The 56008-nt window shown below is 59.6% G+C and overlaps 2 protein-coding genes across 5 annotated transcripts; both read right to left on the bottom strand.

Annotated features, from left to right (window-relative positions):
* Nucleotides 1-2817: 2817 nt before the first annotated feature.
* Nucleotides 2818-18142, bottom strand: MFNG (MFNG O-fucosylpeptide 3-beta-N-acetylglucosaminyltransferase). Of its 3 annotated transcripts, none has more exons than XM_047865524.1 (9): nt 17653-18142; nt 12479-12527; nt 12057-12159; nt 11489-11642; nt 9211-9296; nt 7324-7489; nt 6814-6915; nt 5661-5746; nt 2818-3779 (listed from the first exon to the last, which is right to left on the bottom strand). In XM_047865524.1, the coding sequence occupies exons 1-9, from the start codon at nt 17905-17907 to the stop codon at nt 3713-3715; spliced, it is 1068 nt and encodes a 355-aa protein (XP_047721480.1). In that variant the 5' UTR covers nt 17908-18142; the 3' UTR covers nt 2818-3712. The 3 variants fall into 3 exon arrangements, with proteins under 3 accessions (XP_047721480.1, XP_047721482.1, XP_047721481.1); XM_047865526.1 differs by lacking the exon at nt 17653-18142 and adding an exon at nt 13989-14185; XM_047865525.1 differs by lacking the exon at nt 6814-6915 and having other exon boundaries at nt 17653-18140.
* Nucleotides 18143-21175: 3033 nt separating this feature from the next.
* CARD10 (caspase recruitment domain family member 10) lies at nt 21176-46917 on the bottom strand. Of its 2 annotated transcripts, XM_047865523.1 has the most exons (21): nt 46854-46917; nt 46466-46717; nt 45204-45341; nt 43187-43512; nt 38441-38638; nt 37375-37530; nt 36376-36501; nt 35109-35300; nt 33770-33904; nt 33305-33420; nt 32704-32732; nt 32109-32232; nt 27301-27460; nt 26775-26886; nt 26096-26339; nt 25829-25898; nt 24678-24780; nt 23149-23307; nt 22938-23053; nt 22336-22448; nt 21176-22218 (listed from the first exon to the last, which is right to left on the bottom strand). In XM_047865523.1, exons 2-21 carry the CDS (start codon nt 46698-46700, stop codon nt 21984-21986), a joined length of 3087 nt encoding a protein of 1028 aa, XP_047721479.1. In that variant the 5' UTR covers nt 46701-46717; nt 46854-46917; the 3' UTR covers nt 21176-21983. The 2 variants fall into 2 exon arrangements, with proteins under 2 accessions (XP_047721479.1, XP_047721478.1); XM_047865522.1 differs by lacking the exons at nt 21176-22218; nt 22336-22448 and adding an exon at nt 22487-22725 and having other exon boundaries at nt 46854-46904.
* Between the last annotated feature and the right edge of the window lie 9091 nt (nt 46918-56008).

Below are 56008 nucleotides of genomic sequence, written 5' to 3' on the forward strand. Positions count from 1 at the left end.
TCAGGGCACCTGGCTGGCTCAGTTGGAAGAGCAAGGAACTCTTGATCTTAGGGTCATGAGTTCAAGCCCCACGTTGGGTGTAGAGATCACTTAAATAAACTTAAAAAAAAAAAAAAGGAACCTCAATATCATGATCATACCTAATAAAATTAACAATTTCTTAATACCATCTACGACAAAGCCCATGTCCAAGTTTCCTCACTTTTCGCAAAAACACCTTTTTAGGGGCACCTGGATGGCTCAGTCAGTTAAACAGCCGACTTCGGCTCAGGTCATGATCTCACACACAGTCCGTGAGTTCGAGCCCCGCCTCAGGCTCTGTGCTGACAGGTCAGAGCCCGGAGCCTGCTTCGGATTCTGTATCTCCCTCTTTCTCTGCCCCTCCCCGGCTCACTGTCTGTCTGCCTCTCTCTCAAACATAAACGTTAAAACAAATTTTTTTTTTAAAAACACCCTTTTAGTACCCATTTATTTGAACCACGATCTTAACAAAGTCTATGCGTTGCATTTGGTTCCTATGCCTTTTCAATCTCTTATCATCCGTAACAGTCCTTCCTTCTGCCTTTGATGCTATCTTTACTTGAAGAAACAAAGTCCATCCTGGAGAAGAATCCCCTTTGTGGTGGGCTGAACCCTCACGGTGTCATTTAACACGTTCCACTGTCCCCCCATTTCCTGCAAACTGGTATTTAGATCCAGAAGGTTGGCTGGTGTAGGGTCAACTATTTGGGCCAGCCGACTTCCCGGGTGGTGTTGTTCCTTTCCTATGGCATCGTTATCAGGAGCACCGAAGGTCAGATTTTCCCCCTTGGGGTGATACTAAAAATGATGAGCGTCACCAGGCTGGTCACCCACCTGGGTGAAACCACCTGGGCATCCACCAGGGGAAACGAGGAGGCCACTGCGGTAACACAGGCGAGACTGACAGTGGCCCAGACCCAGATGGCGGAGTGGAGGTGATGGCCGCTCCAGCACCCCTGCCGTCCCCTTTCACAGCCGAGAACAACCGAGCTCAGGGCGGGGAGCTGTTGTTTCTTGAGCAGGCATTACTTGAGCGAGGAGCTTTCTCTGCAGCCTCTCGAAACCGCTCCGCACTCAATGTGAAAGTCACTGTGTCTATCCCACCGGTGGGGCCAGTGAACAGTGAAGTCACCTGCCCAAGGCACAGAGCCAGAGACGGAGAGGAGAGGAGTCTCCAGAGTTGTCCCGCACTTTGCTCCAAACCTTGCTTCTGGCACCTCTAAGCCCTGGGACCTGGACCCACGGCCTTCTTCCTCTCTGGGCCTCAGTTTCCTAATCTACAAAATGGGAATGATACCTGCCCAAGACCAGTCCAGGGTGGTCCAACCTTGCCCCTCTCCCCCATCCTGCCCATCCTGCCCGTGGGGCCCACGCGGGCCACCTTAGTCCAGAGTGCAGGCAGCTTTATACTCTCCCACACAAACATACAAAGGGTTAAATCCAGACACCCACCCCCTTCCTCCATCCCAATTCTGATCCTTGCTGACTCTGCTCCCCCTCCCTAGCACAGCTATTCTGGGACAATGGAGGCAGCAGATGGCCCGAGCCCTGTTCCCTCCACCGACCCCCAGGATCTGGGAACAACCCGCAAATCTGCTGCTGCTTCTAAAAGCAGGCCGGCCGGCAGCCTTCCACATACAGGGTGGAGAGGACAACAGCTGCGGAGCACATCCCTCCATCCCCCACCAGGGCTGCAGGGCCAGGGCCACCCCTACTCGGTTCACGTCCCACAAACCCAGCATTGGGTTAGCCCAGAAAGAAAGGAGGCCTTGGAAGAGCCCAAGCAGCCCGACTCTGCACTTGACCTGCTGTGTGACCACAAGCACATGGCAGTCCCTCTCTGGGCCTCAAGCTCCTCCGTGGAAACCAGGGCTGAGGCACTGAACTGGCGTGCAGTGGTTCCAAAGACCCCAGCCGGAGTTGCATCAAGGACAAGGTTCTTCAAGGGCTGGAGGGTGTGCTCCAAGGAGCCCCCAGCCCTGGCTGTCTGGCTCAAGGCCCCTCCATGCCTCAGGGTCTCTCCTCTGTCTTCCCGCCTGCCCCCAGCCCAGAGCCCCATGGTGGCCCGATATCACCGGGAATGATGCGTGGGGAGAAGAGGCCTCGCATCCTTAAGCCTCCCCAACCTTTGCGCTGGCATTCCTGAAATGTCACCGTGATCACTTTCGTTCATTCATGCAACCTCTTTGGGACCTGCAATCCTAAGGGTGCTCGCATTGATTTATCTCCTACCGTGGCTGTCAAACTGTCCCTTTATCTGACACCAGACGCTGACTCCCTCAGCTGAGTCTCCTCTCTGCCTCTCCCAATTCTCTGGCTACCCCCAACCCAGGCTCTGAGGGCAGAGAGAAGGAGCAGCCCCCGGCACACCAGCACCTCATGGCACACACGTGTCCTTCTGCGCAGACCTGTGTAGAGAGGGGACGTGCCGCACACACACCCTCGCACGCCCATGCACACCGTCACACGCCCCGGCTGACCGTGACCCAAGCACACACTAGTAACGGTCACCGTTCACTGTTCACTGAGCCCTTTCTTCCCCGCACCCGGCTCTGTGCATTTCACGCAGATATCAATCCACGAAGAAGGTATTCCTTTTCTTATCTATAAAGTGGGCAAACAGGCCAGAGAGACCAAGTGGGCTCCTCAAGGTCACGCAGCCGGCAAGGGCAGAGCAGAGACATGTAGCTCAGGGCCCAAACCAACACCACCATCCCCACTGTGACAGGCAGAGCAAAGACCCCACCCCAGCCAGGAACACAGTGGCTGCAGATCTAACAGGAAACTAGACCAAGAGAGGTTTAAACAAATAAGGGTTTAATTTTCTTACAGAACCAGATGCCAAAAGGGACAAGCGTGCATGATTGTCATGGCCTTTCCTTCGTGATAACGAGGCAGCCACTCCGGATCTAGACATCGCACCCACATTCACAGCAGGAAGAGGGGATACGGGCCTGGTCTTCCCCAGAAGCCTCTCCAGAAGCCTCCCTATTGGCTTCGTTTAGTTCATACTAATAGACTGAGCAAGGGAGGCTGGGAGAATGACCAAAAAGATCATCACGACCGGCGGGGGTCCATCATGAACCAGGATCTGAGTCTGGGCAGGCTGATTCTCCAGACAAAATGGGACCTGTTAGCAAGGGGTGGGAGCAAGGAGCTGGAGACTGGTCGGCAACACCCGTATCTGCCACAGACCCTGGATTCTGCCACTATTCCACCTGGGTCCCCTCCGTGGCTGGGAATCCAGCCGAGGGAGCTGGGAGTAGGCCGGCGGCCCAGTGCTTGGCCCCAGGGGGAAGGACAGAGACCAGAGCTGGGGGTGGAAGGCCAGACCCCACCAGGGGCCCAGGTAATTCTCTAGAGGGTTAGGACCCCTGAGCCCCAGCCCAGCTCAAGGCCCCCCCCCCCCATGCTTATTCAATCCAGCCACTCAAGACCCACAGAAGCCCAGTCCCTGGGGCCTCTCTGGCCCTCACCTGATGCACCTGTTCCCCGGGCTGTCCAATCCACTTCCCGGGGGCCTAGCATGCCTTCACTGCCAGCCACCATCCAACCCTGGGCTGGCCCACCGCTCAGAGGCCATGCCAGGGACTGTCCACCAAAGGGCACTTGCCACAGGTCCCCAGGGCTGCCTGGGGAGGTGAAGGATAACCAGAGGCCTCAGCCCAATCTTTGCCCAGCAGTTCAGGGTTCATCTGGCCACCAGCTGTGGGCACCAAGGAGTATCTGGGTAGAGGAGACAGTGGAGGGAACGAAACCTGTGGAGAGACCAGAAATGGGCAAGATGGTCACCCTGACCCCCAGGCTCAGTCCATGGGCTCCTGGGGGGGGGGGGGTAACATGTCTCAGAGATGGTTTGGAAAGGAACTTCTCCACCACGGCACTATTAAAATTTAGGGCCAGATAATTCTTTGTTGTGGGGCGGTCTATGCATGGTAGGATGTTTTGCAGCACCCCTGGGCTCTACCCGCTAAAAGCCAGTAGAATCCACCTGACTCATAACAATCAAAACTGTCTCCTTGGAGGGGCGCCTGGGTGTCTCGGTCGGTTGAGCGTCCGACTTCGGCTCAGGTCATGATCTCGCAGTCTGTGGGTTTGAGCCCCACATCAAGCTCTGCGTTGACAGCTCAGAGCCTGGAACCTACTTCGGATTCCGTGTCTCCCTCTCTCTCTCTCTGCCCCTCCCCTGTTCTCTCTCTCTCTGTCTCTCTCAAAAATAAATAAACATTGAAAACAATTTTTTTTTAATGTCTCCTTGGGGCACCTGGGTGGCTCAGACAGTTAAGCGTCCGACTACAGCTCAGGTCATGCTCTCAAGACTCATAGTTCAAGCCCCGCATCAGGCTCCATGCTGACAGCTCAGAGCCTGGAGCCTGCTTTGGATTCCGTGTCTCCCTCTCTCTCTCTGCCCCTCCCCTGCTCATGCTTGCTCTCTCTCTCTCAAAAGTAAATAAACATTAAAAAAATGTTTTTTGTAATGTCTCCAGACATTGCCAGATGTCCCCGGGGGGCGGCCCCTACTGAAAACCAACCGTTTAGAGAGACTTCAAGGGCCAGAGATGCCATGAGGAGACCCCAGCCGAGGCTAGACTATCCGATCACATGTACCTGAGCCCGCAGTCAGCTCCCGCTCTTTTAGGCAGGAACCTTTGGATTCTAGAATCTTCAGGCTTAGAGAGAACTGAACATCCATTCTCAAACCTCTTGATAGCATAGCCACAGCACGTACACCCTCACTGATGAGGAGCCCACCCCCATTAGAAGGCAGCTGCTCCCTTCATCTTAGAAATCTGAATTTTTTCCCTATGTTGAGCCAAACTCTGCCTCTTTGTAATGGCCAGCTTGTTCAATGCAGCCCTGGCCCCAGGGCCCTTGAACGGTTGTGAGCCCTCTGCTCCACGCAGACCGCTCTGCACGAGTTCAGAGCCAGGCAGCCTGGTTCCCCCAGGGGTTCCATTTCAGGTCAAGCCAAAGTCCAGACCGAGCCTACAAGGCCTTGGGGAGTCCTCTGCCCCATCTCCAACCAACCACATTGAGCAACTCTCTCCCCTTTCTTCTGCGTGTCAGCCACACCGGCTTCCTTGAGCAGGCCCGCCCTCCCAGCACATCGAGTCACAGGCTGTGCTCTCACAGGCCTAATGTTCCCGTGGCCTGTTTGAGAGCAGAACCGGAAGGTGCCTCGGGGGCATTTTAGGCCTCTTCCCAACCATCTACCCACTGAAGAGAACCACGGAAGAGTATCAAGGAAACAAAGAGCCTACAAAAGCTCAAATAAAAATTTCCCATCGGGGCCTGAAGTTCTTCCATTAGAGCATCTCCTCTGCTCAGCGAAGACATTTCAGTCTTCCAGGGGCTTCTGAAGAATCCCAGAGGATCAGGATGGGGAGAGCCCTTCAGATCCACAACACACTGCCTCCCTGTGTTACAAATGGGGAGACCGAGGCCCAGAGAAAGCAAGGTATTTGCCCAAGGTCACACAGCAACCCTGGGGCAGAGCAGGGACTGAAATGCATTCCCTCGGCTCCCGGTTCTCTGCTCTCAGCCGCCAGGGCCCTCCTTCCCTTCGGGCTCTCCCATCTTTGGACGCCTGGATTCAGCTCCCTCTCTTCCAATCCTACGCTTTGGGCCCCCGGACTCACCTGGAAGGGTCCTCCTCAGGGGAGAAGGGGCCTTCTAGCTTAATGACATTGAGCTTCCCCTCAAAGACGCCATAGCTGAGGGTGACCTGGGCAGAGAAAAGCGGGGCAGGAAGTTCAGGTTGGCCCGGTGTCCCTCAGGGGACCCCACAAGGGGGCAGTGTTTGCGCAGAAGCAGGGAAGGCACATAAGACATCATGAGGGGCACGCAGAGCCTGCCTCTGTACCTGAAACCCCACCCTTAGCCCTGAGAGCTTCGCTGAGGAGCCCACCCCACTCCACAAGGCTCTTCAAGCTTGTAGGGCACGGCCATGCCCGGATTCCATTTGGGTGCCCAACAGTCCCCCCTACCTGTGAGCCTGGAATGAGTCCCTTGCCTACAGACTAGGAAACTGAGTCGCGAGAAGGGAAGTGAGTTCCAGCAAATTCCATGCCTGGACAGAGGTTTCCTGAGACTCACGGCGGGGCCATGGCCCTCCCTCTCCTCCAGGAGCTTCAGGTCACTCTGCTCACAGTGAGGACATGAGATGATGCCCCTTGTCGAGGGACAGCAGAGCGCAGCGGTTAAAGACTGTAGGCTTAGGGGCCATCCAGGCAGGGCTCAAATCCCCTTCATGCCCCGTGCCATGGTTATTTCAGCTCTCTGGCCTCAGTTTCCCTACCTACAGAATGGGAATGTCAGTACCGGCCTCATGTGAACGTTGTAAGGAACCAGAGAGTTACAGCAGATAAAGCCACCGGCCTGGTGCCTGGCACAGTAAGGATTCTGGAAATCCCAACCGTTAGGGTACCTGGTTTCGGTTGTCCCAAATCTGTCCCCCTCTTCCTGGCTTTAGGCCCTGCAGTCCCATTGGGACCAACCCTGCTGGCAGAATCAACACTAAGTCTTGGCCCTGGTAGGAGACAGGTGTGACCCAAGCAGGCCTTCCAACCGACGAGCACCAGCCCCGGGACTGGGCGGAAGGGGGAGCTCTCCTCTGGCGGGTGCGGTGGAACCCTGGGGCTGCCACCCCGCCAGCATGAGGGGCGAGCCTGCCTGAGGGTGAGCCCAGTGTCGGGAAGACAGGTGACAGCGGGCACAGCGTGAGCAGACAGACTCAGCCCCGCCTGGCAAGCCAGACCGCGGCTTCTCGGGGACGCGAGCCCATAAGCGTACTTGTTTGTTTGACCAGCCTGGGTTGCGTTTCTGTCCGCTGCCACCAAAGGACTCTGACTCGAGCTGTTGGGCGGAGGACCCCAGGGGCTTTCCCGGCCACGTCTGGGTGAGAAAGAAAGCAGGGGGCTGCGGGCAGGCAACCTCTGATGAAGGGGGGACGACCAACAGGCAACGTTGCAAAGGGCAGGCCTGGCCCCTTCGGAGCGATGCGGGAGGATGGAAGTTTGAAGAAGGGGCAGAGGGACAAGGGGGGGGCGGGCAGCCAGGGGAGCGGTCTGAAGCTGAAGGTAAGCTGCTTCTGCTCCGTGCAGGTCCTTCCAGATGGCATTCAAGGACCAGATCAAAGAACTTGGAGCATCACAAACGTTAACCCTTGAGGGTTGGAGGTGGGCAGGGCAAAGTCGCTGTGTGCCCTTCTGAGGGTCCTTTGCCACCGTGGGCCTCGGTTTCCCCATCAGTAGGGGACAGCCCCACCCGCACCCTTCCCCCACTGCCCCGAGGCCGGCTCACCTGCTCTGGGAGCTGGGCGGCCCCCAGCAGCTGCAGGGTCTCCAGGTGGGAGTGGAAGAGGGGGCTGGGCTGCAGGTGGCCACCCAGCTTGCACTCGACAATGTAGCCCACGGTGCAGTCGTCGGGCAACCGGATGAGCGCGGCTGTTTCCACGAAGCGGGAGCCACTGAGAGACAGAGCCGTGCTGTGGCCACCGGCCCAGGCCCTCGGCACCTAGAGCTCTCCCTGCCTCCCAGAAGGCCCTCCCTCCACCAGGGCCATCTGCCTCCTGTGCACTGGGTGACCCTGGGCAAGCCACCAACCTGGGGAGCCTCAGTGTCCTCTTCTGTGAAATGGGCGTGATAACGGCCCTGCCCTCACTGGGCCATTGTGTAGATTAAGAGGAAGAGTGGTAAGAAGCAGCCCCTTCTAAATGTATCCCTTCTTTTCTTTATATGCATTCACTCATTCATTCATTCTTTGTTGAGCTTAAGGATCTAGCTGGTGCCAGGTGCCATGCTAGGGCTGCGGATACAGAGATGGGAAAGAAATGCTTGATGCCCTCTTCTGAAGGGAGACGGGGGGACGGGTCGTTTCAGACTAAGACTGGCACTAAGAGGGAAGCATGAGGCCTGGGAGACACCGGGAGGGTAAGGTGGGCTTCCCAGAGGAGGTGGCGGTTTATCTCACTCTGACAGTGGCAGTCTTTAAACGGAGTCGCACAGGGTGTTCTGGAGTCAGCCAGACGTCGAGGAGGGGAGGAGCGGTGTCCCAGGTTAAGGGCACCACCTGACTGCATATCCCACGAGCTCCCCCGGGGGCCAGCCTGCCCCACTGCACAGGGGGCCCAGTGGGTGCAGAAGCCCCGCCTTCCCTCCCCATCCCAGCCCGTGCCCGAGGGTTGCACCTGCCCGGAGGGGGTACCTTTCCCAATTCACGCAAATACCCCGTAAAGGTGGGCAGAAGCCCAGATGGGGGCACCAGGCACAGGGATGTCCCCTGGTCACGAGTACATATCTGCCGTCGGCATGCCCGAGGACAGCATTACCACCTCTAACCGGGACCTGAGTTCCCCCCACCCCCCCCCCCGCACTTAGAGGACCGCTCTGACCCTGCCCATCCAGATCAGAGCAGGCCAGGGTTGTGCAGACCTTGGAGCCAGAGCCAGCAGCTGAGTGACCTTGGACTAGTCACTTATTCGGCCTCTCAGAGCCTCAGTCTCTTCAGCTGTGGAAAGGAGGCTAACACACCTTCCTCCCAGGGGCTGTGATTACTCTTGGGGAAGCACAGGCCTGGCTCAGAGCCTCTCTCAGCAGCCTCTCCAAGCAGACCTCGAGAGGCCAGGCCTTTGCCACTTGCTCTCCAGAAAACCAGTACTCCCACCCCACTCTGGGGGCCTCTAGGGCTATCCCAGTCCAAACACCACCTCTTCCAGGAAGCCCTCCTCCCGTCTCCAGGCAGAAGGCCCTACATCTTCCTTCCTCTGAATGCCCCTAAACTTGGCCTTCACCTCCCCTGTGACGTTTACCCGGAAGAAGAGGGCTGCACGTGGGACTTAATATTTGCCTGGCTCAGACCAGGTGCCGACCCAAACATTTCCCTATTTAGCCCCCACAATAGCCCTTAGCTATTATATTATTAGGTTTTAACAGAGGGGGGCACGGAGGCTCCCAGAGATGACACAACTCGCCTATGAGTGGCACAGTGCCCTAGGCAGTGTATCCCTGAGGGCAGGAAGGCAGGTGGCTTGCTCACCACTAACTGTGTAACTCTGTGACACAGCATGAATGCCAGACAGTTCCTCAGGGGCTCACTCCCGAGCCCTTCCTGCTGCGAAGGCCGCCCGCAGCAGGCCCTCCCCTCCCCCTGCCCCCTCCCCCCCCCACCCCACCTTGGGGCTTTGCTTACCTGGCCCACGGGGCCATCTTCAAAGCCAGTTTGCGGTTGATGCAAAAGCCAGCGCCCCCAGTGGCAAACCAGAACTGTACCAGCCTCTGGGGGGAGAGGTAGGGGAGGGCCAAGGTTCAGGGTGAGCCTGGGGGGTGGGGGCAACGGCCAGACCACCCCTCACCCCCAACCAGCATGGCTCCAGGCTTGGGAGCGATAGTCCCGACACCACGATCACCGATCACCGGCCAGGGGCACTGGCCTCACCACTTACAGCTCCTGGGAGGGAGAAAGCTTTTCTGCACGAGGAGAGAAGGGGGCCTCCCGTGGAGGAAAGAGAGACGGACAGACGGGCCCGCGAGCCCCCGAGGCCAGCAAACCCCTTGACATCGCCATCTCAGGAATCATGAGTGTACCTTTGGGGTGTAAACCACTCTCTGCCCCCCCTCCTCCGTGGGGATTTGTGAAGCAAACACCATACCCTCTCGGCTACACCCGCTCGTGACTAACAAGTTCCCTGAGGTTACCCTCTCCCGAGTACACAGTTGGTGCTTAATTGATGCATGCGGCATTGGGTGGGGGTTATCCCTCTTGATGCAGCAGTGAGAACCCCAGGCAGGAAGTCGGGAAGCCTGCGTCTGGGGCCTCGGCCTCCTCCACCGCACAGCCACAGCCGTGTAACCTTGAGAAAGTCACTGCTCCCCTCTGGATCGCAGATTTGTCACCTGTGAGTGTATCTGCCCCGGTTGTGAAACCCAAGGGTTCTCCTGGCCCTGTGTCCTCCTCCTGACCACCTCAATGAGCTACTTCTGGAAATGCCGCCCTCTTAGATAAAGCAGGGTAAACAGGTTCTTAAGGACCTGGCACACAGTAGGTGTCCAATTGATGCTTGTTTAGTGAACTGTGGGCTCAGGGCTTCTGCTCCCAGATAATTAAAGTAACAACAACAATTAAAGTAAAGTATACGTGCCTTAACCCTGCGCGCGGATATATGGGGTCCTGTGCTGCAGATGAGCTGACGAGGTACAGAGAAGTGAGGTGCAGAGAACCGAGGTCCCAGAGCTGGGACTGAGCCCAAGCCGGAGCTCTTGCCCGATTCTGCTGCCCTCCCCCCCCCCCACAACCCAGAAGGTACCCCAGAATCCGAACAGGCTGGGACACTTTGGGGCGGAGTCTAGGGAATCCCGCCTAGGAGTCTGTGCAAGAAGAATATTCGTGCACGTCCTGGAGTCGGGCCTGGGCGGGCCGAGCAGTACTGAACCTGCTCAGGAAGCATGAGGCTCAGGGAGGAAGGCCGAGCTGGCTTGGGTACCGATCGCTAACACTTACTAGTGTCATCCCATGTCGGGTCCCATCCCAAGCACTTGGATAGGTGACCTCGCTAAATTGTTTCTTATCTTGCTCACAACCGCCCTGTCAGGTGGGGACGCTGATCGCCCATTTCACCAGTGAGGAAACTGAGGCACTGAAAGGCGGGATGACTTCAACGAAGGTCACGAAACCAGGAGGCGGCACAGGTGGCCCGTGAACCCAGGGAGTCGGGCTCCAGAGCAGAGTTCTCAACCCCTCCATCCAAGCGTGTGGTGGTGCGGGGGCCTCCGGGGGCACCCCTCGGCTCACCTGGAGCCGACTCTCTCTCACACACACACACCCCCAGGGCCCGGGAGGATTTAATTAGGGCTCAGAGGCCCCATTAGCCGCTGATAATTAAGGTTTTGTGTTTCCTGCTCTTGGTTTCCCTGATGAAGCAGATGGTGAGCTGGGGAGGCAGAGAGCCCTACAGCCTGGGGCTCCTGCTCCACATGCTGCCTCCAGGGAGGGGGACCCTCTCACTAGCCTTTTCCCTGGGGCCAAGGGAGCCCCCTAGGGGCCTGGCGGGGCCTGGGGACCCGGAGAGAACCATGCTACGCACTTCCACTAAAAAAATGCGTCCCTATTTATCTGAAAGTCAAATGCAACTTTCATCCTGGTTCGGGGCTTGGTTTTTTTCCCTAAATCTGACAGCCCTCGTTAGTGCCCATCTAGGTCTGGAGCTGAAGCTGGGGACCCCGTTGGGCCAGGTGTCACCTCTTTAGTCTGTAGACAGGAGGGGTGCGCAGGGGAGGGGCTCAGGGGCTGCGGGCAGCGCAATCGGCCAGCTGGCCCAGCAGCGCTGGGCACTTGAACGGCTGATATACAACTACATGACGATACCAGGGGCTCCGAGCCCTGCCCCTGCCTGCCCCATCCCCTGCCCCCCGGCCTGGCCACAGTCCACACCCGTGGCCTCCGCTGCACAAGGAGGAAGGGAGGGACCCACCGTGCGGTTGTGCGGCCGGGGCTCCGAAGCGCGGATAGGCCGGTTCAGGCTGGGCCGGCCTAGGTAGACATCGCGGGTCTGTGGGAAGGTTTTTAGCAGCTTCAGCAGTGCCCTTGGGTTCACATAGTTGTCGTCATCCACGTGGCAGAACCACCTGTGGGGATCCAAGGGGGGGATGCTAAGCTTGGAGGAGGGTTCCCAAGGGCTGCTGGCCAACCAGGCTCCCCTTGAGCTCCCCCCACCCATAATAAGTCAACAAAATCAGGGAGAGTAGCTGACATTTAAGGCACACGGTCTGAGCCAGACAGCATCTCGTGTGAGCTCCGGAGAAAAGTGTCCCCACTTAACACGTGGGGACCAAGACTCAGCAAGGTTAAGACACTTGCCCAAGATCCCACAGCCGGTAAATGGCATGACTTGAACCCAGACAGTCTGCCCAGAGACAGACCCCAGGAGGGATGAGATTCACAAGACCCAGCCAAACTTCACCTTCTTGACACAAAACCCTATTCAGGAACCAGCCTGAGGCACAGGCCACACCTGTCCCCAGAGACCCAGGCACACTCACCTCAGCCCGCTGGCCAAGAAGGTGTCGAACTCAGCAGCCATCTTGCAGGACAGGGCGGGGTGGCTGTGCTCAGCAGAGCAGTTGGTGACCACGAGGTGGGACCCTGGAGAAGTGGGGACGAGTCAGAAGACCCTGCCCAGGTCCTTCCCACAGCCCCGCACACTGTGAGAATACAGAGCAAGACCTCAGACAGCCTGGAGCATTCTCATTCTACACACGGGGAAACTGAGGCCCGGGAGAGCTGACCCTCCCCAAACCCATACCCGTCTCCAGCAAAGAAGCCTGCCCCTCATCCTGGGCAAAGGGGGATCCCCACATGCTAAGGGTGGGCAGCCCTGTTTCCTGAGGGCCCCGGGCCAGGGGACAGCCACCCCACCTTTCCCTGGTAACAGTTGAGGGGCCCCCACCCCACCCAGAATTACCCAGTCTCTCCTGGAGGCCTTCATCTGGGCTGTCGGTGAAGACAAAGGTCTAAGAAGGAGAAAGGGGAGTCAGGACTAGAGTCAGCCAAGGGCAGGCCCCGGGGGTCGCTCACAGCCAAGCCCCTGCTAAAACACCTGTCCACACCTCTGTCCTCCATCAGTGACAGACACACCCCCTCCCACCGTCACACGCGCCTTTGAGACAACATGACTTTCTCGGCTACGCCCCCCCCCCCCAACACACACAACCCAGCTGTCAAAGCCACACGACTTCATGGTGCACACCAGCACCCACGGGGACCCTAGCGGAGTCACACCGTCTTCTCTCTCACACACATGCGCACACTGCAGTCCCACGTGGCCCCTCCCTAACCACACGTACACAACCCTAGACGCTTTGACAGGAGACAGACCCACGCACGGGGACACCGCACTGCTTGGGGAGACGGTCACGGCTTTCAGAGCCACGGAAGCTCTCTGGGCGGGCACAGGGCCCTAGCGCAGCTCGGAAATTTTACATCGTGGTCCAGTCCAGCTCTCTCCCAGACTGGAGAGGCGCCCCACCAGCAGCTTGCATGCTCCTGGTCCCTGAGGACCTCACTTAACCTCAAGACAGGTCTCGTGATCTGTCTCCCTCGCAGATGGCGAAACTGAGGCTAAGTGACAGACTAAGGTCGGACAGTTGGCGACTGCTGAGCTGGGATTCGAGTCCACAGGCCTTGGACCTCTCCTCCCCACCTCCCAGGCAGGTAGAAGCCGCTCAACCCCCAAAGAAACTGAACACAAACCGAATGAGCTGCAGAGACAAACCCTCCACGGGCAGCTGATGGCAAGACAGAGACCGGCAGCCGGGGACTGGTCTGACCCCCATTCCACACCGAGCACAGCACGAGCGCCTCTCCCTGCTCCAGCAGGTCCCCTCACCCGCCCAGCACAGCGAGGGCCTCCTCTGACGCTTAGGTGGCCCTGCCCAGGGTCCTGACAACTTTGAACTCTTTCCAAGTGAGGACCAAGGAGAAAGCATCTCACCCGTTTAAAGGGCCTCGACTCCCCCATCTGTCACTCTGGCCACGCTAGCCCTACCCTCCCTCCAGACTTAGGGCCTCTGACCGCAACGCCCCTCCCCGCTCAGCCACAAACACCTCCCTGCTTTCCAGGAACCAGCCCTTCAGATCAGATCAGCGCCTGCTTTGAGCCTCAGTTTACCCAGCCGGAAAATGGGGGGTAGCGGTAGCTGTGAGGGCAAAGTGAAATAGCGTGAGAAAGAACGAGAAAGAGTTGGCAATGAAGTCAGGCTCAGCTTCTTATCTCCGGGGGGAACTGAGGCACAGGAGGCCAGAAGCCAGGGGTTGGGCACAGGAAGGGGCAGGAGGGAACCAGTCCTATCTCCCCAAGACCCATGGCCCTTGTTCTGAGCCACTATTATCTTTCAATGGATTATTGCAAGACCTTCAGATCTCTTTTCCTGTCAGGACCAAAACCAGATAATACCCCCTACCCACCACCCTACCTGGTATCTTCTGTGGCTCCCTACTGCCCCTGGGACGAAGGCCAGCGTCCTAAGTGCGGCCATGAGGGGCCGCCCAGTCCCTGTGCCTGATGCAGCCTATCTCACCACTTCCTGCCCCACCTCTTCTCTTAAATTCAAAGGCCTTTCAGTTCCCCAAATGTGCCACATACACGCACACCCTTCTGAGCCTTTGCATATACTGTGCCCTCTTCTTGCCCGACACCCCTCCCGTGTGCCCCTCAGCCTCCTGTCCCTCCTTATGGTAACAGCAGCCCCCGGGCTATGGAAATCTACCCTTTGGTCTCTCCCTCCAGACAGTGACACGCTGAAGGGCACGGGCCTGGTCTGATTTACGCCCCCCTGTCCCGGCACTGGCTCACCTCCGGGAGCCACCTTCTCCCGGAGGCTTCTCCCGGGTGGCATCCACCTTCTGAGCCCTTCTCCCTCGGGTCTGTCCCCCACCTTTTCAGATTTAGCTGACACTGTAGGTCCCTGGATATCCTCGCAGAAAGTGTTGGTGCTGGTCCCCTTCTCTATCCCATCCGCTGCCTCGGGGATGCTATCGAGCCTCTTGACTCCGGGGGGGGGGGGGGGGGGGCGGGGCTAGCAGGTGCCTCACACTCAGTGCCGGAGGCCCCCCCCCCCCGCCCACCTGTGTTCCTCTGGGCCCTCCCCATCTGGCTGGGACCCAGCACCTTGGGGTCACCATGCCTCCTCTCTTTCCTTCACACCCCACATCCAGTCGTGTCAGCAAACTCTGCTCACCCAACCTACAAATTACCCAGGATGCGACCTCTCCTCACCAGCCTCCACGGCCACCCAGCGGCCCAGCCCACTCCTGCCTGCTTGGCTGCAGTCACCTTTCCCCTGGTCTCCCTGCTCGATCCTGCCCTCACCGGGAGCCTGTTTTCCACACAGCCCCCAGAGAGCCAGTAAAATAAATCAGGCTTTTCTTGCCCTGCTCCTTGGCAAACTTTCCACCAGATAGTGGAACTCTCTCGAGTTGGGAGCATGGGCCAAATGGGTCAGGGATGTTTGCCGATGGATGAATAAGCCGGAATCGGTGGGGGAAGGGGGAAGGAGAGGGTCCCGCAGCAGGGCCGGGGGGCTGGGCGGGGCGCATGAGGCCCGTGTTCCCGTCCCTGGGAACCCGGAGATTGGCACAGAGCAGTGGGCAGAGTTTCCTCTGGGCCAAGGGTTGCATTTAATTTGTTTAAGGAAGAGACTCTGACAATGGTTAAAACCTCACAGGAAAACAAAAGGACAGTCAGCCTGCTGGGGTCAGGGGCGGGGGCGGCTGGGGGCCATCTGCTGCAGGGGAGGGGAGATGTGGGGCCCACAGCGCTCCCCCCACCCCCACCCACCACCCTCAAGGGGACTGTGGGGAAGGGAAAGGCTCCCCATGGATCACAAAAAAGGGCCTCCCCCAGCCCACCCCCTCTCCCCGGGACAAAGGCCGCACGCGAGCTGCCACAAAGGCCCACCTGCCACCAGGCCGCCCTTAACCAGCTGGGGCGGGCGCCCAGCCCTGGAGAGTTAACCAGCTCAGGCCTGCTCCTGCTGGCAGAGCTGAGAGAGGCTCCGAGACCCTCCTGTTCCTGTGCAGACGGGGAAACTGAGGCCTGAGAGGGAGAGAGCCTTGGCCAAGATCACAGAGACGGATAAGCCAAAGGGCTCAAAGGGTGGAGACAAAGAGGACCCAGAGGCAGTGGGATGGCAGGGTGTCCCCCGGTCTCCCTTCCTCTTCCTCAATTTGAGCATCCTGCCTTTTTTCAACTCTGCCTCAAAGGACGAGGTTTCTAGCCTCTGCCCCTCGTGCTGGGGGCGGAAGGTGGGAGTGTGCAACTGAGTGAACTCATCTCCTACCTCTGTTTAACTGTGCTCAGCTTCCTGGCCTATAAAACAGGACCCTCAGTGCCTGCCCCTCGGGGGCTGTTGTGAGGGTTAAACGGAGTGAGGCATGTGCGGCCCCTTGGCTGCCGAGCTACCCGGCAGGTACTCCCTCTGGCTGCCTAGTTGGCATCTGGGATTGAGCTCGAGGCAGGGAGTGGGCAGCTGCTTCCTCTCTTTGCAGACCTGGTCCTGCCAGGGCCAGCCACCCAGGCTGGGCACCCAAGGACCCTCTCCTGGGGCCCAGTGACCAGGCAGCTCTGAGATCCCGGGTCTCAACCGAGAAGGAAGGGTCCCAACCGGGAGGTGGGACCAGGGCTCTGCGCCCCCAGGCCTTCAGGGTGCTGTGGACAAGCACTTCCTCCCTCTGGCCTCAGTTTCCTCATCCGGGGCAAGGGCACCACCATGGCGATCAAGACAAGGCAGGAAAGGGCCTCAGACCACGTGAGGCACGCTCCCGGGTACACACAGACACAGCACCATAAACAGGAAGGTCTGCGGGGAGGGCCAGGCTCAGCGGCTTCCGCAGGAGGAACCAGACTCTCCCCAAGAGGAGAAGCTGTGTGTGGGGGCGCCCCAGGGAAGAACCTGGGTGCTGGGGTCCCAGCGGAGAAAGGCTTAAATAGGGTGCCAGGACATCACGGCCAGGAAGTCAGGGGTGGGGGTGCCCTCTCCCCAGAAGGCCCTGGGCTCTTGCAGACATCACCTTCCCGGCTTTTCAGTGTCCCAGGAGCCCCCAACCCCCTCCCAAGGCTCAGTCACTTCCTCCCACTGAGCCAGCCGCCCGCCGTAGGGACAGTGTGTGTGTGTGTGTGTGTGTGTGTGTGTGTGTGTGTGTGTAAACGTGCCCCTCCACCTCTCCCAGAGATGGTTCCCCAACAACCCCAAATCACTGACCTTGCTTGGGGAAGGCACCGGGTCTGGGGAGGGCAAGAGCCAGAAGGGACTCAGCTTGTGCCCGGAAAGACATAAGCCACATGCCCCCGTCACACACACACACACACACACACACACACACAAGATCCCACAGCTGGCCCCCACTCTGACCTCTCCCCCACGGCAGCCTCAACCACCACCCCCACAGCACACCTCCCTCCCTCCCTCCCTCCCTCCCTCAGAAACTGCCCCACAGGAAAGGAGCACAGGAGATGAGGGCCCGCTGCCCTGGACACACCCTGGGCAGCAGAGGCAAGGGGACAGGGGTCGTCGGCAATTCTGAAAGGATGCCCCCCGCCCCTCTCCCTCCCAAACAGACCCCACCTAGACCTTCCCGTGTCCTCGGCAGCTCAGCCCCTGTCCTCCACTCTCCCAGCCAGGGCAGTAGGACAGCACCCGGGGCCTAGACTAGATGCAGCCTGTCCTGGGCACATGTCAGAGTCAGGACTCTCAGAGGCCTCTACCCCAGCCGCCCAACACCCCACCCCCACCCCGCCCCCGCATTGTCCCCATCGGGGGTCTGGGCCAAGGTGGGCAGGAGCAAAGCCTGTGCTAGAACAGCCAGGGAACAGAGGGACAGCCCCCACCCCGCCCCAGGAGGGACTGAGGAGTGGGCATGAGGACCACCTGGTTCCAGAGCCAGTGAGGGGCACAGGCAGGGGCCGCAGGAGCCCTTGATCCTGGGAGGAAGGAGGAGCCGGGAGTGGAGTCCAGACAGGGCAGGTGGGCAGGCAGCTTCTCCCTGGAGGCTGCCGGGGACCCCAGCCCAATGGAAAGGCTTCCACGAGTCCCTCAGGTCAGGGGCCACTCTGGGGGCCTACAGTTGCCCACTTGTCACCTGTTCCCTGGTCCTGGAGACCCACGTGTCCAGCAGCAGCTCCAGGCGCGAGTGGTGGAAGGCTCGGGTCGTCTTGACCGTGATGAAGACATCGCGCAACTGCAGCTCAGGGGACAGAGGGCTTGGCGGGCCCAGCGCGGGGGCCTCCCGCGCGCCGTCGGGGGACAGGCTCGAGTGGTACCGCAGGGAGAGGAGCCCCGTGCACAGAAGGGTGAGGAAGGCTCCCGCCAGGCCCCGGAGGAGGCGGCACTGCATTGGCCCCGGGACCCCAGACGGCTCAGCCCCCAAATCCCAACCGGACAGCGAGGGGAGGCTGGTTAGGCTGGGGCGCCGGCAAAGGCCAAAGTCTGGTGGGCCCCAGGGGCAGGCGAGGAGGGCCGAGGTGGGGGCTGGTGCTCTGGGCCGGGCCGCGGAGCCATGGCAGCGCCGCCGCCGCGGCCACTCCACCTGCTCCCGCCGCGCTCCCGCCCCGGCGGCGCTCGGGCCAGGCCCCGCCCCTGCCTCCAGCGCAGCCCGAGGGGCGGGGCCGGCCCTGGGGAGCCCCCGAGGCGGCTGGAAACGACACAGGCACCGCGGAAGGGACAGCCCCCGGCCCGGCCAGCTGCTCTAGCGGGGGTGGGGGCGACAACCTACCCTCCACGCCCCGTGGAAGGGAGGGGCCGTCCCAGCCTCCCCACTCCCCGGAGACTGTCGGCTGAGCCCCTTCAACACCCGTTATTTTCGGGGCTCCCGCTCGCCAGCCTCCCGGCGTGTCCTCTCGCCGTATGCACCTCCTCCTGCGTGCTCTCCCCCATCCTCCCCGTCGTCACCCAGGTTCCTCTGGCCAAGCTTCATGCCGTTTGGACGTCAAGGCTCGGCTCGAGGAAGGGTCCCCTCCGCCACAAAGCCTTCCCTGCTGCCCCCCTCCCGGTCTCCGGGGCACCTACGGTGGGTGGCTCGGTTCCTTTGCTCCTCACGCCCGCGCTAGGATAGTTATTCCCAGTTGATCGCTGAGCACAAAAGGCATGGAAGGATCTAGCAGCTCAGCCACAGAGCCAGTGGAACCCAGGTCTCTGGGCCTCCTCTGGGCCACAGGAGGCCTCCAAGCGTATCTCTCCTGCTGTAGTCCACCGCACCCCATCTCACTCAGCAGTCTGTATTGCCGCCCTTCTCCTGGCCAGCTGTGGACAGAGGGCCTTCTCCAGCCACCGCTTCCATCAGGCTGGACACAAGGCCACTCACGTCTCATCCTTCCTCTGACGGAGTCCCCGTCTCCCTCAGAACACAGGCCCCAACCCCACCTCCTACTACTCTCCCCTTGTTCCCTCTGCTCCAGACCCACTGGGCTTCTGGCCAGTCCAGGTGCACACCTACCTCAGGACCTTTGCACGTGCTGTTCCTGCCTGGACCTTTCCCTAGGGGTCTGCATGTCTCGCTCCCTCACCTCCTTCATTTCTTGACACAAATGTCATGTTCTCTAGGAGGCATTCCCAGGCCACTTTTTAAAAACTGCGACGTCAGGGCACCTGAGTGGCTCAGTCACGTAAGCGTCCCTTGATTTCAGATCATGACCTCATGATCTCACGGTTCGTGAGTTCAAGCCCTGCGTCGGGCTCTGTGCTGAGAGTGTGGAGCCTGCTTGGGATTCTCGCTCCCTCTTTCTCTCTCTGCCCCTCCTCTGTTTGCACACATCTGTGTTTTCTCTCTCAAAATAATAAACATTTTTTTTTTTAAATTGCAATGTTTGAGGGGGCACCTGGGTGGCTCAGTCGGTTAAGCGTCCAACTTCAGCTTGGGTCATGATCTCACGGCTTGTGAGTTCAAGCCCCACGTCAGGCTCTGTGCTGACGGCTCAGAGCCTGGAGCCTGCTTCGGAATCTGTGTCTGCCTCTCTCTCTGCCCCTCCCCTGCTCACGCTCTCTCTCAAAAAAAAAAAATGAATGTTAAAAAAAATTTTTTTTTTTGCAATATTTTCTCTCCCCTCGTTCATAGCCCCCCAGACCTATCCTGTTTTGCTATGTTCTCTCCACAGCCCTTTCATCTCCCAACACCCTGTGTATTCTACTTCTCTATTGTCTTTCTCATGAGTATACACAGGGAGTTCTTTTTTCTTCACTGAGTCCTCACCGCCTAGAATAGTGCCTGGCACATAGTAGGAGCTCAAGAAATATTCGTTAGACACAAGGAAGTACCAGATGGTTGGTGAATTAGCCTGGGCCTGCTGTGACCCACACCTGCACTGTGGCTGTTGAGGGAGAGGAAAAGAAAATCAACCCTTTGGAATCACCCTCCTGTGGGCTGGCCCCATGCCAAGCCCCTTTCGTGGCCCATCTTCCCGGAACAGCATCTCCGGGGGATGATCCCAGGCTTATGGGCCACACTGACCAAGGTTCAAATCCTGACGGGGCTATTTACTAGCCATGTGACTTCGGTCAAGTTGCTTCACCTCTCTGAACTTTAATTTCATCATTTATAAAGTGGGGACAAAAATAAGACCCGGTGAGGATTAAGGGGTTAGTGGGCTTCTCCACCCCAGTGGAAGGACACCTAACATGAGACCAGGCAAAGGCAGCTGCCTTACTGAGGTCCTGCAACGTCACCCAGATTCCTATGGCCATAGACCAAGCACTGGGCCAGACACACAGCAAGGAAGTGGGGAGGTTCCTTGACCCAAATGAGCATCATTACCCAGTCTCCACACCCAGGGGGCCACAGGCACCCACCGTCCTGCCCCAAGACAGGGAACACGGCATGACAGAGAAGTCCCAAGGCCTGGGAGGATCAAGCAGCCTTCATGGAGACGGTGTCTGAGCCAGACCTCAAAGGACACTACGATTTAGGCAGCCCCTACCTCTGAACTTGGACTTCCCAGCCTCGTTTCCTACCACTCCCCAGGGGGCCACACTCAATGCATTTTCGGCCTCTGAGACTCTGCTCTGGAGGCTCCTCCTTCCAGCTAGTAAACATTCCCCCTGAAATCGCCAGGGGCCGACCCAAGTTCATCACTGTGACAGAGGACGGTCATAGGATGACCAAGGACAGCACTTTGGCACACAGGTCCAGTAAATACTTCTTGAAGAAAGGAATCCCAGACCCTAGGCGTAAGCGGCAGCCCCCGTGGTCGTCCTGCTTAGACCATCCTCTCTGGTCCAACTGTCTCAGGGACCTGACTGTGCACGTGGGGGGAGTTTGCACTTGGCCCCCTGCACTCAGCAGCTGGGCTCCTTAAGCCAAGACCGGACCCTGCTAGCCTTGGTGTCCCCTCTCCAGGGGACCCTCCTTTGATGATCAGACACGGGGAAGGGCTGAGCATGGAGATGGCCCGTCTGTGGGGCCCTTCTCCGGTCATTCGGGGGCAGGTAAGGTGATGCCAGCACAGATGGCGGGCGGCTCTGGGATGAGTCAGGAACGAAATCTGACCCTCCCCGTGGGCAAGCAGGGGCCTGAGAGGTGGTTATCAGCCTGATCGGGGGGTGGGGACAAGTCGGGAGCGTGGAGAGGGGGCCCCGGGGCCAGGGAGACAAGCAAGCAAAAGGCCACCAGCTTCTATGACAAACCGTTTAATGTTACGTCATGTGCAGCTTCTGAGTGAAAAAGGCCCGTTGAGAACTCAACGAGCCATACATTCTGGTGACGGAGCAGCGGCCCTTCTCCCCACCCGTGTGCCTCTGAGAGGTGAGTCACCGCAGGGAGCTGGCGCTGTGAGAACACGGTCCTCGGTGTGCTCCCCAGGAGCACAGGAGTGTCAGTGCCCAAGTGTCACGGGGTGGGGTGGGGCATTTACACGGGAGAGAACCACAGACACACGTGTGACAGGAAGACGCGAGGGGCACGGAGGGCCGGGGACGCCGCGGCGCCCACACGTGGAAGTACACAGCAGAAACGCGAGAGGGGCGGGGGGGGGGGGGGGGGGGCGGGAGCCGGCGGCGGGCGGGGGCACGCGGGACGAGCTCGGGGCTCCTTGAGCAGAACTGGCTGAGAACCCAGGAGTCCTCAGGTGCCTGCCGTTGAGAACCTGGGTGTGTAAACCTGTGCGAAGGAGTGAGAGCTCGGAAGCCCCGGGTGAGCGATAGGCTGAGGACGCGGATGCGCGCGTGGGGCCCGCGAGTGGAATCGCGGGGACACGGGGGCACTCAGGAGGCCCAGAGCAGCGAGTCCGGGTGGGGGGGCGTGGGGGCTCCGCCTTGAGGGCTCCCACAGATCCACTCGGGTGAGAGCCCGCGTGCGAGGGTCCGAGGGTCTAGGAGGGCTCGGGATGGGCCGGGGCCCCAGCTCCACCGCGGACACCGGGGTCCCTGCCGCCGACGGCTTCTGAAGCGGCCCAGGAGGCAGCGGGCATCCGGAGGGGCCCCTCAGGCCTCGCTGCTCCCGCCGATGCTGCTGCCGCTGCCCTGCTCCACCCACACGAGGCGGGCCTGCTCCTGCAGGATGCGGCCGCGCACGACCTTGGCTAGCTCCTCCGAGTGGCCCCACGCGTGGGCCGGCACCCGCACCCAGGAGCAGGGCAGCTCCCAGAGCGCCTGCTCCGAGCTGCGGCACTGCCGAAGCAGCTCCGAGTCCCGGGTGCCCGGCCGGCCCAGCAGACCCCTGCCGGCAGAGGGGACAGGCGGCGGTCAGAGGAGGGGACAGACACCGAGGCGGATGGAGGCGGAGAGACAGGGACCTCCTCAAGGAGGAGGAAACGCTGGCCTCACCCTCCCTCACCTGACGTCCCGGACGTTCTTCTCCGTCACCTCCACGTGGATGACAATGGGGTAGATCTCGTTCTGGACCAGCTCCCGCACGCCCCGTGCGCCCAGCTCCAACAGGCAGTGCTTCTATTCAGCACACGGAGGCGACATTTCACTCAGCCCAGAGACGCTGACCTCCCTGCCCCCACTAGGCCCTCCAGGCACAGCCCCCTACAGGCTCCCGTGTCCCCCACCAGAAGGGCCCTGGCAACGAGGAAAGTACCCCAGGGGAAGGTGGGAGACCTGGGGACACAAGTCACGTGCCCGCTCTGGACCTCAGCCTCGCCATCGACGGGATGGAGCGGACCCCACCGGCGCTCCCATGTCTGACAGCCCCCAGCCGGCCCCCAAGGTAGCAGCGAGTCTGGGATGGGACGGACAGGTGAGGTGTACCAGCCCAACACCTCAAAGGGGACCCGCGTTCCACCGCCCCGGCCCCCCCATCCACAGGGGAGGAGACAGGCCCGTGGAAGGGACGGGACTCGCCCAGCGGCTCTGCGAGAGAGCAGCTCAGGCCCACACTCAGACCAGCTCTCTACCCCAGAGGGGCAGCTCCCCGCCGGCCCCAGCACCTACCTTCCCGACAGACTCCTGGATGGTGCGGATCCTGCTGCCCAGCCCAGGGGCGGCAGGCTGGGCCTTGGGGGCTCCCGGTGCTGAGGACGAGCACTGTTCCTCCCCAGAGAGGCTTTCTGCAGAGCGGCGAGAGGCAGGGGTGAAGGGCCCCGTGGGCCCGGCCGCCCGTGGGTGCCGCCCGGCCCTCCCCTCCCCGGGCACCCAGGCTCACCCGCCGGGCACACTTGGAAGTCCAGCCGGGAGCTGGGCAGGTCTAGCAGGTTGCGGATGAGCCGGGGCGCCAGGCACTCAGGCAAGAGCACCACAGGCCGCAGGGCGGACACCAGCAGCGGCCGCACCAGGCTGTAGGGTTTGAGGCTCCGCTCTGGCTCTACGGCAGGGCGGGGGGCAGAGGAGGTGAGGGTGCAGGCAGGGCCCCAGCTCCTCCGTCCTAGGGTGGCCAGCCCCTCGAGCCTCAAAACCCCATCCGCTCTTCTCAAGTCCCCCCTTTTTTCCCCCTAAGACCTGTTGCCGTTCCTTTGTGCGCGCACGCGCGCGCGCACACACACACACACACACACACACACACACACACACAGCAGCCCCCTGCAGGAGCCTTGGCCCCAATCCCCCGCCCGCCTCACCTTTGCCCAACTCCAGGTCCTTCTCTCAACAGCCAGACAGAGGCTTTAAACCTACAGTCAGATCCCGGAAGCCCCCTGCTTTCAACGTGCCAGTGACCTCCCGCGACCCTCAGGAAAGAGGGCGCATCCCCCACGTGGGTGACCCAGCCCTGCCAGAGCCTAGAGGGGCAGCGAGTCACGTGCCCCAGCACACGGACCAACTGCCTCCAACCACAGGGCCTCTGCGTGACTCGGGGAGGCCAGAGCCCCAGCCCGGCAGCTCTTGGCCCAGTTAGACCCCACGCTCCCCTCAGAGCCCAGGTTACACCTTCCCTGGTCCCCAGACGTGCAGGGCCTCTGGCGTGCGCTCCAAGGCACCCAGCTCTCCTCTATTACACGTGTCACGCTTCAAAATTATGTTTACGGATACGATGATCTGACTGGCGGGCAGCTGCCTCCCCCTGACCCCCCCCCCCGGGGCCATATGCTCCAAGGAGAGGTGCCACTGTGTCCCCTGGACCAAGCACACTCTGTGACAGAGCTGGCGTCTGGCTCGCACTTGCTGTACTCGGTGTTCTGCACGCGCGTCACACACAGCCATACCTCTGTGCCTTTGCACAGCTGCGCCTTGTGCCGGGAACGAACTCCTCTTCATCCCCGAAAACCCCACCTCAGGCAACTTCCCTTCCGGGAAGTCTTTCCTCACCACCGTCTTCTTGCCCCTCGGACCTGCGACTCCCTCCTCCGGGCTCCGCCAACCCCTTCTCCCCGTCTTACCCAAGGCCTCCCCCCTACTGCCTTCCAGACACCCGCTCGGGGATCTTGCTGGCACCGGCCGGCACACACACGTGAGAAACACCACTACAACTGCTCCGCCGGACAAGAACAGACCCGGGCCCGCGTGAGCCCCGGGTCCTACACCCCCACGGTCACACTCCCCCCAACTGGCTCCCTCAACCCCGGTGGCCCATCTCCCACCAGGGGGAGCCCGTGTCTCAGGCCCCGGACGCCCTGCTCCCCACCGGAAGCCCTTCAACGGGCTCTTGCAGGCAGAATGGACCGCCAGGGCCAAAGGACACCCAGATGTGCACCCTCCCAGACACCAGCACGGGACCTGCCTCTGCAGCTGTGTGCTCACCTGAGCAGGGTTCCATCAGCAGCTGCTCCGGACAATCTCCGGCAGAACCTCCCACGTGCTTGGGCTTCACCAGCCGGAGTTGGTCCAGGGCTCGCTTCTTCAGCTGGGGGGGAGAGGGGGGCACGGACAGAGGAGCACCTGAGGGCCCAGCCTGCATCCCACCCTCAGCGGGGAGGAGATGAATGGGAACCCCCACCCCGGCAGAGGGGGCCCGGCTGCCCCCTGGGTCAGCCCGAGAGGCCCCCTCCCTGCCAGGCTTTCTCCTGCCCCCACCCGGCCCAGCACGGCCCCTCTCTCCCCAGGCAGCTGAGGGTAACCATCCTTATGGGCCCAGGGAAGCAAGCCTGTGGGAGCCAGTTAGAGCTAGAGGGGCCTTAGGTCTACAGATGGGGAACCTGAGGCCCAGAGACCAGAGCGACCTAATGTCGCCTGAGAGGTAACCTTTGGAACCTCTTCCAATGAATTAGCAACGTGACCCTGGGTACGAAAAAAAAAACCAGCACCGACAAATGACAGCACCGATGACACCAGCGGCCAGCAGGGAACGTGACAGACACTGAGCCCCAGGTGTCACGAACTCACTGAAGCCTTCTACCCACGAGGCAGGCAACGTAACTTCCCCAGTTTTACAGATGAGGAAACAGAGCCTCAAGGGAGGGTCAGGTGCTTGTCCAAGGCGGCGCGGCGGGCTGGCTGGCTCGCGGCAGAGCTGGGATTCCACCCCAGGCAGTCTGGCTCCAGAGCCCAAGTTCTCAGCCCCTCTGGCCTTCTGAGTGATTTGACTTCTCTGAGCCTCACTTGGCCCGTGTGTAGGGCGGCCGGGAGAGGCTCACCCGGCCCAGCCCCTACCCAGGGAGTGGAAAAGGGGGTGTGACTGCCATTCTGTCAAGTGCTGGCCGTGGCCAGGCCTGCTCCCGAGCTGCCTCGTTTAATCCTCTCAACTACCCTGGACGGTGAGCCCTGCCGTTGTCCTGTCTGCTGGGCACGTAAGGAGATGATCCACCGTGTCCGGGTGAAGGAGCGGGGTGGGAGCCTCCCTCCTCTCCTCCCCGAGGGCTGTCAGACAACGGAACCTGGCCTCTCCCCCTTTGGACCCCACCCTTGGCAGGCCCTCTCCCCGGACCCCTGCCAGCCCGCCCAGCATTGCTTACGTTACTTCGGGGCCCTCGGTGCCGGCTGGAGAGCAGCCCTTTCTCCTGAACTTCTAGGAGCTGCTGGGCTCTGCGGGGTAGGGATGGGGGTGGGGTGGGGTCACATGGTGCATTTGTAGGGAGAAAGGGAGCCCCTCACCTCCTCTCCTCCAGCCCCCTCATCCTGTCCCGGAGGATAGTGAGGGACTGCAGGGGGAGGGGAAAAGCCTCCTATCCTGGTCCTGGCTCCCTGCGGGACCCGCCCCCAGACTCCCGGTTCTGCGTCACCTCTGGTAATTGGGCACAGTGCCCCGGTCCAGGTCCCGCAGCGTAAGGGGGTCGACCCGTGTGCAGAACCACTCCTGCCGCCGCTTGTATGCCGGGTCCACCAGCCGCAGGATCTCCTGGGCTTTCACACACAGGGCATGAGGGTCTGCACGCTCGGGCAGGGTGAGGTTGGCTCGAATATAGAAGGGCTCAGTGCTCAGCCCCTTTGTCCAGGCATCTAGGGCCTCGTGGAAGGACTGACAGGCTGGACGTGGGCAGGGCGGGGGCAGGAGGGAGGGCAAGAGGAGGATTAAGTAAGTCAGGGATCGGCCTCGGGCTCCATCACGCCCCTTTCAAGGCCTGAGCTGCCAGAACCCTACCTCCCCCCTCTTAAAGTGAGAGTCTGAGGCCCAGAGAGGACAGGGACCTGCCCGAGGCTACCAAGCCCACTAGGAACAGAACCAGGCCTTGAACCTGGGTCTCTGGACTCCTGTCATGGTAAGCTCCTTACGGAGGAGACAAAGGACAGCCAGCAAGGGCGAACAGTGGGCGAGGGAAGGGCACTGCTGACAGCCAGGCCGCAGCCAGGCCTCGGCTGCCCCACCTGCACCACGGGCTGGACAAGCCCTCTTGTGGGCTCTCAGCTCTGACCTTCTGGGACCCGGGAGTCCCCAGTTCCTCGGCCCTCGGCCAGACTTACCCTTGAAGTCCATCAGGAAGGGGAGTGTGGACGCCTGGCTCCAGAGCAAGGTTCTCTGCTGGGCCTCACCTTCCAGGCCTGCCCCCTCCAGGCCAGCAGCCTCTGCCCTTGGCTGGGAAAGAAACCCAGGCAGGCAGGGAAGGAAGGAAGTGAGCTTCCCAGGCCACCGCAGCCCTGGGGCTGAAGGGAGACTGGGGTGGTGGTGACATATCCCGGTAATTCAGATACCCCACCTCACAGGGCACCTAGCCAATCAGATCCTTCCCCCATCAACAGGCGTCGTCCTCACCCAGGGTGTCTGTTCTTTTCCATGCTTAAGGGTGGGGATGCGTCCAGCCCCTGCCCAGTCAGATTTAGTTTACTGCTGGCTGAGGCAGGCCAACCTGGGTGTCATCTCTGAGCCTGCCTCTGCTTTGGGTCAACCCCCAGAAACTCCACCCAGTGACCTAGACCCGCCAATCAGAGGGCATCCAGCCCCAGCTAATGCACTGGCTGCACCCCCAACTCAGAGGGACGGGGGTCTCACCTCTCTCGGCTCCCCCCTGGCAGACCCTGGCCCAGAGAGCACCCTCCGCACCACGGCCCCAGACCAGCTGTCCCCAAGGAATGACAGGCCGTCTGGGCCCTTGTCCTGGGGCTCAGGCCCCCCCGGGGGGCTCCGGCAAGACACTCGGATGGCCAGAGACCTGGGAAGAGAGAAGGGAACCAGGAATTAGAGTTCGGTCAGTATTTCGACTCAGTGCGACATTCCCAGGAGAACCACAGCAATTCCCCAACCGAGCCATGACTCTCACCAACACCCCCCCAACTCACCCCAGGGCCATTGCACCCGCTGTGCCTGCTGCCCGGAATGCCCTTCCCCCTCTCTTCTGCCTGGCAGATTCTGCTCATCCTTCAAAGCTCAGTTCCAAAGCAAGCTCTCCCTCCCCGACCCCCGCACGAGGTTGAGGCAGAGCTTCCTGCAGGATCGCACCCTCTGCGCTTGCCCAGAAAGAACACCCTCAGGACCAGCCCACCATCGTGCTCAGCTCTGGGTCCCCAGCCCCAAACACAGCGTCCGGCACATGGCAGATGACAAATAAAAGCTCGTTATGCTCACAGTTTAGCGGGGGAGGTCACCGTTAGGACACAACACAGACCAGAGATGGCTACAGGCGGCCGTGGGAGCACCGAGGGGAGCGGCTTCCCAGAGGAAGAGGCAGCGGGGCTACCCGGCGGTGACGAATAGAGGCGCTTCAGGAATAGACAGAGAGGAAGTTGGTGCTCCAGGCTGAAGGGCTGGCAGGGGCAGAGGTGTGGAGGACAGAATACAGGATGTGCGGAAGGATTTAATAACAACAGTAATAACAGCGGCAGCAAATGCTTACCAAGTGCTCCCCGTGTGCCAGAAACCATGCTAAGCGCTTTGCCCTAATTAGCTAATTGAACATCATGGGAAACAGCTCCCAGAAAAGGCAAGCTGGAGCCAGCCTGTGGAGGGCACACAAGGAAGGCGTCTGGCCTTCCTCTTGTGGGCAGTGGAAACCACTGACAGTTAAGACAAAGAGTCACCCAGATCCCCATCGTGGCGGGGTTCTTCCTGTCCCTGAATGAGAACCTGTGAGGCCCTGCGGCCGGCGCAGACAGAGCCGCCTGAAATTCCCTTCTGTGAGCCCCCCTGGCCGGAGGATTAGGGAAGAGGGGAGGCCAGAGTCCGCAGGGGAGAAGCCCAAGCGTCCCCCACCATCGCCCGCCTCCCCACCCACCCTGGCAACTGCTGCCCACGCAGCCACACTGCCCCCTGCTGTCCGCCCAGGGTGGGCAAGGCTATAAGGACTTCAACACCGTCTGCGCGCACGTGGAGGGGGGGAATCTTTGGCCCCAGGAGCCTTTCTCGGCTTCCACCCTCTCAGTCAAAACAAACAGCCACGCCCACGGGGCCAGCCTACCTTCGTAGGCTCCCCCGGCCCCGGGAATGTCCATGTCCGGGCTGCGTTGATGGGCCAGGGCAGAGATGGGAGGCCCGAAGCTGGGCCTGGCCATGCTGCCCCCTGGCTGGAGAAACACAGTCCCACTCCAGACCCCAGCCTTAACTGTGCCCTAGATGTGGACGAGCGAGCTGGCCGCTTGATTCTGTCACCACATCCATAAAGCCAGGACAATGAGGACACTGTCTCCCACCGTGGGTGTGAGGGTCAGACCAACGTAAAGATGATGCAGGTGGAGGTGGAGACCAGAGGCCTCCAGGAAACCTCCAACTGCAGGCCTGGCCCCTAAGAGGGTTGTGAAATTCACAAGGTCACGGCCAGCGCAGTGTTTTATCGGAACAGAATAGAAAACGCACACCAGCCTCCCCTCAAGTAAACCCAACTCTCGTCTCGTGATCCTTTTGTTCCGGGCGCGTGTCCTGAGTTTCTGTCAGGTGGGGTACGGTCAGGGGACTCTGAGAAAAGTGGCACCTGCAGGGACTCCGGGGCCAGACGGCCTGGCTGCGTAGCCTGTGGTCCTCAAGAGCCCCATCGGCCTCCGCCTCCCTCATCGTACATACGACTCAGGGAATTCAGCGTGGGACGCTCTTAGAACCGTGCCACGTTAACTAGGTGCCCAAGAGAGGTTACACAGCTACTGTTACCAGGGGTGACTCAGGAAAGTCACCTCTCCGTGGCCGGCAGTTCCCCCACCTGTTTCGAAGCCACAGACAAGCGAGCATCAGGGCTCCCCTAGGAGGCAGCCCAGCAGGCAGCCTGCACTCAGCCCTTCCTGGTACCAGCTGATCGGCCCCCTGCCCCCTGCCCCCTGCCCCCCGCCCCCTGCCCTGGCACACCAGCCCCACCCCCAGCCCCGCCATTCACCCCAAGTTTTCAGGCTCTCCCTGCCAACCTAGCTCAGGCACCGCCTCCTTCAGGACACCCTTGCCCACCTTCCTGAGGAACCCAGTGGCTTCTCTGGGCCTCCAGAGTCCCCCTGGGGAAGGGGGGAGAGTCCGCCTGGCAGCTCCCAGGTCCAGTTGGGGCCAGGTCCAGTTGGGTCCCTCTCAGCACCAGGCCTCAGCAGACAAGTGGATGAGGAAAAAGAGAGGAACACAAGGCCGGGGCGGAGGGGGGGGGGGGGGCAGTCCAATCTCTGGACCCTGGGTCTCTAGCAACACAGTCTGAGTGACCGGGAGGCAGGCCCTGCCAGGGAGACTCACACTGACCCTCCCCTAGTGACCCTCACCCAGCACTTGCCCCTCAGCGCCCCACTTGCATTCTCTGGCCCTTCCTCACTATCTCTCCCCCCTGTCCGTCTGTCCGTCCAGCCCTCAGCCCGCCCCAGCAACCCCTGCCCTGCCCCAAGGCCCTAGGAGCCCAGAAGGGCAGGGGAGGCCAGACCGCTGCAAAGGCCCAGCGCACAGTGAGGTCGCACCACGAGCGGGAGCTGAAAGCAGCTTAGCCAGAAGGAAGGTCCATCGGAATCCCCAACTCCAACGCCTAGTGGCCTTGGGACAAATTCCCGACTCTCCCTGGGCCTCCTTCCGGTCATCTGCATCATGAGGCTAAAAACACCAGCCTTGCCGGGCTACTCGGGGAACCTAAGCAACAGCAGCGATAAAAACAGCAAAGGGCTAACACTACAGCTCACTCTGAGCCGGGCACTGTTCAAAACACCCTAAGGGGAACACCCGAAGCCCGTGACAACCCCATTTTACAGAGCAGGAAACCGAGGCCCTGGGGAATTTAGTGACCTGCCCCAAGCCCCTCTGTAGCAAGTGACAGGGCTCCAGTGTCTTGTTCTTTCCCACTGTGCTCTGTGCGGGGACACTGCCCCAGGACGCACGCAGGCACCACCCCACGCACCAGCCAGGCTCTCCCTACCCCCCCCCCCGCATCTGTCCACATCTTGCTGTCTCAGTCCCCCGTCCCTGCCCCCGCCCCAGTGTGTGTCCTCCCTCCAGCTCCCTCCTCCCCAGGAACTGCAGAGGTGGCCCCATGATCACATGGAGGGGGGGTAGCGACTGGGCCAGAACCTCCTGCTCCGGTGCCCCCTGGACAGCAGCCAGGACCCCTGCTGCAGGCTGAACCGAGCTGGAGGAAGGGCCGAGGCAGGCAGGAAGGGAGGTGCCTCCACCCCTTCCCCTAGAAGCACGTCCTGCACAGGGAGAAACAATGTCGTGCTGGCCCCGCTGCTGGAGGGCTAGAGTGGGGGCAGGGGCCTGGACCTGGGCCTGGTCAAGCTGCTTCAGGCCCCTGGTCCTGCTCTGCCCCTATTTCTCGGGTGACCTGCCCTCTGTATCCAGCAACCCCGCGTTGCGGCTGTCAACATTCAATGCTCCCCAGGCCCCTTCCCCAAACGCAGACCTGCTGAGGTCACTGTGGGTCTTAGCCCCGGCACTTTCCAGCTGTGTGACCTCAGGCAGGTCGCTCAACCTCTCTGAGCCTCAGCTTTCTCCTCTATAAAACAGGGATATTATCATAACACCCACCTCCCAGGACGGAGAGAACGCTGTGAGGCAGCCAGCAGCCGGCCTCGCGTTTAGCCATAGCCACATCTTGCTATGTTTCCCAGCGGGCACAAGCCGAAGTCCACACTCTCCCGCCTGACTCACACGGCCAGCCTGACTCATGAAGCCCGCCCTGGCCCCCTCCCCCTCCGGCTCCAGTCACCGCCAAGCTCCAGGCCATCCCTGGACAGCCTCTGCCCTCTGCTCTTCCCCACTCACCCAGCTGCCCTCCCTATCTGGAGTTCCAAGTGCACATTCTCAACTCATCTATCGCCCGCCCTCCTGGGACCCACCCGCGAGCCCGACCGGGGAGGTCACTCGTCAACCAACACTGACAGAACCGCAACGCATGCTGGGCCCGTCTGCTTCATGACTCCTGTCACGGGCTTGTGGCCAGCCCGGCGGCGGGGCTCCCACCCCACCCACGGCGCAAAGCCTTGCCGGGAGGCTCGGTCCTGCTGGGGGCTCGGTCCTGCTGGGGGCTCAGCACCGGAAGGACGGCAAGCAGAGGGGGGTACGAATAATGACTACCATTGACTGAGCACCTACTTAACAGCTGGCAAAGCGGGGTGCTTTACTGACACGAGTCCTGAACCCCCAAACACCCCCACGCAGAAGAGATCACTGACCACCTTCAGCAGATGAGGAAATACGGAGGCGCCGAGAGGGGAAGTGACCAGCCCGTCACCCAGACGATAAGCAGCAGTGACGGGATTTGAATGCCAGGTGTCTAAAAGCCCGAATATTCTACGGTTGCCTGAGGCTAAAGCTGAGCTACTGCTCCCTCCCACCCCCTCGCCCTGCTCCAGGGGTCTGACACCACCCCCACCCAGCCCCGCCTGGCCCATCTCTACCACCCCAGGCAGCCGCAGTACCTGTTGAGGAGATCCAGACCACAGCCTCTGGCCAGCAGGCCATCCGACTTCCCAAAAGGCCACACGCTATCAGAGGACGAGGACGAGGAGAGACCAGGAGACCAGGGCTTAAGCGTCACACTCCCTGGGTGGGGAGAAAGAAAGAGGTTCCGGGGCTCCAGACCAAGCAACCAGGCCAAGCCGGGGCCCGTGAGACGGGGGCGAGGTGCTGGAGCCCAGGGCCTTCCCAGGACCTTGGCAGGTTTGACACCCCAGGAACACACTGCACCCACTGGGCTCGGGGCTGGGCCGGGGCCAAGGTGACCCTTCGGTTCCCTGGGAGGGGTTGGAGGGAGGGCCGGGACTGAGGAGCCGGTACAGTGAAGCCAGGCCCAGGAGAGAGGAGCAGGCCGGGGCAACGGGTGAGCAGCGTGGCCCAACTCCCCAGGGGCCTCCGGGGCATAGCCGCTCCCCCCGCCCCCGGTCAGGGCACGGGGTGGGGGGCCTCAGGAAGGGGGGGCGCAGGCAAGGGCAGAGCAGGCAGCACAGACCTCAGGTGGGCTAAAAAGCCACCCCGGCAATGAGCCCTCCCCACGGAGTCCCTGAGGGCCGTTACCTGTGATGTCCGACATGCTGCTGAAGGACCTGGGGGGAGGAGGGCAGGGGAGGCAGGAGCTGAGGCACAGGGGGCATTCTGCCCCCGTCCCTCCTCCCCTGCCGCCTGGCCACCAAGAGGTCCTGCCGCCCCCAAGCACAGGTAGGCTACAGCCAAGGCAGGGGTCCCAGGCAATGGGCACTTGGGCCAACCAGCTCCCCTAAACTCACAGGGCGAGAAGCTAACGGTCCGACCTCTGCCCCACGCCCCTCCCCCTAGAATGCCCTGGCCTGTCTCTGAACGCCACCCCCTCCTGGAAGCCTCCCTGGACTTCTCACCCCTCATCTCACCCTTGCTTTCTGCCTCTGTCATTCGTGGCTCCCACGTCTGCTCCCACACCAGACTGTGACTTCATCACCCCCCCCCCGCCCCCGACCTGGGTCATGGCCATGACTCTGCGGACCCGGGTCCCCGGAGCCCCGGCCATTTAAAGGCGGTAAGGGGAGGTGCCCACCTAGCTCCGATGCTGGTGCTGGCGCTAGGGATTCTGGGATTTGGCTGCTTTCAGAAACGGCAACAGCATCTCCCTGTGCCTCTACTGCTGTCTCCCCATCCTGCTTACCTCTTAGGGGGTGCGGGGTCCTCCTCACGCTGCCGGCGGAGGATGGAACCAGCACTCGGGGGGAAGGGCAGGATGGAGAGCCGATTGATCTCCTTCTCGCTATCGGTGGCCTCCTCCTGCCAACGCCACAACAGAGCCTGGGTCACCTCCGATCCGCCTCCCCCACCTCAACGCACCTACTTTGTGCCCATTCCCCAGATGACAAGTAGGGCCCGGGGTGGAGGCGTGGGCTCTGCACGAGTACAGTGGGGATCCCGTGGCTCCTGGCACCCAGGCCTAGCGCGGAGCTGGCTCTGGGCGAGCTTAAGTAGGGGACTTGGCCTTCATGGGCCTCGGTGTCCTCACAGGAGAAATGGGACTGTCGGCAAACTGGAAAGCACCCACAGGTCGGTAATGACATTACACGAATGCTGTCAGCATCCGCACCCCACCCCCCGACACGCTCAGGGAGGGCAGGTGTCTTACCGAGGTGTGGGGCTCAGATCCCCCCATGACGGCTGCTTCCCCAGCTGCTTCCGGGCCTCCCAGCAGCGGGGGGAACTCGCTGAGGCTCCAGGTACTGCTCAGGTTGGAGCACAGGGAATGGGAAGAGGCACAAGCCTGGCAACAGAAGGGGGAGGGAGGAGGTGAGCGGTGCAGGGCAAGGGCCAGCACCGGGGACCCGGCAGAGAATGAGACGGCTGGATCCCTGCTCTCGCGGAGCTCACAGCCCAGCAGAGACCGACCATAAACACACAGGCAGATTAAGGAAATAACCCCAAACTGCCAAGAGACCAGGGAAGGAAGGTGCCTAGTGTGGGGAAGGCACTCCCAAGGGCCCACCCAGCCTGGGGGCATCAGAGCGCTCTCCCGAGAAAGTGTGGTTTGAGCTGAGGACTCAACGATAAGTAGGTGTTAAGCAGATAAAGTTGGGGAGGATGGTCTAGGCAGCTGGAATGGTATGTGCAAAGGCCCTGAGGCAGGACTGTGACACAGTCCAGGAATTAAAAGACTGTGACCCAGAGAACAAGGCTAGAGGTAGGAAGGGGCCCAGCCTTCAGGCCTCCAGGGCCTGATAAGGGGTCTGGTCTTTACCTAAGAGCAAAAAAGCCACTGAGGATCTTAAAAAGTGACAAATGACAGATTCATGCTTCCTTTGTTCTATTCCTCCAGGCTCCATGCATCAAATGCTTGGCCAAGGGATCATCTTCAAGCAAACCCAAGAGAGGAAAAGGCAGAGCTCCTAACAGAGGTCCAAGGACTCCTATCTGGTTGACAAGGGGTGCCGGCTGGCTGTATGAACTTGGGCAAGCCCCTGACCCTCTCTGACTATACAGTGAGAGAATGGAACTAGCTGGTCTCTGAGCGGCCTTCAGGCCTCATGCAGCCGGGCTTCTCCAAGAATATCCAAAAGCAAACTTGAAACCATTCTTTTTTCTTTTCTTTTTTTTTTTTTTAACTTCAAACTATTCCTAGTGCCCCAGGAGCAACCCCAGAAACTCGGAGACCCTTTCCTGTCCCCTGACGCACCGACCCACACCCACCCCAGTTGAAAGTTCCACCAGGCCTGCATATTCTCCATCCTGCCCCAGAGCTCCCGCCGAGACCAGCATGCTCTTGACCCAGGGCGAGGGCTCCAGCCAGGACCCACACATTGCCTCCTGGAACCTGCATCTTCCCAAGCCCAGCTGAGGGATCCCAGGGGGTCCCACCCCCCAGACTGAGGTCTCCCACCGGGTCCTGCTTGTTCCCAGCCCCGTCCAACAGCTCCTGCCAGGATCCCAGCATTCCCACCGGCACTCTCGTGCTCCTGCCCCCTGCTCACCTTGAGGCAGGAGCCCCCCTGGGCCCGCTGCAGCTGCGCCTCCAGCAGGGCCTTGGCACCCTCCAGGCTGGTGAGCGCGGTCAGCAGCTCGTCGCGCTCGGCCTCCAGGCCCCGCACCTGCTTGCGGTACTGGTCCTTCTCGATGAGGCTCTGTGAGTACTGCAGCTGGATCCGGTCACGGCTCTGGATGGCCTGGGGAGAGCGGCCAGAGAGGGAGGGTGCAGGGGCTGCCCTGACCCAACCGTCCTGCCCTCTCGGACAGGGGCGGCACAAGACCAGCCGCTAACGTTTATCAAGCGCTTCCTGGGCCCCGGGCCCTGTGCTAAATGTCGGGCCGCCCACTCAATCTTCGCACCAGCTTTCCGCGGTGGAGATTCTCTTTGTCCTCATTTGACAGACGGCCCGGCCAGCGGGCACAGAGCTGGGATCCAGAGTCAGGTCCAGGCTCTTACTGTCTCCCAAGAGCAACGGAAGCCTCTTCTGGGAAACGTCCCGTGTGCCTCGGCCTTTACTCACAGCATCCCAGCTCCCGCGGGAACCAGGGTTCAAACCCAGCCCACTCCACCCAAAGCGCTTTTCCCCACCAGGAAGACCAGGGTCCCTGGGAGCTGGGCCATGGCCGGGACCTGCCACCCAATGTCTCAAAAGGAGCGGGAGCCAGAGATGGTGCAGATTCCTGGGTCCCCCCCCCCCCTCCTCCGGACCACCTGGGTCACCTGCACCTTCACCCGACCCAGCAGAGGGCCCCGAGGCCCATTCTAACATGTAGACTTCCACTCCTCTAGTAGGATTCGAACTTGGTGCAAGGGCAGCACCTCCCGCCCTTCCCCCCGGCGCGGGGAGCCCCGTACAAGGAGGGCCGGTGACCTGGAGGAAATAGCTCACCCTGTGGCCTCAGGAGGTGAAGGCCATGGCACCCAGGGCGCGCGAGCCACAACTTCGGTGAATTTCCTTCACCGGCAAATATTTGCAAGCACCGCCCTGTGCAGGCCTTGCCCTCGACGTGAAGGGAACAAGGGCTCCGGAGGCGATGGGTGCCGGGACCCCCTCTCCTCGACCAGGAGCTGGGGTGAGGCAGGTGTGTTGGGGGGTGCGGGGTGGGGGGGGGGAAGGTTGGCCTATCTGAGTGATTCCGGTACCTCGGCCCACTCGCCCCGCCTAAACCAATCAGCGCTCGTTCGGGGCCGGGCGGAAGTCTCCGGCTACGGTTCTGGCCCCGCCCACTCCCCCTGTCTCCCCGCGGGGGAGAATCCGTGGCCGCCCTCACCTGGTCGCGCTCCTTCTCCACCTCCTCCAGCTGGGCCAGGACAGTGGCCATGCGGTGCTTGTACAGATCACAGTCCTTTTGCAGCGCGCGGTGCTTCAGCCTCAGGTCCTCCATCTCCTGCAAGTACTGCGGGGCCGGGAGGGGGCAGGGCGGGGCGTGCCCGGCTCAGACCACAGGCCTGGGCCCCCCCACCCCCGGGCAAGCTCACCAGCAGGTGCCCGGCAGGTCCAGGGAGAGAGGCCTGAGCCACAATAACAAGCGCCCCACCCCCGTTGGCCGAGTGGCCTGGGCCACCGACCGACTTCACCGCCCCGGGCCTCAGTTGCCCAACCTGTAAAACGGGGGGCGACCATAACAGTGGTACCTTCCCAGCCAACCTCGGCCTCCCCATTTATCTTTTTTTTTTTTTTTAACGTTTATTTATTTTTGAGATAGAGCGTGAGTCGGGGAGGAGCACAGAGAGAGAGAGAGAGAGAGAGAGAGAGAGAGAGAGAGAGAATCCGAAGCAGGCTCCAGGCTCTGAGCCATCAGCACAGAGCCTGACGCGGGGCTCGAACCCTCAAACTGTGAGATCGTGACCTGTGCCGAAGTCGGACGCTCAACCGACTGAGCCACCGAGGCGCCCCTCGGCCTCCCCATTTAAACTGCAATCTGCCCCCTCCCCCTGCTGCTTTCCTTCATGCACAGCACTTATCACCCTCCGCTACGTGAAGTAACGGACCCAGGATCGTGTGCGCAGAGTGCTGTTGGTCTCCCCTGCTAGGATTTAGCCTCCGCAGGAGCAGAAGCCTTTGTTCTGTTCGCTAATGACCTCAATATTTGAGAACAGACGAGTGCACCTTTCTTAGCCCAGTAGGCACCTGGCGCACAGTAGATGTCAGAGAAGGTGATGCCCACCCTCCCCCCTGCTCTCCCCAGGAGCCGGTCTGTGAGCAAGGAGGAAGCGGGAACCGGGCAGGGACCGGGCAGGGGTAGGGTAGGGCGTGAGGTAGACGCTACCTTGTCCCGCAGCTCCTCGGCCCACTGCAGCTCCCCCTGTACGGCGTGCAGCTTCTGACACAGCTCCTGCCTGCTGTCCTGTGCCTCCCGCCAGTCATGCTCCAGGATGTCTAGGAGGATGCGCTCCGAGCCCGGGGCCCCCAGCCTGCCGGCCTCCTGAGGGTCATAGTTCAGAGGCCGCCTCAAGCTCCGGCCCAGGGCCCACCTTGACTGTGGCAGGAGGGAGGGGGACACACAGCCCTCGCCCCCGCCCCCTCAGGCCCGCCTCACTAGCTCTGCCACCGTGGCCACGGGCCTTGACCTCTCTGGACCTCCCTTTCCCAGTCTGTGGAGGAGGTGTGGCCCACAGCCCCGCACCCTCGAGGGAACATCTGGGGTGGAAATGAAGTGAATGAGGACGTGCCTGCACAAGTTGGCCCGGATCTTATTCCTAAACAAGAACCAGGCCCGCTCGCTCTCGCTCCGGCCCCCCGGCCAGACCGCCCAGGGCAGCAGATGGGTGCCTTTTCCAAAGCCTAGCCCCACCCCTCTGACACTGGTTCCTCACGGGGGCTGAGCCTGGCCCAGGCAGGTGGCCCACGAGCCCGAGATCCAGCCCACAGAGCCACACCCCAGCTGGGCACCCCGACCCTGGGGGAGTCCTGGCTCTCATCCCCCACTTCCTGTGTGGAGCACCGGCCAGGCAATAGGCCCGCTGACTGGCCAGTGGCCACCCAAGCCAGCCCCAGGGCCATCCAGACCTCAGGGGTCTGAATCTTTCCAGGGTCACAGGCTCCTCTACAAATCTGAGGAAAGCTGGGGGCCTCTCCCCAGAAAAACGTTCACACGCAAAATCAGGTGCACCGTTTCGGGGAGTTCAGAGACCTCCTGGGGTCACCCACGGGCCCCAGACCAAACACCCGGGGAGGGCCCAGCGCTGAGAGCCCTCCGCTCAGAGCTGGAGACAAGAGGCTAGCCAGGGTTCGCCTCTGGTTCTAGAATCCTCGTTCTCCAGGTCTCAGGAGGATGGGTGAGCGGCAGGCGGTCTGACCCCCCCCCCTCCACTCCCCCTCGCCACCCCTCACACCTGCGGCAGACCCTCCTGGAGCTCCTGGAGCGACGCCGTCAGTCGCTGGTTCTCCGCGCGCAGCTCCGAGACCAGGTCCACGCCGTCTGGCTCCTTGTCCTTCTCCTTGTCCTCGGACCCGGGGAGCGGCCCCCTGGCCCTCCGCAATAGGGTGCACTCCTCCTCCAGCCGGCTCACCTTGAGCTTGAGCTGATCCACCTGGGGCCCAAGACATGGGTCAGCCCAAGGAGGGACAAGGCCCAGGGAGGGGCCACCGGCAAGGCCATGGGGAGAGGCTCTGCTCTCTTGACTCCTGGTGCCTCTGGGGTTCCCTGAGCAGCTGGGGCTGGGCTGGGCTGTCCCCGGGGAATCTGCTGCCAGGACTTCCGGGTGGGTGTCCTCCATCCGGCTCGTCTGCCCCACAGCTGGGACACAGAGCACAGGCAATTCAGCCCAGTGCCAACACGACGGAGGAGGAGGGCCACGCCAGCAATCGGGGGAGCCGGGGTCCAGGCCCGGCGCTGCCTCTATCCCAGCATGACCTGGGCAAGTCGTGGCCCCTCTCAGCGCCTCAATCTGCTCACCAGTAAGATGGGCCCCTTTGATCCCCCTGTTCCACATCCTACCTCCCAAAGTCACTGTAAAAATCCACAAAGACGGGGGGGACGGGGGGGAGGGAGAGGCAGGCAGGGGGCGGGGAGGCACCTGGCTGGCTCAGTTTAAGTCATGATCTTGATTTCAGTTTAGGTCACAATCTCACGGTTCTTGAGTTTGAGCCCCGCATCGGACCCTGCTGACAGCGTGGAGCCTGCTCGGGATTCTCTCTCCCTCTCTCTGCCCCTGCCCCACTGGCACAGCCCCGCGTGTGTCTCTGTGTGTGTGTGGCACACGCACGCTCTTCACTCTCTCTTTCTCTCCCTCTCAAAGTAAATTTAAAACATTCATGGGATGCCTGGGTGGCTCCGTAGGTTAAGCGCCCAACTTCGGCTCAGATCACGATCTCACCGTCGTGGGTTCGAGCCCCGCGTCAGGCTCTGGGCTGACGGCTCAGAACCTGGAGCCTGCTTCGGATTCTGTGTCTCCCTCTCTGCTCCGCCCATGCTCGTGCCCTGTCTCTCTCTCTCTCTCTCTCTCTCTCTCTTTTAAAAGTAAATACACATTTAAAAAAAGTTCAGGGACGCCTGGGTGGCGCAGTCGGTTAAGCGTCCGACTTCAGCCAGGTCACGATCTCGCGGTCCGTGAGTTCGAGCCCCACGTCAGGCTCTGGGCTGATGGCTCAGAACCTGGAGCCTGCTTCGGATTCTGTGTCTCCCTCTCTGCTCCGCCCACGCTCGTCCCCTGTCTCTCTCTCTCTCTCTCTCTTTTTTTTTTTTTTTTTTTTTGCAACGTTTATTTATTTTTGGGACAGAGAGAGACAGAGCATGAACGGGGGAGGGGCAGAGAGAGAGGGAGACACAGAATCGGAAACAGGATCCAGGCTCTGAGCCATCAGCCCAGAGCCTGACGCGGGGCTCGAACTCACGGACCGCGAGATCGTGACCTGGCTGAAGTCGGATGCTTAACCGACTGCGCCACCCAGGCGCCTCCCTCTCTCTCTCTTTTAAAAGTAAATACACATTTAAAAAAAGTTCAAAAAAAAAAACGTTAAAAAAAAAAGAATTCAACAAGACGGTAGGTGGGTAGAGGCCTTCAAACCACCAGAGGCTGCCTCCAGAGCTGCCAGGGGTGTGACAGTGGCTGTCTTCACAGCTTTAAGTAAAATCCTGGAGCCCCAACCTGCCACCAGTTTAGTGTGTGCAGCCAGAAGCCGGCCCGGGGTGGGCGGCGGACGGCCGTGTGGTGGCCTGGCAGAGAGGGCTGCATGGGCAGCCTGCTGGATTATCGGTGCACTTGGCCAGAGCTCCTTTCCACATGGGGTCTGAGGCGTCTAGACAGTGACAAGAGCAGCAGCAGGTGGCAAGCCGCAAAAGGAAGTCACCGTTGGGATAAGGGCACGATGACCTCTGGTCCCCTGCACAGGCGTGTCAACGTCTGGTGCCCCGGGAGTGCCCTGGCCTCGCTTGGAAAATGGCTTGCAGCCCCGCCCCCCCCCCCCCCCCCCCAGCGCCAGGCAATGCCACGCCCCCCCCCCCACAGACAGACAGACAGACACACACACACACACACACACACACCCCATGAGGGTCTGGATGCCGGGTCAAGCAGCTGTACTCCTCCTCCACAAAGGACTCAGAAAGAAATTCATGACTCTCACATTCCTTTCCCCTCACAAAACACGCTTTGTGAACCGCCAGAGAAAGACAGCTAGTTCCAAGGGCCAAGTGTGGTCACACCCTCTCCAGCGAACTGCGGCCACACACCGCGGCCTCTGGCCTGACCCGCGGCCAGCAGGCGCCCCTGATGAGCTCAGAGGACGGGGCCCTGGGGAGCCTCCCCCCCCACCTCCCCGAGCACCAGGAAGCAGGGATACATACATTTAATCCCGGTGTACAAACTCACTTAGCGCAAAATTATAGTGTTCGGTCCTTAAGTTGATGTTGTTCAGAAATACCAGCTCATTAAATTTGCACCTTATAAAACACAGTATTAAATCCCGGCCGCCACACACCTGCCCCGGGAGGGGGGAGGGAGGGGGAGGCGACCCAAGCGGCCAAGACAGGCACCTTCCGCTGTTCTGTTCGTTTCCACCTGCAACACCTCTGTTAATTCTGGGGCAGAAAAGCTCCAAAAAGTTCAGGCAAATGCACGGTAGCTATGTCCAAAGAAAATCTTATCTGTTCATCGGAATTCAGCCCTGACCCTCTGGCCCCTAAACTAGGGAGAAGCAGTCCCTATCTGGCAAGTGGCAGATTACCTGCCCCCTCCCCCGAGGGGGCCATGCTAACACGCACCTGCAGCCAACGTGCAGATACACGGGGGCACCTCTGAACCTCTTCTCCAACCCTCTACCGCACCCCAGGGGATCCCAGACAGCTGGGCACACACAGGACGTCCCCCCCCCCCGCCCCAGTCACAGGCACACGTCTGCCACTTCAGGGGACCCAACCCAACGGTGACACAGGCCACGCCCCTCCTGACGCTGCTAGACCGGTGGCCGTCACACTTTCCTCTCTGAGAAGCAGAACTTTCTTCTAGGAAAACCTCACAGCAAATCCCACATCCATGTCAGAGGAAGCAGACGCAGTGAAGCGTGGGGGGAGCCTAGGCCACCCTCTTCACTCCTCGGATCCTGGGAAATGCTCCAGCCAGCCTCTCCGTGCCTCAGTTTCCTCATCCAGAAACGGGGACAAGAGCGGCGTGGCCCCCCCCACCCTGTCCCAAGAGAGTTACTGAAAAAGTAACGGAGTTGGTACAGGGCCAACGCTGAGGACTGAGCCCGGAGACTGGAGGTGCCGAACCACTCCTAGGGCATCCTCGTCCGTGACCTCCCGCCAGGATAAGGCAACCGGGGACGCCTTGCAAGTGCCAGCCTTTCCTCAATCTGCCAACAGTCAGAGGCCTCAGCTGGCCCATCTCGTGCTAAACACCAAGCAGACCCTCAGACGACCGCCTCCCAGCCACCTCACCTCACACCCTCCCATCGGCCACCTGCACCCTTAAGCGGGCCTGGCTGCCTTTCAACCTGTGGCCTCGATGCCTCCAATCAGGATTCTCTTCCCCAAACGTCCACCCACGAGCATGCACGGCCACGGGCTCTGGTGCGATAAGGCACCGGCACCTCCCACCGGCCACCCTCCGTCCCCGGGTACCCGCCACCTGCAGCATCACGGCGACAGCCGAGGCTCACAGATCGGGGGGCTTCAAATCACACAGTCAGAACCCACCCTAGGGAACCTCGTACAGTACTGTTGGGAGAGAGCTAACCATGTGCCGTTGGCACCTGTTAAATCCTCCACGAGCACGAACTCAGGAAGTCCTCTGGACAACTCCCTGAAGCAATAAAACACCGGCTTTACCCCCTCCGCTAAGCCCCAGGAAGGAAGCAAGAAAGCGAGGCTTGGTTTCTCAGCCCCCTCACCCGCCGCTCAGGGGGGACTGGTGAGCTCTCACCTGGATGGGAGCAGGCAGCAAGCAGAGCATTAGGGGCCGGAGGCCAGCCCCGGTGCCAGGCAGACCCGTGCAAAGCCAGGCTGTGCCGCTTCCGGGCTTTGTGACCTTGAGCAAGGGCCTCCACGTTCCCAGCCTCAGTGTGTACGTTTCAAAACGAAATCGCGCGCAGCGGGGTCACATGACGCAACGCGTGTAAACTGCGTGGCGCAGAGCAGCGCTTAATGCCATCAGCGGCTGATGACGACACGGGTTGGAACACCAACAGCACCAGGCACTCAATGCGTCTAGAACCCTGGGTCTTCAACTCACGGAACCGTCATTAACCAAGGCTTCTTCACCTCGGCACTTGCCGGTATCTGGGGCTAGATAATTCTCGGGTGTGGGGGCCGTCCTGGTTAGCAGCGTCCCGGGGCTCCACTAACACACTCCTAGTCGCGACAACCAAAAACGTTTCCAGACGCGGCCACACGTTCCCAGGGGAGGGCAGAATCACCCCTGGTTGACAGCCACCACCATGACCCAATGAAAGAAACGCTACCAACATCCCCATGACGCAGATGGGAAAACGGAGGCGCGGGACGGTGAAGGGACCAGCCCCGTTGTCCGACGGCTGGCACACGGTGGCTCGGGGACACACGCCGGGTGCCGCAGTGCCGTCATGGTTTTGCAAAGGTTGCCCCCTCCCCACTCTACCCTGCCCACCTCCCCAGGGCCTACCGCCAGCTGCAAGTCCCGGCTGCGCAGCACGGCTGAGTTCTTCTCCTCGCTGAGCTGTGCCAGGCGCATGGCGATCATGTAGTTCTCGTCCTTGAGCCGCAGCAGCTCCAGGCTGCCCGCCTCCCAGTCCTCCCGCAGCCGCTGGCAGCGCTCCTGTGCCTGCTGTTGCTCCCGCAGCCGCTGCTCCAGGGCGGCCCGCTCCTCCTCCAGCAGCCGACCGCGAGCTTGCAGTTGCTGTTCCCGCTGCAGCTGGCTCTTGCGAGCCTCCCGCAGCCGTCGCACCTCCGTCATCAGGAACTGGGTCAGGCCCTCGGGCCCCTCCTCATCTGCCAGGGACGGGGGAGAGAAAAGTCAGGGCCAGCAGATAAAAATCCAGCGGGACGGCAGCCTGCGCAGAAAAACCCAAACCACAAAAACACGAGGTGGAGACTCGGGCATGTAGTTTGATAATTTTGGAGTGGAGAAGGCCTTCCTAAAGAAGGTACAGAATCTAGAACCTAGAAGAGAGAAATTGGACGAGTCCATACAAAAGTCTGTTGAAGATCTGAACAGTGAAAGATGTAACAAAGAAGTTAAAAGACAAGACAGCAGAACGGGAGAGAGTATAACCGATATAACAGAGAAGTGGGAGCCACGATATATAAAGAGCTCCTACAAATCAATAAGAGCTATAACAGAGAAAACGGACAAATCCATATAAAAAAAATGTTAAGCTCCTAACCATGACAAATATAACAAAAAAAAAGTTAAAACGTAAGAAGTAGAGCAGGTGAAAATATAACCAATGCAGCAAAGGATTCAGAGCCACAATATATAAAGAGCTCCTACAAATCAATAAGAAAAGGCAAACAAATACATGAGGAACAACCATTAATAGGCAAGTTCCAAAACAAAATCGTTTCATAAACAAAGGAAAATATGCTCCAACTCACCAGCAATAATAATCATAATGGTGACAATAACAGCCACTAACGTTTAGCTTCATTCTTTGCGCTAAAGAAATTAATTTAGTTAACCGCATGACAACATTATGAGGTAGGTACTGCTATTACATCCACTTTAAAGACAAAAACACTGGGGCGCCTGGGTGGCTCAGTCGGTTAAGCATCCGACTTCGGCTCAGGTCATGATCTCACACTCCGTGAGTTTGAGCCCCGCGTCGGGCTCTGTGCTGACAGCTCGGAGCCTGGAGCCTGCTTCCGATTCTGTGTCTCCCTCTGTCTGACCCTCTCCTGTTCATGCTCTCTCTTTCTCTGTCTCAAAAATAAATAAACATTTAAAAAAATGATAAAATAAAATAAAGACAACACCACCAAAGCACAGAAAGGTCAAGTCATTTGCCCAAAGTGTACTAACTAGTAAGCTGTGAACTACATGTCTCAATGAAGTACAAGTTTAAAATAATAAGGTATTATTTTTGACAGATCAGAATTGGCCAAAGTGTTTTTAGATGATCCCCAGGATTCATGACGGTAGAGCAAAATGTGCACTTATACACTGGTGGCAGGATGAACATCGATTTCACACTTAAAATACATAGGAGTCTTTGAGAAATTTTCCTTCCCAGATCCTCTCCTCCTGAGACACCCGTTTGCACAAACGTGCACACAGAAAAGATGCTCCTGGGGGCGCCCGGGTGGCTCAGTCAGTCAAGCATCCAACTTCGGCTCAGGTCATAATCTGATGGCTTCAGGAGCTCAAGTCCCGTGTCAGGCTCCGTGCACTGACCGCACAGAGCCTGCTTGGGATTCCCTCTCTCTCCCTCTCTCTCTGACCCTTCCCCACTCGCGCCCTGTCTCTCTCAAAAAAACAAAAAGTAGAAGTATTCAGGCTTATGAATTCAGACTGAGTGGATTTGAATCCCAACTTGGGCAAACTGCTTCGGGTCGCCCCGTGACTCGGTTTCCCTCTCTGTCCAGCAGGAATAACGAGAGTGCCGCCGCCTCCCGACAGGGATGGAGAAAGGAAACTCTGTACTGGTGTCCGAGGCACCAGCACCTGTCGTGGACCCACTCACCGAGGATCATGGAGCAGCGCTGGGCAGGTTCCTGGCCCGTGAGCAGCGTGAAGTGCTCGGGGTAGTAGAACTCCAAGGCTTCCAGAAAGGCCTCATATCCCCTCTTGCCGCGGCAGCGCAAGATGTCCATCAGGCGCCCTGGGGAGTGGCAGGGGATACCCAGGGGTCAAGGTCAGGACTTTCCCCAGTGCCTAGCCACTTCCTCCCCCTCTCCCTCCCCAATGCCCCAGGGCCCACGTTCCCCAGACTTTTTATTTCCCCAGATTTTTGAGTCAGTGACACACACAGGGGCCTGTCTCGACACATCGGTGGGGAGAGCCTGTGTGCCACCGCCAGGAAAGCCAGGACCCTCCCGCCAGGGTACCTGTGCTGCAACAGCTTCCCAACCCCCAGCCTACCCCCACCCCGCCCCCCCACCCCACCCCCACACACAGATACAGGGCCAGCGAACACTCCCTGCCTTTTTTTTTTTTTAATTTTTTTTTCAACGTTTTTTGTTCATTTTTGGGACAGAGAGAGACAGAGCATGAACGGGGGAGGGGCAGAGAGAGAGGGAGACACAGAATCAGAAGCAGGCTCCAGGCTCTGAGCCATCAGCCCAGAGCCCGACGCGGGGCTCGAACTCACGGAGCGCGAGATCGTGACCTGGCTGAAGTCGGACGCTTAGCCGACTGCGCCACCCAGGCGCCCCACTCCCTGCCTTTTCAATGGCACAGAGGAGTCCCCTCCGTCCCCAAACGCAAGGTAATACACTGTATTTCTCCCACCGGCCAAGGCCTGAAATGACACCATTAGACCCTCATCCCTTTGCCAGCTCTGGTTCAAGGACACAACCCTGTGGGAGAGGGCGCCCTCACAAAGCTGTGACGGGTCTTGAGCACTTAGGGGGAAATAACTCTCCAAGGAATGCGTGGCACACGGCAGGAGAGGGCAGAGAGAACCCAAGAGATCAAAGGGCACAAGAAAGATGCCCTGTCCATCCGCTAGGTCCCAGATCTAGACTGCGGCTGGCAACCACAATCCAAGTTCCCTGCTCCAGAGGGGGCCCAGGAAGCGGGAGGCAACGGCAAGGCAGACAAAACCCAGATGCCCGTCTGGGCACCAAAGATCCGCTGGGTCGTGATGGTGGTTCAGGCGGAGGCGGGATGGGGGGGCACCAGAACCCCTGGCCTCCGGCTCCAAGGCCCCGTGCGCCGCGCTCGGAGGACAGTCAGCCCCGGGGGGGGGGGAAGGCCCGACCCCACGCGCCCCCCGCGGCTCACCGGTGCGGTTGACGCGGCACGGGAAGCGGTACGTGCTCAGCACCTCCTCCTCGTCCTGCTCGTCGATGACCCGGCACTGGCGCAGATACGGCGTCAGCTTGGCCGGGTTGAGGGCGCGGGTCAGCCGGTGCCGGACGCCCTCGATCCGCTCCCACAGAGCGTCCTCCTCCGCCTCGGACCCCGAGCCGGCCCCGGCCTCGTCCTCCGCCTCGCCAGCCTCGGCCCCGCCCGGCATGGCCGCGTCCTCGGGGTCTGCGGGCCGGAGGCGCGAGGGGGCCGCTCAGCAGGGTCGCCCACGGGCCGGGGTGCGCCGGCCGATCCCCGCCTCGGGCGCGTCGCCCGCGGGACCGGCCGCCCGGCCCGCCCGCCCCGCGCCCCCGGGACTCACCCCGCACGCCGCCGCCGCCTCGGGCTCCCGGCTCCGCGCTCGGGCGGCGGCTCCGCCGGCGCAGGGGGGCGGCGTCCGCGGCGCCCCGGGCCCCGCCCCCGTCCCCGCGGCCGCCGGGGCTGCCCGGGCCCCCCCACATCGCCGCCCCGGCCCGGGCCCGAGCGTCCGGCCCGCCAGCCACCCGCACGTCCGCCCGCACGCCCTGCCTCCCGGCCCTCCGGCCGCGCGCCTCCCCCCCGCTTCCTGTTTCCCGCCGGCGCTCCCGGCCCCGGCTCGGCGGGGTCCGGGCGGCCCGCCCACACCTGCCCGGCCTCCGGGCGGGGCGGGGGCGGGCGTCGCACGCTCCCCCCCCCCCCCCAGCCCACGCCGCGAAACACCTTCCCCGCCGCGCGCCGCATCGGCCGCCCCTGGCTCGCAGCCCGCACCGCGGCCACGCGGGCCCGCGTCCCGCCCGCACACGGCGGATACTCTCCCGGGGCTCCCACGGCGCCACGGTCCCACCCAGCCTCCACCGCGCACCCGCGCACCCAGTCCCAATCCCTGTCTGCTCGGCGGCGATGGCCGTGAAGCGTGGGGCGAGGGCTCGCGGGCCGACAGAACCCCAACCCCCAACCCCAGAGCCCTCCCGGGGCTAGAGTGGGGCCACCACCGAGGCCCTCGGTGCGGGAGCACCGCCTGGGAGCACTCCCTCCTGGTTCCCACCAGGGTCCCTCTCTGACCGCCTCCTGCTCAAGCGGGCAAGCGCTTGCCCTCTCGTGCCTCAGTGTCCCCAAAGAGACTGCCAGCTCTGGCACCTTCCCTCAAGCTGCAGGGCAGCCCCTGGGTGGGCACCAAAGGACAGAGGTCAAGGCCGCCTCAGAGATGGGAGTCTGAACTCTCAGGACACCACTACTAACGCCCGTCCCAGGCATGAAGTCTCATCGAAGAACACGGGGGGCCAGGGGCCCCATGTTTCCCAAAGGGTGTGCCTCCAGAGGCTGGATTCAGAAACGCCTGGGAGTGGTTCTGCGGTCAAAGTCAAGTAAATTTGAGAAACACTGCGGCCATCCTCCACCCCCCCCCCCCCCCTCCGCCTTGGGAAACTCATGGTCACTCACCAAGATAAAGTCGATACCCACATCTACTGGCACATGTGATATCATCTCTCCACGAATTAGAAATTGCCCGTGGTGCCTGCTGGGAGGGAAGACCAGGAGGGGGCAAATCCCGACCCTGACCCTTCAGGGAAGTCATCATCCCGGGCGGGACTGAGAAGCAGAGGCAATAAACCGGTAAATAAAAGAATTTTTGTAAAGTGTTTGGCACGAAGCTGGCACTCAGTGGCAACCAGAGCAAACAGTTTTGAGCTCTTATTATGTATGGAACGTATTTGTGTCCCATCGTGTTCCAGACTCGAGCTCCTTAAATCAACGACCTCGCCAGGTCGCTTCTCCTATTATCCCCATTTCCCAGGTGAGGAAACAGCGAAAACACAGGGAGCCACGTGGGTGATCCCGGTGGTGCCGTGCTAAGCCTGGGGGGAAGTGGGGAGTCTGCCCTGCCCTGCGGGAGACCCCGCCACCTGCCAGCACAGTTGCCTCCCCAGGCTCTTGGAGCAAGCAGCCCTGTTCGGTGCCCTGGGCTAACCACCTCAAATTAAATTGCTTGCAGCACTAACAATAGGCAAAAACTAAAACTGAGGAAGAGGCATGACCGGAAAGGGCGGTTGTGCAGAAGCAACAGCCGGTGCAAAGGCCCAGGGGCGGGAAATCTCACTTTACGTTCCCAAGGGCCCTTCGTTCCCCTCACTTGCTCCAACTTGCGCCATTCCAAGCCATCGGTCCTGCTCACCAAAGTCCCTGTGACTCAGAACCCCCCCCGGGGTAGAGATGAGGTGAGTGGGCGGTCCTGCCCAGAAGGCTGGTGAATAATCATCCCACTGGCTTCACCCAGGGAGCCCTGACCCTGTGCCGTGATCTGAACTCATTCTATCTCACGCAAACCCAGAGGGGAGGCCTGTCGCTCTCCCAGGATGAGGAAGCCGAGCTCAGGTAAGGCTATGGGCAGACTGTCCCGTCCCAACCAGGAAACCGTTGACGTCAACACGCCCTGGGGAGAAGGAGCAGCCTCCGTGTGGACGAGGAAACCCAGCTGAAACCCATGCTCTGCCCCTCATTCGTTACTGGACTCCGGGGAGCTGGAACCTCCTTTCCTGGCCTCACTTTCCCTACCCATGCGGTGGGGCTGGCCTGAACCAAAGGAACCCGTCCCATGGCGCGGACCCTGGAAGCAGACTACCTGCCTTCAAAAGCCCCCTTTTTTTAATTTTAAAGTAATCTCGGGGCACCTGGGTGGCTCAGTCGGTTGAGAGCCCGACTTCGGCTCAGGTCACGATCTCACGGCTCGTGGGTTCGAGCCCCGCACGGGGCTCTGTGCGGACAGCTCAGAGCCTGGAGCCTGCTTCCGGTTCTGTGTCTCCCCCGCGCTCTCTGCCGCTCCCCTGCTGGTGCTCTGTCTCTCTCTCTCTCTCTCAAAAATAAATATTTAAACATTTAAAAAAATAATAATAAAGTAATCTCTACGCCCAACGTGAGGCTCAAACTCACGACCCCAAGATCAAGAGCCGGCCACTCCACCGAGTGAGCCAGCCAGGCCCCCCTCGAACCCCTTTCTTGGTGCCTCAGGCTCCTTACCCGTGAAACGGCCAGGATAACAGTACCTATCACGTAGGGCTATTCTGAGGGTGCATTGAGTTAACACACCCAGTGCCCTGCACATAACAGGTGTTCACTAGAGTAGCGGCTGTTGCAATCCACAAGGGTCTGTCTTCTGGGGAAGCCCGCGACCCCAGCGGATGCTGCCCCCGGCCCGGCCACCCCACCGACACGCTCCTCCTGGCTTCAGTGCGCGCACACTTGAACTGCAAAGAAACTTCCGCGCTAGTCTCTCTGGAGTACTCCTCCGCCGCCCGGAATGCTCTCCCTCCCTTCTCCTCCATACCCTTCAATTCTCTGCTCACATGCTCCCTCCTCAGAGAGGTTTCCCTGTCCACCCTGAGGAAAGGAGGCCCTGCCGTCACCTTTCTGTCTCCGCCTCCCATGCTCGCCAACATAGCGGAAGGCTTCTTGCGTGCTGGGGTCCTTCTGCGTGCTTTCCATAGATCGGTCCTCCCCACCGACCCGGGAAGTAAGCCACTCCTACCACCCCATTTGATGGATGGAGAAACTGAGGCTCTAAGCTAAGTAACATGCCTAAGGGCACCCAACTGGGAAGTAGGGGGTCTGGGAATATAACCTAGACACGGTCTAGTTCTGGAGTCAGCTTGAGTTTGGTTGGTTGGTTTTTTTTTTTAATTTTTTTAAATATTTATTTATTTATTTTTTTTTTTAAATTTTTTTTTTTTCAACGTTTATTTATTTTTGGGACAGAGAGAGACAGAGCATGAACGGGGGAGGGGCAGAGAGAGAGGGAGACACAGAATCGGAAACAGGCTCCAGGCTCCGAGCCATCAGCCCGGAGCCCGACGCGGGGCTCGAACTCACGGACCGCGAGATCGTGACCTGGCCGAAGTCGGCCGCCTAACCGACTGCGCCACCCAGGCGCCCCGAAATATTTATTTATTTTTGAGAGAGACAGACAGACAGAGTGCGAGCAGGGGAGGAGCAGAGAGAGAGGGAGAGACAGAATCCGAAGCAGGCTCCGGGCTCCGAGCTGTCGGCACAGAGCCCGACAGCGGGGCTCGAACCCACAAACCGTGAGATCGTGACCTGAGTCGAAGCTGAACGCTTAACCGACTGAGCCACCCAGCCGCCCCGAGTTTCTTTTTCATAGCCTTTGTTTTAGGGGCGCCTGGGTGGCTCAATCGGGTGAGTGTCTGACTCTTGATTTCGGCTCGTGATCTCACGGTCAGGAGCTCCAGCCCCATGTTAGGCTCTGTGCCGAGGGTGGGGCCTGCTTGGGATTTACTCTTTCTCTCCCTCCCTCCCCCCCTCTCTCAAAAAAAAGAAATAAACATTTAAAAAATGGATTTTGTTTTTTAGACCAGTTTTAGGTTCACGGTAAAACTGAGTGGAAGGTTGGGGCGCCTGGGCGGCTCAGTCGGTTAAGCGTCCAGCTTCGGCTGAGGTCACGATCTCGCGGTTTGCGGGTTCGAGCCCCGCGTCGGGCTCTGCACCGACGGCTCGGAGCCTGGAACCCGCTTCGGATTCTGTCTCTCCCTCTGTCTCTGCCCCTCCCCTGCTCGTGCTCTGTCTCTGTCTCAAAAATAAATAAAAACATTAGAAAAAAAATTGTTTTTTTTTAATTTTTTTTTTCAACGTTTATTTATTTTTGGGACAGAGAGAGACAGAGCATGAACGGGGGAGGGGCAGAGAGAGAGGGAGACACAGAATCGGAAACAGGCTCCAGGCTCTGAGCCATCAGCCCAGAGCCCGACGCGGGGCTCGAACCCACGGACAGTGAGATCGTGACCTGGCTGAAGTCGGACGCCCAACCGACTGCGCCACCCAGGCACCCCAGAAAAAAAATTTTTTTAACTGACTGGAAGGTACGGAGATTTCCCATATACCCCCCCACCTCCCCCCATTATCATCAGCTTGCTTTTCAACACTGTCCAACGCTGCAGAGAGGAAGGCTTCCCGGAGGAGGCAGGGCAGAGGCTGAGCCTGGGAGAGTGGAGCAGATTTGTGCGCACAGACTGGGGAGCTGGCTCCCGCAGCAAGGAACTGAGTGTGCCCGGATGCAGCTGGCGTGACTGGAGCAGAGGGGGCCTGGAGGGAGCCCTGGGGAATGAAGTCACTAGGTGTTCCAGTTGCCTATTGGCGCATATCAACCCACCCCCACATAAACAGCAGCCAGCTTGTTTAGTTTGCGAACCTATAGCTGGTCTCTGCTCACGTGGCATCAGCTGGGACAGACGAAAGGGTGGAAGAGGCTGGACAGCTGGGGCCCCTCGGGCGTCTCCACCTGCCGTCTCCCTGCACAGTCTGTCTCCACAGCACGGTGGCTTCAGGACAGCCAGCTTCCTACATGGTGGTTCCAAAGACACAGGTCTAAAGAGAGTCAGGGGAAACCATCACACGTTACGACCTAGCCTTGGAAGTCAGCCAGTGTCCCTTCGGTCACCCTCCGCTGGTCAGAGCAGTCATACGTTCACCCACGTACGGGGCGGTGGGGGGACGGGCACAGAGCACGGACTGCACCTCTCGACGAAGGACTGGTAACATTCAGAGGAGCATCTGGCTCTTGACCCCAGGGTTGTGAGTTCAGAGCCCACGATGGAGGCAGAGATTACTTACTGAGGTATAAAACACACTAAGGGGCACAGATCCTGAGCAAACACTCAGTCGATTTTTCCCTTAGGTGTTCACCCAGGTGACCACGACCCAAACCAAGAGACGGAGCGTTTCCCATGGCCCGGTCAAGACCACCTCCAGAGGCAACAACTCTTCCGTCGTCCATCACCAGGGATTCGTTCCAACGATTTTTGTCCTTCACGCGAATGGAAGCACCCGGCGTCTGCTCTCTAGTCCCTGGAGTCTTTCGGTCACCGCGTGTCAGAGAGAACCTTCCATGCGGGCACATGCGCCTGTAGATTGTTCTTGCTCCGGAAGAGAATTCCCTCGTGGGACGATACCGTCGGGCGCGCATCGCGGTACGTCCTGTTGGGGGCGCTGTCCGACGGCCGCCGCTGTGGACACTCGGGGCAACTTCCCACGCTACACGCATCCAGGCGCTTCTGCCGGATTCCTACTCGAGGGTGAGCTTGCTCGGTCACAGGGAGGGGCCTCTGTTCGGTCCCCGGCCACCCGCCAGGCAGTCTTGCCGCACGAGTGACTTCCACACCCCCACCAACACAGGCGGCGGTAAGTTTAATTCTAGCCAACCCCCTGGAGGTGAAGTGGAAACCACTTTTTCGAGTGAAGTCTCACCACGAGCCAGTTCCTAAGACAAATGAAAGCACACACAAAATTCAAGTGTTATAAACGCCAACAGAGCAAAAATAATACAAACAAAATTAACTGGGAGGCGGGTTCAAGGGCAAGGGTCATTCCACCTTCCACCTCAAAGAGTCGGTTCATTCGGATTAAATTGAAATATGTAGTTTGTTGTTGTTTTTTTTCCATCACTCCAAATATTCCAAGGGAGAGATGAGAATGGCCGACTGGATACAAATAACCCACCCAAAGACGTGCTGCTTACAAGAGACACAATTTCAGGGCGCCTGGATGGTTCAGCCTATGGAGGGTCCCGCTCTTGATTTGGGGATCGAGCCCCGCGTTGGGCTCTGCAAGGACAGCGCAGTGCCTGCTTGGGATGCTCTCTCTCCCTCTCTGTCTCTGCCCCTCCCCTGCTCGCGCTATAAATAAGGACATACCTACAATAAATACGATTTAAACATAAGAACACAGGGGCCCCTGGGTGGCTCAGTCGGTTGAGCGTCCGACTGCAGCTCAGGTCATGATCTTGCGGGTTTGTGGGTTCGAGCCCCGCGCCGGGCTCTGTGCAGACGGCTCGGAGCCTGGAGCCTGCTTCGGATTCTGTGCCTCCCTCACTTTCCGCCCCTCGCCCACTCACACTGCGTCCCTCTCAAAAATAAGTAAACATTAAAAAAAAAAATTTTTTTTTTTTTTTTTAGATAAGAATCATGACTAGAGATAAACGGGACATCTCAGTCAGGAAGATATCATCATCCCGAATTTATATGCGCCCAGGGGCAGAGCTTCAAAATAGAAGCAAAACTTAATGGAACTGGGGCGCCCGGCAGGCTCAGTGGGTGGAACGTGTGACTCTAGATCTCAGGGTTGTGAGTTCCGGCCCCATGCTGGCTGTAGAGATTACTTAGAAAGAAAAAGAAAAGAAGAGAAGAGAAGAGAAGAGAAGAGAAGAGAAGAGAAGAGAAGAGAAAAAAAAGAAAAGACCTCGTTGGAAGAAAAAAAAACAACAACTTGGGGCACGTGGGTGGCTCAGTCGGTAAAAGGTCTGACTCTTGATTTTGGCTCAGGTCATGATCCACGGTTTGTGGGATCGAGCCCTGCATCCGGCTCTGTGCTGACAATGCAGAGTCCGCTTGAGATTCTCTCTCTCCCTCTCTCTCTCTCTCTCTCAAAATAAAAAACCAACTCAAAAAGAAAAAGAAAAAAAACCTTAATGGCACTAACAGGAGGACCAGACGAACTAGTCATGGAAGGAGACTTCAACACATCTTTCAACAACTTTATGTGAATTTAGCAAAGTCACTAAGATGGGGTCAATATACAAAATCACCTTACATTTCTGTCCACTTGCCATAAATATACAACATTTTTAAACTGAAACCATTAGACGCCCAGAGGATAGGATAGGAGAAAATCTAGACAGCCTTGGGTTTGGTGATGACTTTTTAGATACAACACCAAAGGTACAATCCATGAAAGAAGTGATTACTCCAAGGTGTTACTTCATTAAAATTTAAAACATGGGGGCGCCTGGGTGGCTCAGTCAGTTAAGCGGCCGACTTCGGCTCAGGTCATGATCTCACGGTCCGTGGGTTCGAGCCCCACGTCAGGCTCTGTGCTGAAAGCTCAGAGCCTGGAGCCTGTTTCAGATTCTGTGTCTCCCTCTCTCTGACCCTCCCCCATTCATGCTCTGTCTCTCTCTGTCTCAAAAATAAATAAATGTTAAAAAAAAATTTTTTTTTTTTTTTAATTTAAAACGTGTGCTCTGCAAAAGACATCAAGAGAATCAGAAGACAAGCCACAAACTGGGAGAAAATAGTCCTAAAGGCATATCCGATAAAAGGCTGGTATCCAAACTATACAAAACTCTTAAAACTCAACAAAAAGAAAACAGACAGCCCAACTTAAAAAGGGGGGGCAGGGACACCTGGTCAGCTCGGTCGCTGGACTGTTGATCTTGGGGTCATGAGTTACAGCCCCACATTGGGTGTAGAGATTATTCAAATGAAAACTAAAAAAAAAAAAGGGGGGGAGGAGGGACAAAAAAAAAAGGGGGGGGGGAGGAGGGACAAAAGATCTGAACAGACACTGCCAAAGAAGACATACAGCTGACAAAGAAGCACATGGAAAGATGCTCCTGGGGCACCTGGCTGGCTCAGTTGGAAGAGCATGCAACTCTTGATCTCTAGGTCATGAGTTCGAGCCCCAGGTGGGGTGTAGAGGTTACTAAAAAAAAAAATTCATTAACTTGGGGTATCTGGGTGGCTCAATCGGTTAAGCGTCTGACCCTTGATTTCAGCTCAGGTCATGATCTCACGGTTCACGAGATCGAGCCCCACATCAGGCTTACCGCTGACACGGAGCCTGCTTGGGATTCTCTCTCTCTCTCTCTCTCTCTCTCTCTCTCTCTCTCTCTCTCTCCCCCTCTCTCTCTGCCCCTCCCCCTGCTCACGTGCCCTCTCTCTCTCTCTCTCTCAAAATAAATAAATAAATATTTAAATAAATAAATAAACCCGGGGCACCTGCATGGCTCAGTCAGTTGAATGTCCAACTGTGGCTCGGGTCATGATCTCACGGTTGGTGAGTTCGAGCCCCACATCAGGATCTCTGCTGACAGTGCAGAGCCTGCTTGGGATTCTCTCTCCCTCTCTCTCAGCCCCTACCCCACTCGTGCTCTGTCTCTCTCTCTCTCTCTCTCTCTCTCTCTCTCTCTCAAAATAAATACATAAACTCAAAATAATTTTTTAAATAATAAACATTTTAAAAAATTGAAGGTGGAGTAGAGCTATATATACTGATGTTGGATATTAATTGCTTAATTAATTAATATGGATGTGGATATGGATTAATATGATATTAATTAATTAATACGGGTATTAATTACTCCAAGATATTTAAAAACAAACAAGAAGTAAAATTATTTTTTTTTTTAAAGATGCACATCAGGGCGCCTGGGTGGCTCAGTCAGTTGAGCGTCCACCTTCAGCTCAGATCATGATCTCACGGTCCATGAGTTCGAGCCCCGCGTCGGGCTCTGCCCCGGCAGCTCGAAGCCTGGAGCCCACTTCCGATTCTGTGTCTCCCTCTCTCTCTCTGCCCCCTCCCCCGCTCTCAATCTCTCTCTGTCTCTCAAAAATAAATAAACGTTAAAAAAGTTTTTTTAAAGATGCTCAGCATATAGCATGGAATGGCGCATTAAAACAATATTGAGATCACCCACCCATTAGAAGGGCCAAAATC

Source organism: Prionailurus viverrinus, chromosome B4 (assembly GCF_022837055.1).
Source record: "Prionailurus viverrinus isolate Anna chromosome B4, UM_Priviv_1.0, whole genome shotgun sequence".
Lineage (NCBI taxonomy): Eukaryota > Metazoa > Chordata > Mammalia > Carnivora > Felidae > Prionailurus > Prionailurus viverrinus.

Excerpts from the sequence above, each read along its gene's own strand:
- CARD10 (XM_047865523.1), bottom strand. The coding sequence starts at position 46,700 with ATGCCGGGCGGGGCCGAGGCTGGCGAGGCGGAGGACGAGGCCGGGGCC. Across the intron at positions 38,639-43,186 it reads GCCGGGACTTGCAGCTGGCG|GTGGATCAGCTCAAGCTCAA; the intron begins GTAGGCCCTGGG and ends CTTGGGCCCCAG. Across the intron at positions 24,781-25,828 it reads ACCGAGGGCCCCGAAGTAAC|CTGAAGAAGCGAGCCCTGGA; the intron begins GTAAGCAATGCT and ends TCTCCCCCCCAG.
- MFNG (XM_047865524.1), bottom strand. The coding sequence starts at position 17,907 with ATGCAGTGCCGCCTCCTCCGGGGCCTGGCGGGAGCCTTCCTCACCCTT. Across the intron at positions 9,297-11,488 it reads CCCGGCCGCACAACCGCACG|AGGCTGGTACAGTTCTGGTT; the intron begins GTGGGTCCCTCC and ends CTCTCCCCCCAG. Across the intron at positions 3,780-5,660 it reads CCTGAGGAGGACCCTTCCAG|GTTTCGTTCCCTCCACTGTC; the intron begins GTGAGTCCGGGG and ends GTCTCTCCACAG.